Raw genomic sequence first — 72,089 nt, 5'->3', positions numbered from 1 at the left:
ACATGCTCATATTTCATGATAACATAAGTAACCAAAGATCCATTTAAAACTCGTAGGTGATAGGTAATCATCCGACTAAGCATGACTAAGCATAACTAGTCATTTACGAATAAAACAGGTAATCAAGGTAGATACGGAAAAAAAAACAAGGCTGGTAATGCACCAATTAGGTTTCCACTTGACTTCTAATCACTTAATGCAGTACAGGAAAGCAAAAGCGAAATTAATTTGTAAAACACAAGGTAGGGTTGTATGCATCCGGGGCTTGCCTTCGTTGACGGAAAAGTCCGGTTCCTGCGACGTTCCACAAGTATTCGATCCAACCTTAACAGACGGATTAACTTCCTCAACCACTTGATTAACTACCACGTGTTCACCTTTGTTTACTACACGTAGTAACAATGCCATGTTTAACATGATGCGAGATATCAAACATGATGCTCGATGATGGATGCAAAAGTTAATAACTTGAATACAACTTTCCTTCGTGGTATAGTTACAAATAATTATCACAAAGCATTTTTAGTCGTTCTTCTAATAAGTCAAAGGTTCACTTATTATACATGCTTACCAACTAAAGCCTCATCATGAAAAGACATGTATAAACAATATACAAGGAAATGTATAACTTTTACTTTTTACCCAAGAGGTTGCATCTAAGAAGCAATCAAGTTTATTAACATGCATTTACTAACGAAATTCTTAGCTAAGTCATTTAGAATTATTAACTAAAGGGCGAACCTAAACATATCAAGAAGGTAATCACTTGGCCATGACACAGCAGGGTTGGGGTGTTTCATGATCTATAATCAACTCCAAAAATCAATCAGGACATCTTATGATCTATGTTTATCATTTTGACAATTATTAACTAATAATTAAGGCATATAAATAAGAGTATAATTAAACATCATCAAATTAATTCCAAACTTTTTGTGGAGGTAGGCTTTAACAATAAACAAATACAATAAAAGTTTCATGGTCACTGGATATTTATTTTGTCATAGAAAAATTATGGAAACTCATTTATTAATTAATTTGAGCAATTTTTATCACATTCAAAAATTACTGAAAATCAACAGTTCATATTTTTCTTAAATAGTATACATCACAGAGAGGTTACACAAAAAATTTCATAATTTTTGGAGCTCTATTTAATTCTACACAAAAATAATAAATTATAGCACTATTTAAAATAATCACTGACTTTTCATTTAGCACTCGCTACAGTACATCATCTTCTTCCTCCGGCTGAGCCGCGCCAGGAAACACGGCGGCGATAGTGCTGGCCGATCAAGGTAGTAAAAATGGTGGTGAGGTGGCGCAAGATCATCGCAAGACTTGGCCGCACCGATAGGTGGACTTGGCGTGGCCTGGGATGACCCCAACCGGCCTGCCCACGGCAACCAGCGGCGCACACGGCTGACCACGACGGCGCAACGCTGGAATGGCGACTACGGCGCAAAACTGATCAAGATGGAGCTGGATTAGGCATGAAGAGACTCACCACGACTTGAGCGGCTAACTAGATAAAGCCGAGACGTGCTGGAGCTCCCTGCCGATGACGGCGGCGTTCATGGCAGTCCGCACCGACGTCGCGACGGCGTTCCGGCAAACAAGGCGATTCCGGCCGGTAGCAGTAGCTAGGCTGGGCGCAATCGAGGCGCAAGGGCAAGGCGAAGCTATGACAAACTTGGCTGCGACGATGAAGCACTATGGCGACGGCGCGGGCATGACGGAGATGATCGGCGACGTCGGAAAAAAAACAGAGAAAGGAGAAAGAGCGACGGCGATGGCGTCCCGGCCTTTATAACGCGGTCAAGGCACACGGAGATAACACCCAGTAGCTTCTCCATGCCAGTGCGATGCTGAAGGCAGCCACCGCGACGACTGGAAGACGATCGAAGATCAACGACGGTGAACTGGCTTCCGCGGGTACTGTTCATCGAATTTACAGAATTGCCATTCGCCAAAATCTTCAAATTACTCCCAAAATTGCATGGTAACTCAAAAATCTCCAAAAATAAAAGTTGTTCAAAATTCAAAGTTCTACAACTTTGCTTTTATAACCAACCCCTAATTCGGTCTACATTTTGAAATGCAAATTTGAATTAAAAATGGGACATTTAAAGAATTTCGCCTTTTCAAATTACTTCAATTTTTACTAAACAACTTTGAAAACTCCAAAAACCAACTTTGTACATCTCGACAAACTCTACACTTTTGCTTTTGGGCTCAACCCCAAAATATGCTTAGATTTTGAAATTAGTTTTCAGGGTAGAATTTAAATGCTAAAAATCCGGGTTGTCTCGAAAATTCCAAATAAAAACCAAATTTTTGAACTTGATTCAAACAATTCAATTAAACACTCATAACATAAATGTAAACTTGTTTTAGTGAATGCATATCAAAGTTTGCAATATGACCAATGCCTTGCAATGCATATGATGACATGTCCTGTTTTTAATATTTAAACACCCGAGGTGTTACATAGTTCCACTTGTACATGGAGATTTATTTGTATGCAGGAATTACAGCAAAAATTGTGCAAGATGGTGAAGAAAATGGACAAGGGAGGCAAGTGGACATGGCAGAGAGGCTAGGAGCCCACATGCCATACCGGCCAGCCCCACCATGGCACCGCCCGGTGCCCCACTTGCCCATTCCACATCACCGATCCATGGGAGAGGTCCTCCAAGCCTTCTCTAGCTTTGATCTTAAGTCGGTTTGCACCAATGGTCATGATGGAGTGGTCTTGGATCCTTGGGTCCACTGTCATGGACTTGGAGCCCTCCAACCGACCTTGGAACAACCTTACTGGCTAAATCTTCGCACCTGCTGCCTTCATAACTGCCTTTGGGAGCCAACCAAGGCCTTACGATCGAAAGGCAGTGCAATCCAATGTCGGTTGGTGCCCCTACCACGCTGCTCGGTGCCCAAGTTACCTCCACCGCCTTACTTGATGTCTATAAGTACCCCCCTGCAACAACTGACCTTGGTGAGCTATAAATAATGGTGTGAGGTGCCATTTGTAATCATCACCATCTCATTCCATCACTCCAAGTGAGAGTAGTAGCTAGGCAAAGCTCTATTGCTCTACTAGTTAGAAGTAGAAGATAGGGAGAGGGTGTGGAGAAGCTTAGAGAAGGGCCGGGGTTGTCGGCATCCTCTCCACTTGTGCTTCGCCAGATTAAGCAATTCTTCGAGTGAAGTCTGGCATCTTCTGTGTGGTAACTCTGCTCTTTTGCCTTACTTAAGTATTATTTATATTATTGTGTTTACTGGTTTCACCGCTTGGTTAGAGTGCTCTAGTCTCATTTCATCATGTATAGGATTAGAGTAGTGAGTCTATAGATTAAGCATGGTGCTTAGGTTATAGCTTGCTTGTGTTTACGGCTAGGCCTCCGGATAGATTATGGTAGGTGGCAGGTGGTGATAACCCTGTCCATCTTCTATATTCTACCACGATAGGTCTAGTTATTAATTCATAGGACTCGTGGTAGACCTTGTCTAGTTTTCCCTCCTAGTTCCTAGGCGAGCTGTGCCCCGAAGTAAACAACCATGATATAGTATTCCTTAGTCTTGCCTTAGTTTAGAGAAACCACATATATCCTCTCTACCTATTATTTTAACTTTGTTCTATCCTTGGATAAACTTAGTTCTTAGTCTAGATCACTTTGCGTTCCTCGTGGAAACATGATACCTTGGAATACTCCTGGGTGAAAGCTACATTGACATCCATGCGCTTGTAGATTTACCTGTTTTCCATATCTAGTGTCAACAGTGGCCTTCTTTATCGTCTTTGTTCTTCTAGAGCTGTCAGCCCGAGAGCAGGTGGCCACCCCTAGGTCATCGGCAGTCCTGCTAGTTGCAAAGCTGACGACCATGATTTCTAGCTCCAGGGTCATGCGCTTCGTTGGCTCGATCGGTCTTGAAAGTCAAGGCCATAGTCATGAGCCCCATCCCGCAGTGGGTGGGGCCATACGCCTATCCCATCGGGCTGTATTTGGATGGTGGTTCATCGTACTGTCATCATCGCTCGGTGGTCCTATCTTGTCTACGGCGTGGCATAGGTATGGCGCCTGCTCTGAGATGGCTGTCCCCTAGATCCTAGTGGACTGAGTAGGCATGCCTATCCGTGTCACAAAAGGCGTAATTGGTGGACCTTGACCCCTCCCTATTCCTCCTAGGGGTCGGGATGGAGGAGAGGTCGTGCGGCATCGAGCGACGTGTGGTGAAGAGAGAGAGGGAATGTCGTGGCTGACTCCCTATCTTGGTAGTTGGCATAGGCCTATGTAGCTTAGTTGGGCCATGGTCGCTTGGGCTTATACTAGCTTGTATGTCATGGGCCACCCGAGCGGCTAACTAATTGGTGTCTTGAGATACCCGGGGTATCATAACCCCGACAAATAGATTATGTATCTTATATTTTTTTTACCTCCTTTATTCTCTTAATTTACTCATGCATCCAATTTACTTCGATCGAGAAAAATGCTAGATGGGGAGCAGAATCAAAGTTCCTCTCGACTGTGAAAACTTATGAGAGAAAGGATATTTTTGGCAACCTTTTATTTTTAAGGAGCTTTTTTATCAAACTGTCAGAGAAGACTTTTCCTTTTTGCTAAAAATCTAAAATAGAAAGTTGTTTAACAATACTCATAGAGATGCTCTTATTTGATATCATAAATATTGTTGCTTATATATAATTATATATTTTAACTGGTACTATATTAGAATTATATTCTTTTCTAGATAGAGGAGTATATATTTATCATCGAAGAGAGAAAATTCTTAAATTCTTACCAACTCCACCCATTTTCACGTACATGGCTTGACATATCACCGTGCCACTGTGGAGAACTCACCAGAAAAGAAAAGACAAGACTGCTCTCCTTGCTGGCATGCTGATTAGGTGGGGAGGCTCCCTTCTTCCTTGTAGTGGGTGTATAAACTATAAAGTGGTGGAGCTACCTAGAGATCTTTTGGACGTGAGTCATGGGCCCTTCGATCTATGGGAAGATCCAATAGCTATGGGACACTTCAGATTCTGTTTCTTCACTCCACACCAAAATTGACCTCAATTGGCCAAAATTGACATGTTGGCTGACCAGGATTCTAGGGCCCATCAGGCCTATCTTTTGCACATAGCGTTCATAAATGTGGCAGAACCGTCTAAGTTATATGGCCCACATGTGCCTGTCATTATCCTTCAGACTTTTGACTCCTGCATATTAGAGCCAGATAACTCCAGTAGTCTGTCGGGTGTCCTCGGGGACCCCCAAATCATCTACCTTTACCTTTATGAGCAGGATACATCACAGGAAGCATTGCAGTATTACAACAGTTGTACAAATATACAAATATTACATTAGAGTAAATGGCAGAAGTCTTACAAACCATTTATTAGTTATTACAAACCATAAGTTTTATTCATCTAGGCAGTGGGGTAGCAAAATAGGTACCACTATACTACAATCAAAAGAAGTTCACCCTACCCAAGGGCGCACAACAATGGCTCTACTGTTGAGACTCCTCCACCATTACCATCATGTAGCAAGGGCAAAAGCCTATCTACTCATGCAGCTCACTACAACAAGGGTTTAACAAACCCTTAGTACAAAGGTACTCAACAAGACTTAACCAATGAAAAGGAAAGACTCCAAGGGTATGTAGGCTTACAATGGACCAAGGTAAGTCTATAGCAAGAATCAAGATTAACTTTTATAGAAAAGCTTACTAATAATTGATCCTTACTTTCAATGTTTTAGCTAAAGTTAAATCTTTATAAGTACCTAGTTTGCACCTGATCTAAGTCATTCACTTCTTTATCATTCCATCTCATAAACATAGCACTAATGTTTCAGTTATTAACTACGATGTAAGTTAGAGGATCAGGTCTCCTTCTCCGAGAAGCAACGACGATTCGAATCGATTTGGCCCAGCTAGGGTTTCCTTACTACGCGACATATGTAGGTCTAGGTCCTGTCCCGATCTTACATATATCAACCCTCACTCGAATCCTCCAAAACGTGAACCGGTCTGTGGTACCCGAGAGCATAGTACTCCACCTCCCTACGCCACTCCTGGTGGATTCACAGGATGTGTACACACTACTCTCACCATCTCCCACGCCTAGTGCGTAGTTGTCTTTTCACATAATGAAATAGCCGAGGTATTAGACTTACCAGAGTATGTGGTCAGTACTACAAAGTCCCGACCACACAGAGGCCTACAACGGTATGATCCTTAATCGATGTAGACGGGACAAGCACAACTAGGTAAACCTATTGGCCTAACCACTAGAGACACGACCCATGTCTCGTCTGGTCTCCAGTTAAAACATTATTCATTATTTAAGCTCTCAGGACATTTCCTGAGTATGGAACCACTATGAATGATGAAATCACCACTCGACTCTTATCACTATGCAAGGCTAAGCATAATCAACCTATGATACTAAAAGGGTAACAAGGAATGGTATAAGAATATCAAGGCATGTAATGCAACAATTGGTAAACAATCAACTCCTATTGTACTTAATGCACCAGGAATAAGACTTATGGAGATAATATTTGTAAAACACAAGGAAAGGTTGTATGCTCCGAGGCTTGCCTACAGTGTCAGGGTTGTTAGATATTCTAGAAATACCATAGCCCTTAGACTATGGGGGTATGACCCTCAGTACCTGCAAGGCTCCACGTGGGCCAAGCCACTAGGGGAGGCCCAACCCACAAGACTATGCATGGGTCACGCCACTAGTCGAGGCCTAGCTAGCAAGATAATGCCAGGCGAAGAATGCCTTAGGACAATGTGCTTCACAAGGCAATGTAAAGATCCTCGATGATCTACGAAATCTGCTCGAATATGATAGATATTGTATGATCTGTAACTTCCTATCTTATAAACTAATTAGAATGGAAATAACCGACCTATAACCCTACCCCCCAAGCTATATAAGGCGAGTAGGGACCCACCTCGTTTTCATCTGAACACACACAATACAATCCAGAAAGACACAGGACGTAGGGTATTACGTCAAGCCAATGGCCCGAACCTGTCTAATCGTTGTCTCTTGCGTTCTGTGTCACCATGCGGTTTCCTCAAGCGCACCTCCATTGATTCATCTACTACCGTGGGCATACCCCTTGGTAGACTACCAACTAGATTTCATTGATAGCGGTGCACCATATGGTAGGGGATGTGCATGCTCAATCCATGGCTAACCATATGGTCACCTCCCCATGCTCCATGGCCCCCCTTAAGCTAGGCCAGATCTTCACGGTCGGATCCATGACCTGGGTCATTGGCCTTGATGGCAACAGGGAGATTGTGGAGGCAGTGTAGGACCACCCTGTGTTGATCACGCTGACACTAGCAATGACATCTTCATTCCCGATGCCACATCACTGGATCAGGAGATCCATCAGCAACAATGACCTAATGGCATCTATTGATCGGGTCATAGATCGCCTAACAGAATGCTAGCTCCTCGTGAATTCGGTCCTAGATTGATCTAGAGCGAGCGATGATTTTCCTATGCTCCAAGATCACTAAGCCATAGTGACCGAGTGACCTACTTGGCCACACCATGTAAGGTGGATAGATTCTAATTTGGTGATCATGGCTACTCTAGAAGGGCGCATGGTGCGGCGCCGACCACTTCACGCCATCGGCCTTTGCTTGGATGACTATGAAGCCCCGATGGAGAACCCACCAAGGCGCTGCCCTTCGGGCTGGAGGGTGCAGGATCTGCGTATTAGAATGGCGTCCACCACCTCTTTGCTGACCATGTCGAACGCAATCGCATTGTCGACCTTTATGTGATCGACCCAACTGACTTCGGTCAGCCCACGCCTGTGGTCAACATGGTGGCTATTCGTTAGCTCTTAGAGGATTCCCTCTTATGACCGAATCTCTTCACCACATCTTGGACAAAAGCACCGACAATTCTTTCAAGGGCTTGACTAGGACCCTATTGAGCTACCCTACTTTCACTCCAGGGTTCAACTACATGATTTTCCATGTTAGCCATGATAGTTTTACCAAGGAGGGTGAAATCGTTGAAGAGCACGACGCTCGTCAAGCGAAGAACGCTGATCGCCAATATCAACAAGATGCAGAAGCGGCCCCTGAGGCTAGCAAAGATGGTCGAAGCACACCCCACCATCAACGCAATCTAGAAGAGGCATTTGACATGGTTGGCGACCATCTAGTCTATCAGACTCCAAGCGCCAATCTCGTTGTCGCTTTGAGCGAGCTCAACAAACTCCCTCACACTCCAGAGGTCGAGAAGGTTCATTTGCACATCATAGCTACACAAGTCTAGGACAACGAGTTCTAGAATGATGCGCCATCTTACTCCACTACATCGGCTCATAGCCACTGCTCCTACCATGACAGAGGAGGCCAACATCATGGCGCTGATGACCCCTGACCTTAGGTTGGAGGCCCCTACCTCTATAGAGGATCTAGGGGCAACTATGAAGCCTATTCATGCCAAGACGCCCGCCCACCACATCCCTAGGGAGGTCGGGGCAGCAACCGCAACCAGTAGGTCAATCAACCCGCTCCTCGCGACCTTCGCGATTACCTTAACGCCAGCACGGATGCTTATGGCCGCATCAAAAATAGCATGTTCACACGCTATGAACCAGAGATGGAGCGTCGCCGGTGATTCTACACTAAACACAAAGGATTCGATGCTCTCCAAGCACCACTTCCCACCAGCAGATCAGGACTTCTCCCCTTTATGTAGAGGCTCTGAGCTGTCTGGTGGCCGATGGGGATCAAGGTCATTGATGTCAATACCTATGATGGAAAGGCCAACCCCACTCAGTGGCTAACTCTATACGAGATCACCGTAAAAGCTGTAGGCGGAGATGAAGACATCATGGCAAACTTCCTTCCTATCATGCTTAACTAGTCTGCAAATAATTAGCTCCTTAGCTTGTAGGAGAACTCCATCCAATCTTGGAATGACCTCAAGAAAGTCTTCACCGACAACTACATGGCTACATGTGAGCAGCCCGACATCAAGTATGACTTGAAAAAGCTTCATGAGTCCTCTGGGGAATCTTTGCGCGACTTCATTAGGCACTTCTCAGAGACAAGAAACTCCATCCCCAACATCATCGATGCCGAGGCCATTACTGCCTTCACCAAAGGGCTCTGACATGAGCAGCTTCACGGCAAGCTATACCGCAAGAGGCCCACCACCAATGGCGAGCTCATACAAATGGTGAACGGATATACCAACATCGAATAAGCCAAATGGGCTGCCCGCTCTGCTCATCATGAAGACATACATTATGACGATCATGATCACCGCCGCAATGGTCATGACCATCGTGATGATCGTCTAGAGAGCTCGAGAGGTAGACAAAGCTACCATCGCCAGCTTGATACCTCTATCAGCACCATTGCCACCTGTGTCAAGTGCACCTACGACGTGGATTTTAGCAAGCTACTGGACGGCCCATGTCCTATCCACAAGGATGCCAAGCACACCATGTGGGATTGCAGGGGCCTAAAGACTTGCTCGAGGGAGAACCATCAAAGAAGCAGCGGCACAAAGATGATGAAGCTAAAGATGGTTAAGGTGAAGTGTGAGGCAAGAACAAGGGCCCTACATACCAACATCCCATGAAGACCGTTGCTACCATCTTTGGTGGGAGGGCTGTCCCCGAAGACAGGCGAGAGTAGAAGCTCGTAGCCTAATGTGTCATGTTAGTCGCTACATATGATGGACCTGTCTCTGATCCAAAGTATCTCGATTGGTTAGAGCACCCGATCACCTTCTCTAGGGCCGATCAGTTGTCAGACATCCCATACCCAGGGCATTTCCCAATTGTCCTAGATCCCATAATCAAGGACGTGCACTTCTAGAAGGTCCTCATCGATGGAGGGAGTGCCCTCAACATTCTTCTCGCTAGATCTCTAGAGGAGCTAGGCCTCAAGAAGGAAGTCCTCACCCCCATGGACTCTACGTTCTGGGGAATCATTCCTAGGAAGGCATCCCTCCCCTTGGGATAGATTATACTACCAGTCCAGTTCGGCACCGCAAAGCACTTTCATGTCAACTACATCAACTTCCTTGTCGCTAACTTTAACAAGGCGTACCATGCCATCCTTGGCCGATTATCTCTTGCCACGTTCATGGCTATGCTGCACTATACATACATAGTGCTGAAGATGCCGACAAAGTAGGGGTCCTCTTCCTATGTGCCAACCTCGATGTCGCCTACAACTGTGAGAAGGAATGCTTCGCACTCACCGAGGCAACTGACATCTCCTTCCATATATAGGACTGCATCATGACTTCATAGGTGATCCCTCTGAAGGACCTAGAGATCCCTACCCTGGAAGATGCTCGAGCTTCAACCAAGTCTAGGGAGTTCAAGGAAGTGGTCCTCATCCCCGACGACCAGTGTAAGACTGCTCGAATCGGGGCTGACCTTGATCCTAAATAGGAAGACATGCTCCTTAGCTTCCTATGGGAGCATGTCGATGTGTTCACATGGAAACCTATGGACATGACTAGCGTGCCAAGGGAGCTGATCGAGCACTCAAATGTCTTGGTGATCACCAAGCCCATCAAGCAGAAGCTTTGATGATTCACGCTAGACAAAAAGGAGGTTATTAGGGTAGAGATAACTCGGCACTTCACCGTTGGTTTCATAAAAGAGGTGTACCATCCAGACTGGCTTGCCAACCTAGTTCTTATAAGAAAAAGAATAAAGAATGGCGAATGTGCATTGATTACACCAATCTCAACAAACACTGCCCTAAAGACCCCTTCGGCTTACCTCGCATCGACGAGGTCATACATTCTATAGCTAGTTGTGAGTGTAACATCCCGCCTCTATGAGGCTAGGTCCGCTTACATCCGATAGCTTTTCTAGGACATAGACTGCCCTCACAGACCCACACAAGTCTTTTTCTGTGCACTTTGTCCTCACTCGTGCGCACCCGGGAAAGATTTCCTGATCGGTCACCCATCTTGAAATTGCTCTAGGCCAAGCATGCTTAACCTTAGAGTTCTTTAGAGATAGGCTTCCAGAAAAGAAGTTGCAACTTGTTGGTATGAGTATCCTATTAATCTTGTTAAGCCCTGGGCTAGGATGTTACATCCTCACCCCCTTAAGAGACCGACGTTTTGTCGGTCAATCCTAAGACAGGAACGTCCCCTCTTGGCCACATCCGTGTGTCCAGTGCCCACGCATGTGCCATGCTGTGTGACCACTCTAGGACCACTCCAGCCATGCGCACCATGCTTACGCAACTATGACACACACGCCTGTGAAACCACAAGAGTCGGCTCCGATACCATTCTGTAATGTCCCGCCTCTATGAGGCTAGGCCGCTTATATCTGGTAGCTTTTCTAGGACATAGACTGCCCTCACAGACCCACACAAGTCTTTTCTATGCACTTTGTCCTCACTCGTGCGCACCCAGGAAAGATTTCCTGATTGGTCACCCATATTGAAATTGCTCTAGGCCAAGCATGCTTAACCTTGAGTTCTTTAGAGATGGGCTTCCGGAAAAGAAGTTGCAACTTGTTGGTATGAGTATCCTATTAATCCTGTTAAGCCCTGGGCCGGGATGTTACAGTGAGCTTCTATGCTTTCTAGATTGCTACTCTGGTTATCACTAGCACCTACTGCTACATGACCATGTCCTTTGGACTAAAAAACGTAGGTGCAACTTATCAAAGAGCCATCCAGCGCTGTCTCAAGTACCAAATTAGGAAGAATGTCGAGTCCTACGTCGATGATGTGGTAGTTAAGTCCAGGACTGCCGACACCCTCATCGCTGACCTCACTGAAGTTATTAAAGCATTGAACGTGTACCGATGGAAGCTAAATCCCACCAACGTGTACCGCTTAAGAGCACGATGCTCGTTAAGCAAAGAACGCTGATCACCAATGTTGCCAAGACACAGAAGCGACCCCTAAGGCCGGCGAAGATGGTCATGGCCTGACCCACCATCAACACAATCTAGAAGAGGCATTTGACATGGTTGGCGACCAGCTAGTGTATCAAACTCCAAGCGCCAATCTTGCTATTGCTTTGAGCGAGCTCAACAAACTCCCTCTGACTCTAGAGGTCGAGAAGGTCCATGCGCACATCATAGCTGCACAAGTCTAGGTCAACGAGTTCTAGAATGATGCGCCATCTTACTCCACTATGTCGGCTCATAGCCGCCGCTCCTAGTGTGATGAAGGAGGCCAACATCATGGCGCTGATGCCCCTGGCCTTATGCTGGAGACCCCTTCCTCTATAGAGGATCTAGGGGCAACTATGAAGCCTATTCATGCTAAGATGCTTGCCCACCACATCCCTAGGGAGGCCGGGGCGGCAACCCCAACCAGTAGGTCAATCAACCCGCTCCTCGTGACCTTCGCGATCACCTTAATGCCAGTGCGGATGCATGTGGCTACATAAAAAATAGCATGTTCAGATGCTATGAAGCAGAGATGGAGCATCACCAATGATTCTACGCTGAACACAAATGATTCGATGCTCGCCAAGCACCACTCCCCAGCACATTAGGACTTCACCCCTTTACGCAGAGGCTCTGAGCCGTCCGATGGCCGGTGGGCTTCAAGGTCATTGGTGTCAATACCTACGATGGAAAGGCCAACCCCGCTCAGTGGCTAACTCTATATGAGATCACCATAAAAGTTGCAGGCAAAGATGAAGATATCATGGCAAACTTCCTTCCTATCATGCTTAACTAGTCTGCAAATAATTAGCTCCTTAGCTTGCAGGAGAACTCCATCCGATCTTGGAATGACCTCAAGAAAGTCTTCACCGACAACTACATGGCTACATGTGAGCAGCCCGACACCAAGTATGACTTCAAAAAGCTTCATCAGTCCTCTAGGGAATCTCTACGTGACTTCATTAGGCGCTTCTCGGAGACAAGAAACTATCCCCAACATCACCGATGCCGAGGCCATCACTGCCTTCACTAAACGACTCTGACATGAGCAACTTCGTGGCAAGCTATATCACAAGAGGCCCACCACGATCGGTGAGCTGATACAAATGGTGAACGGATATGCTTGAAAGCATCTAGGCCCCTAGTTGGATTTCGGTGATTAATGTCAATACAAGTTTACTATGACTAACGTGTGTTTTGCAGAGGCAATTAAGTTAGGTCATGGTAATGGAGATCGATTGGGCAATCGAGGTTATCATGCCCCTACGATGGAAATCATTTCGGTTTTCAAAGGACGGACGACAAGGTTAAGGATAACTAGTTCTAAGTGTCAATTGGAGTTAGAGAGACACTTAGAGTAGTTTAGGACTTTGTTTTTCCTTTGGCCGTACTATGAAGGGGGGTATGAACGGGTAGCTTGACCTAGTTAAGTCTAGTGAGTTAGGTGTGGTGCACACTTGTTAAAACTAGCTCTAGGTAGCTCCTATGAATGCCTAAGATCCTTTGGAGCAAACTTCATTCACATATGTTCGAAAGTTGGAAGTGAATGGAGGGTCAAACACTGACCGGACGCTAGCTCTGGTGCAACCGGACGCTGGCCGCAGGGTCCGGTCAGTTCAGTTGACTGAGGTGAACAAGTCTGGTGTGACCGGACACTGGAAGGTCATGTGACCGGACGCTGAGGGCCAGCATCCGGTCGACTCCAGTAAGGGTCCAGACTTGGGAAAGAGTGACCGGACGCGTCCGGTCAGTGCTGACCGGACCTTGAGGGTTCAGCGTCCGGTCGAGTCCTGTAAGGTTCCAGTAAGGGTTTTATGCGACCGGACGCGTCCGGTCAGTGCTGACCGGACCCTGCCAGCGTCCGGTCGACTCTTTAATACTGGTTCGCGGGTTGAACTGACCGGAGCGTCCGGTCATAACGATCGGAGCGTCCGGTCGTCCCGCAGAAGCTCATAACGGTTCGTTTTTCAGGCTGGCTTATAAATAGAAGGTCCACTTGTGAGTGGAGCATCTTTTGCTCATTCCAACAGCTGAGAAACACGTTTGTGAGTGCCAAGAAGAGCAAGGTCCTAGTGAGGTGTTTGTGATTTGAGAATCCAAGAGAGTAGCTTCACTAGCAAATCAAGAGTAGCAAAAGTGTGCATCCATCTTCTCATTAGGCTTCGCATGGTCAAGTGAGAGTTCGTGCTTGTTACTCTTGGTGATCGCCATCACCTAGACGGCTTGGTGGTGATTGGGAGTTTGGTGTTCACCTGGCGGAGCTTGTGGGTGACCCAACTCAAGTTGTGAGCGGCTTTGGGTGATTCGCCGTGACGGAGTGTCGAAGAATCAACCCGTAAAGAGCACTTGATCCTTGCGCGGATCAAGGGGGAGCTACACCCTTGCGCGGGTGCTCCAACGAGGACTAGTGGAGAGTGGCGACTCTCCGATACCTCGGCAAAACATCGCCGCGTTCCTTTCTCTCTCTATTTACTTTGAGCACTTACTTTGAGCATTTACTTTGAGCAATTCAATACTTGTTTTTACATCCATAGAATTGCTTGCTAGAGTAAGTTTGGAACTTAGGTTGCGAGGTTGTTGTGCATTAGTTTGATATAAACACTTTTCTAGGCACAAGGGGTTAATTGGGCTATCCGTAGGATTTGATTATTGCAAGAAAATTTAGAATTAGCCCAATTCACCCCCCTCTTGGGCATCTTGATCCTTTCAATTGGTATCAGAGCCTCGTGCTCACGTTTTTAAGCTTAATCGCTTAGAGCAAGATGTCTCACGGGGATGGACCTCCTCCTATCTTTGAGGGAGATGATTTTCCATATTGGAAAATCCGCATGGAGGCATACTTAGAAGCTCTAGATGTTGGAATTCTTAGAGCCGCCTCTCAAGGGTTCCCCGCACCTAGGAATGCCGCACAACTTCAAGGCGATGAAGTGAATTATGAGAAATGGAATGCAAAGGCTCGCAACACCATTTTTAGAGGCCTTTGCAAAGAGGTGTTCAATCGTGTAAGGAACCACAAAGACGCCCATGCTCTATGGTCGGACGTTTGTGCGCTCCATGAGGGAACCAAGAGTGAGCGTGAGGAACGCTATCATCTTGTGATTAAAAAGCTAAATTCTTTTGAGATGTTTCCCAAAGAAAGTGCTAATGAGATGTATTCTCGATTAAATGTTCTTGTAGAGGAAGTCAATGAGCTTGGACTTACTCAAATGTCACCATCCGATGTTGTGAGAAAAATCTTGAGTGTCCTCCCCATTGATAAATATGGGCACATTGTGACCGTGCTACATCAAGGTGATCTTTCTGCCGCTACACCGACACAAATCTTGGGAAAGATCAATGCTCATGAGATGTACATGCACATCACACCACAAGATGGCTCATCCTCTACAAAGAAGAAAGAGAAGGACCTAGCATTCAAAGCTAGCCAAGACAAGGGCAAAGCAAGACTTGAGTATGAGAGCTCAAGTGATGAAGATGATGAAGAAAGCCTTGCCCTCATGGTGAAGAAGACCACCAAGATGCTAAAAAGGCTAAACAAGAGTGGCATCAAGTTTGATGGCAAGAAAAAGAAGTTCTTCACTAGCTCAAGAAGAAAGTCAATCTCCGAGATGGATTGCTACAATTGTGGCGAACTTGGTCATCTAGCTCATCAATGCACAAAGCCCAAGAAAGACAAGTTCAAGAACAAGGGCAAGAAAGATGATTCAAGTGATGAAGATGAAAAGAAGAAGAACAAGCCATACAAGAAGAGAGATGGCAAAAAGAGGGAGTTCTACAAGAAGAAGAAGAGTGGCAAGGCCTATATTGTCGGTGATTGGCTCACGGACATTGATTCATCAAGTGGATCATCCGATGATGATAGTGACGATGAAAAGGTGGCCGCCATTGCTATTGATCTTGCATCTTCACCTCCACCATCGCCATCATCCTCTACACACCTATGCCTTATGGCCAAAGGTGAACGCAAGGTAACTAAGAGTGATGATAGTAGTGATGATGAACATGCTAGTGATGATGATAGTGATAGCGATGATGATGACTCACCTACATATGATGATCTTGTCAAAATACTAAGAAAATATACTAAGATCATTAGAAAGAGTAGAGCTACAAATGAAAAACTTGATGCTAAAAATGATTCACTCTTAGCTAAGTGTGATACATTAGAAAAGGCTAATGATGAGCTCAAAGAAACAAATGATTCTATATCATCCAAACTCAAGGAGCTCAAATCTTCTAAGAAAGAGCTTAAAGATAAAAATGATAAACTTGAGTGGGTGCACAATGAGCTTATCACTAGTCACAATAAGCTAAAAGATGAATATACAACTCTAAAGATCAATTATGATACCCTTATTATTGCACAAGAATTCTTACCAAATGAGCCACATGATGCTACTAACCATGTTGTTAAGATTGATATAGCTACCTCATGTGATGATTTAATTGATGAAAGCATCAAGCATGGATCTAGTAGCAAGGGCAAGCAAGTGGTTGAGTGCAATGACTATGATGAGTATGTCAAGCTCAAGAGTGACAATGAGAAGCTCATGAAAGATCTTGAAGAGATGAAAAGTCACAACACCATTGTGTTAGAAACTCTTGATCATGACAAAGAGGTGATCCTTGAGAATGAGAAGCTAAAAGAAGAAATCAAGAAACTCAAGGAGGAGAAGAACAATGATATTCTCAAGGAAGAGAACAAGAAGCTCAAGATGGAGAAAGAGCATCTCAAGGTGGGATTGAGCAAGTTTGCTAGAGGCAAGCATCTCCAAAGTGAGCTACTCATGAATACCGTCATGAAGATGGATAGAAGTGGCATTGGATATATGGCAAGTGTAGAGAAGAAGAAGGCTCAAGCTCAACACCAACAATCAAAGCCAAAGCCAAAGCCAAAGAGATGTTTTGAGTGTGGACAAGAAGGCCACTTTGCTCATGAGTGTCAAACTCCACCACCACAACCCTTGCCCAAGCATGCTAGACCCTTTGCTTTCAATGCTCACTACATGCTTAGAAAAGATTCGAGTGGAAAGATGAAAGTCATGTTCTTAGGTCCCCCCAACAAGAGTAGGCCTAAGAAAATTTGGGTGGCTAAGTCACTTGTTGAGAAGGTGAAGGGCCCTCAACAAGCTTGGATCCCTAAAGCTTGAATCTCTTGTGTGTAGGTGAACTACAAGACCGGTGGAAGTCATTGGGTTATTGATAGTGGTTGCACTCAACATATGACCGGTGATCCTCGTATGTTCACCTCACTAGATGAAGAGGTAGATGGACAAGAGAAAATAACATTTGGAGATAATTCAAAGGGCAAGGTTAAAGGATTGGGCAAAGTGGCAATATCAAATGATCATTCTATCTCCAATGTGCTCTATGTTGCTTCATTGAGCTTCAACTTGCTATCCGTTGGGCAATTGTGTGATCTTGGCTTTCAATGCTTATTCACCGAGAAGGAGGTTGTTGTATCCAAGGTAGATGACAATCAAGTGATATTCAATGGATTTAGATACAACAACCTATATCTAGTTGACTTCACCTTCGAAGATGCAAACTTGAAGACTTTCCTATTCACCAAAACAACACTTGGGTGGTTATGGCATAGAAGGCTTGCTCATGTTGGGATGAGCTCACTCAAGAAGCTTATGAAGAATGATTTGGTGAGAGGATTGAAGGATGTGAAGTTTGAGAAGGACAAGCTTTGTAGTGCATGTCAAGCCAGCAAGCAAGTTGCAAACACTCATCCAACCAAAGCTTTCATGTCAACCACAAGAGTGCTAGAACTCCTACACATGGATTTATTTGGACCAACAACATACAAGAGTTTGGGAGGAAATCTCTATTGTCTTGTGATTGTGGATGACTATTCAAGATATACATGGGTGTTCTTCCTTCATGACAAATCCGAAGTTGCATCTTGTTTCAAGAAGTTTGCCAAGAGAGCTCAAAATGAATTTGAAGTGAAGCTCAAGAAGATAAGAAGTGACAATGGCAAAGAGTTTGACAACACAAACATAGAAGCTTATTGTGATGAAGTTGGAATCAAACATGAAGTCTCCGCAACCTATACTCCTCAACAAAATGGTGTAGTTGAGAGGAAGAACCGGACTTTGATCACTCTTGCAAGGACAATGCTAGATGAGTACAACACCCCCGAAGCTCTATGGGCGGAAGCAATCAACACCGCATGTTATGCATCCAACCGCCTATTTCTTCAAAAGTTCCTTGTCAAGACACCATATGAGTTGCTCAATGGGAAGAAGCTGGACGTCTCCTTCTTTAGGGTGTTTGGTTGCAAGTGCTACATCTACAAGAAGCGGCAACACCTAGAGAAGTTTCAAAGACGTTGTGATATAGGTTTTCTTGTTGGTTACTCATTGAAGTCCAAAGCATATAGAGTATTTAATCATGCCACCGGCTTGGTTGAAGAAACATATGACGTGGAATTTGATGAATCTAATGGCTCCCAAGGAGCACATGAGAATCTTGATGATGTAGGTGATGAACCATTGAGGGAGGCTATGAAGAATATTCCGGTGGGAGACATCAAGCCAAAAGATGATGAAGATGATGTACAAGTCATTAACCAACCTTCTTCATCAAATGTACCACAAGATAGTGAAAAAGTTGGGAGAGTAGAAAATGAAGATACTCATATCTCCCATGAGCAAATGGTGGTACAAGCACAAGATGTTGATGGTCCACAACCTCCTCGTCAAGTGGTCAATAGAAGAAATACACCTCTCCTACAAGATCATCCACAAGATCTCATCATAGGGAGTCCAACAAAGGGGGTGATGACTCGATCTCAAAAACTTACCTCATTTATTGCTCATCACTCTTTTGTCTCTTGCTATGAGCCTACCAAGGTAGAAGAAGCTCTCAAAGATCTAGATTGGATCAATGCCATGCATGAAGAGTTGAACAACTTCACTCGCAATGAAGTTTGGAATCTTGAAGAGCGACCAAAAGGTGCAAGAGTCATTGGAACGAAGTGGGTGTTCCGCAACAAGCAAGATGATCAAGGTGTTGTTGTGAGGAACAAGGCAAGACTAGTAGCAAAGGGGTTCTCTCAAGTTGAAGGTTTAGATTTTGGAGAAACCTTTGCACCGGTTGCAAGATTAGAAGCCATCCGTATCCTTCTTGCATATGCATCACATCATGAAATGAAACTATATCAAATGGATGTGAAAAGTGCATTCTTAAATGGCTTTATTAATGAACTAGTCTATGTTGATCAACCTCCCGGGTTTGAAGACCCTAGATATCCTAATCATGTTTATAGGTTGTCCAAGGCACTATATGGGCTTAAGCAAGCCCCAAGAGCTTGGTATGAGCGCCTTTGGGATTTCCTTATTGAGAAGGGCTTCACCATTGGGAAGGTCGATACCACACTATTCACCAAGAAGCTTGATGGGCATATCTTCATTTGTCAAGTATATGTTGATGATATCATCTTTGGATCATCAAATGAAGACTCATGCAAAGAATTTGGTGAATTGATGTCTAAGGAGTTCGAGATGTCAATGATTGGTGAGCTTACATTCTTTCTCGGTTTTCAAGTCAAGCAAATGAAAGAAGGCATCTTCATCTCTCAAGAGAAATACACAAAAGATCTTCTCAAGAGATTCAAGATGGATGAATGTAAGCCAATCAAGACCCCAATGCCTACCAATGGACATCTTGACCTAGATGAGGGAGGTAACTCGGTTGATCAAACTCTTACCGTTCCATGATTGGTAGCTTGTTATATTTAACCGCATCTAGGCCCGACATCATGTTTAGTGTGTGCATGTGTGCTAGATTTCAAGCTAGTCCTAAGGAAACACATTTAATTGCCGTAAAAAGAATCCTTAGGTATCTTAAGCACACACCAAGCATTGGCCTTTGGTATCCCAAAGGAGCTTTATTGAATTAATTGGCTATTCCGATTCGGATTACGCCGGATGCAAAGTTGATAGAAAGAGCACATCCGGAGGGTGCCATTTGCTTGGTAGATCACTTGTGTCTTGGTCCTCCAAGAAACAAAATAGTGTGGCTTTGTCCACCGCCGAAGCGGAATACATTGCCGCGGGTGCTTGTTGTGCACAAATATTATACATGAAACAAACTTTACTAGACTATGGAGTAGTTCTAGAGAAAGTACCTCTTTTGTGCGACAATGAAAGTGCGGTAAAACTTGCCAATAATCCGGTTCAACACTCTCGCACCAAGCATATAGATATCCGCCATCATTTTCTAAGAGATCATGTAGCTAAAAATGATATATCACTAGAAGGTGTAAGATCCGAAGATCAATTAGCGGATATCTTCACTAAACCGCTAGATGAAGCTACATTTTGTAGATTGCGGAATGAGCTCAATGTACTTGATTTTAGTAACTTCACAAAAAATTGAGCTTGTGTTGTCTCTTGCATTCATTGTAATATACAACATGTTTAATTTGTGGCAATGCATATAGGGCTTGTCTAACATGGTTAAGATAACCGCCGAAAAGCGTGTGAAGAAGCTTAACCTTGGATCAAACTTGACAAGGAACTAGATTTACTTACAAGCATTACATATGCATGAATGTTGTTTTGTCGTTTTGTTCCATTTACCCTCTTGTTGCCTATTTTCTTAAAAAGAATTATAGCCTAAGGCAAAATATTTTGAAAAATATGAGGGTTTGAGAGAGGTCACTCACATCAGTCCCAATTGGTGTTTATTTGGATCTTATTCAAGTTGGGACTTGATTGGGAACAGGCAGCGCGAAGAAAGGTTGAAGGTTTGCTGGAAAAGGTGCACCGGACGATGCACCGGACGCTGCTGTCCAGCGTCCGGTCAGTTCACAGGAGGTGAACTGCTGTTGAAGGAGTGACCGGACGCTGCGTCTGTGCGTCCGGTCAGGAAGGGTTCAGCGTCCGGTCGATCGGAGGAAGATCAAGTTGTACTGACTGGACCCTGCCTGCGTCCAGTCTTGGACCACCGGACGCGTCTGGTCGCGATTCCAGAGGATTTGGACCTCTCTGGAATCGACCGGACGCTGGGTGGTAGCGTCCGGTCGCTACCACCGGAGCGTCCGGTTAGTGGATCTAGCGCGACTTCAAGTCTCTTTTCGGTTTCCTTTTCTGTCGCGTTTGGGGGAGTATTTATCCGAGCCGTGTTCCTCTTCTTTGACCTAACCAGCGCCGCCACCTCCTCGCGCCCAATCTTGCGCCCGCGCCGCCGTACCCTAGCCCGAGCAGCCGCCAAGCAGCGCCGCCGTGACCTAGCCCAAGCCACCGCCGTAGCCTCCCCAAGCCCGCAGCCGAGCCTCGCGCCCCGGCCTTGTGCGCCACCGAGCCCCGCGCCAGCTCATCTCGGAGCACCGCCATCCCGCGCGCCACCACACCTGCTCAGCACCTCGCCGGCCTCCTCGCGCCCAAGCTCGCCGCTCAATCGTTGCCAAGGCTGCCGGTCTTCGCCGAGTGCTCTTGCCCTATCCTCCCATTGTTTGGTATGGCAAGTTTTGTGTTTCAATCTTGATCTCCAATTGTGACCTAGATCAATTTCTAAATACACTGATTCCCCATTGCATTCAGGGCGTTTACCCTAACCCTAGTCCGGTTCCGAGGATCCCCCGCGTGACATCTTATCTATTCTCGGATCGCTGATCGTCAGGTAGAAAGCCACTCGATTCTAGTTCGCATCTACATTGCTTTCTCTATTAGGATTTCGCATCTATTAGATATATGGTATTTATTTGTATATCCATCTATTCTATCGTGCAGCGAGTCGGTTCCGTTGTGTTTCGTCTGGCAGTTGGCAGTCAACTCGGAGCCAAGCTCGCGAGTAAGGATCGAGGCCAAGCCTCGAAAGCGGCAGTTTGACAGTTGATCTTCATCAGCGACAGTTCACCATCTTGTCAGTTCAGATGGCTCGCACCAAGAATGTTGGTGGTGGCCCAGGTGATGATGATCGGAGGCCCCCGCCTCACCAGCCAGCCGGATCTAAGGGCAAGTCAACCAAGCAGCTGACATCCAAGAAGCGCAAGTACCTCGATGCAGAGACAGCGAGAGCAACAGCTGTTGCAGAGGCCGCAGAGTGTGTTGAGAGAGGTGGTACCCGCAGCAGAGTTGTCATTGCAGATCAGCCAGTTTCACCCGCAGTCAGAGCTGCGATTGAGGAGGTTGAGCGTCGTCACGGTAGTCCAGCTGGGACTGCCACATTTGCAGGACGATGGGTCGCCATTGAGGAGGGTCCGTCAGCACAGTAGCAGCCCCCACCAGCAGAGCCTCAGCCAGCCCAGGAGACTTAGGAGAGTCAGGAGACCGAGCCGGCACCTCAGCTACGCCGCTCGAGTCGTACCAGTGCTGTAGTTCCACCGAGGCCAGTTACACAGCGCAGGGGTTCACTCCCTCCGCCCAGACCTCAGGGTCCGCCTCCAGTGGTTCACCTCGACTTGAGGGCCGCTACAGCCAGGCAGGTTTAGCAGCTGCGGTTTGTTGAGTTTGAGGTTTGGTTTCCTCCGAGGAGGGATGAGAGAGCAGCTGAGGGGTTCTACACGCCACTACATGAGGATTTCTACAATGCATATCTTAACAGTGGGGCAGTGTTCAGATCACAGAGGGTCTGTCAGATAGAGTCCATTGTGGCAGCAGCTGGAGAGAGCATTCGGCAATACTTGTCATATTTGCCAGGACTGACAGATTTGATTGGACGGACGGGCATATATGTACCATCTTGGGTCCGTCAGTTTTATGCCTCGCTCTACATTGATCCTCATCACAGATTTATTCACTTTGCTTTCAAAGGCAAAGACTACAGAGTGACTAGTGGCAGAGCCAGGGAGATACTGAGACTACAGGAGCAGCCTATAAAGATGCATGAGGTGTGCTATGGACATCAGGGGCCTCCCAGGCGTCCTCATGGAGGGTAGGTGCCCCCTACAGATTTAGTGCGGCATTGCTTCAAGGAGCCGTTTGGTGAGGGGTCGAGCAGGAACCCCAGTGACTTGACTCCTACAGCGAGAGTACTAGAGGCCATTATCAGGAGGACACTGCTTCCTAGGTTGGGATACAGGGAGGGCCTGACTCGCTTACAGCTCTGGCTTCTCAATGCCATCATGCAGATGACAGTGTTTGACATCTGGGACCTCCTTCTTTCAGAGATGGAGGATACTATAGCTGAGGGATTCAAGGGTCGCAGGCAGCTTCCCTATGCTCACTGGATCACGTTCCTCATCCGCAGGGTTGTGCTTGATAAGCCCCCTAGCATGATGGATGAGTATACAGGTGCCACTATAGAGTTCCCGGCCTACAACCTGTCACAGAGGATCAGACACGCCACTCCTCAGGCACCCAGTCAGCCTAGCCGTCGCCCCGACGTGCCAGAGTCTGCAGCTAAGCAGGATGAGATCATCAGAGGGATTGCAGCCACTGAGGAGGAGGAGCTAGAGGCACAGTAGGAGGTGAGTGAGTACAGTGACAGCTCTGACAACGACTACCAGCCTATACCTTAGATGCCTCCATGCAAACACGATGCAGAGGCAGGTAGCTCCAGTTCTGCTCCACCTGCTCCACAGACAGACCCCGCTCTCATTGTTATTCTTGAGCGGATGCAGTAGGATCAGACACGACAGGCACAGGAGACAGCTGCCAACTTCACACAGTTTCAGGCTCGACAGGACGAGTTCCAGCGTCAGCAGCAGCTCCTTCAGCACTAGTAGTTACTTATGCAGCAGCAGCTCATGGGATTCATGCAGCATGTAGTGACAGCTATTGGGGTCCCACTGCCACAGCCTTCGGCCCAGCTTGCACAGCCTCCTACCACTTCGACGACTCCAGCAGTACAGCCCATCGGGCTTCAGAGTCAGGGACAGCCTCCAGCTCAGTTCACTTCACCTCCTGTACAGGTGTCCCAGTGGTTAGCTTCACCTGGTGTAGCCCCGCAGTTCACTCCTTATCACACGGGTTTCTCACCAGAGCAGTCTTCCTCGCTATTCGTGCCTGAGACATCAGTTTCCAGGAGTCTTGGAGCATCCTTCAGCGAGTTGACCGGCATGCCTACTCCGCCTCACATGCATACTGTCGGTCCGTCTACAGCAGCTCCAGCTATCATGACTACTCAGAGGCTCCCCTCGTCTGTCGCCTCGTCAGATCCTACGACAGACATACTTGCAGCTTCACAGGCAGCACCAGTCCTAGCTCAGACCTAGACCGCTTCAGCGACACTTCCTGCTTCAGAGGGTCAGTCAGTTCAGAGCTCAGGGTCAGATGATGATGGCGCCCAGTTCCATCTTGCTCCACGTACTTCAGCGCCCGACTCGTCCGCTGCAGCCCTGCCGACCGACCCTTAGGTTTTGGTGTTTGACGCCAAAGGGGGAGAGGGTTTTGAGTATGTAGACTCAGGGGGAGCGAGCTTTAGGGGGAGCTAGTTATCTAGTATTAGCTTATTATATACATTTGGAGTTTTATTTTTGTGATACACTATTACTTATGCATTCGTGTGTTTACTTTCATGCATACTATTATATATATGTGATAGTGCTATCTACGTGGTTGTGATATTTGACATGTGTGACTTCTACTTTGCTTTATCTATATGTCATATCACTTGGGTAATGCTCATTTGCTATTGCTTCCGCGTTTATATTTCAAAGCAAATGAGCTTTGTTATTTGTACTCATGCTTAATTCATATCCTTTGAGTACATTGTGTTGGCTTGGGTCATATAAGCTTGACTAACTCTTTTGTTCTTATTGACAAAAGCTTATATGAACCAAGCCCGTCAAAAACCTCACTCCATAACATACTCGAGGTGGTATTGTCATCAATCACCAAAAAGGGGGAGATTGAAAGCATCTAGGCCCCTAGTTGGATTTCGGTGATTAATGTCAATACAAGTTTACTATGACTAACGTGTGTTTTGCAGAGGCAATTAAGTTAGGTCATGGTAATAGAGATCGATTGGGCAATCGAGGTTATCATGCCCCTACGATGGAAATCGTTTCAGTTTTCAAAGGACGGACGACAAGGTTAAGGATAACTAGTTCTAAGTGTCAATTGGAGTTGGAGAGACACTTAGAGTAGTTTAGGACTTTGTTTTTCCTTTGGCCGTACTATGAAGGGGGGTATGAACGGGTAGCTTGACCTAGTTAAGTCTAGTGAGTTAGGTGTGGTGCACACTTGTTAAAACTAGCTCTAGGTAGCTCCTATGAATGCCTAAGATCCTTTGGAGCAAACTTCATTCACATATGTTCGAAAGTTGGAAGTGAATGGAGGGTCAAACACTGACCGGACGCTGGCTCCGGTGCAACCGGACGCTGGCCGCAGGGTCCGGTCAGTTCAGTTGACTGAGGTGAACAGGTCTGGTGTGACCGGACGCTGGAAGGTCATGTGATCGGACGCTGAGGGCCAGCGTCCGATCGACTCCAGTAAGGGTCCAGACTTGGGAAAGAGTGACCGGACGCGTCCGGTCAGTGCTGACCGGACCCTAAGGGTTCAGCGTCCGGTCGAGTCCAGTAAGGTTCTAGTAAGGGTTTTATGCGACCGGACGCGTCCGGTCAGTGCTGACCGGACCCTGCCAGCGTCCGGTCGACTCTTTAATACTGGTTCGCGGGTTGAACTGACCGGAGCGTCCGGTCATAACGATCGGAGCGTCCGGTCGTCCCGTAGAAGCTCATAACGGTTCATTTTTCAGGCTGGCTTATAAATAGAAGGTCCACTCATGAGTGGAGCATCTTTTGCTCATTCCAACAGCTGAGAAACACGTTTGTGAGTGCCAAGAAGAGCAAGGTCCTAGTGAGGTGTTTGTGATTTGAGAATCCAAGAGAGTAGCTTCACTAGCAAATCAAGAGTAGCAAAAGTGTGCATCCATCTTCTCATTAGGCTTCGCGTGGTCAAGTGAGAGTTCGTGCTTGTTACTCTTGGTGATCGCCATCACCTAGATGGCTTGGTGGTGATTGGGAGTTTGGTGTTCACCCGGCGGAGCTTGTGGGTGACCCAACTCAAGTTGTGAGCGGCTTTGGGTGATTCGCCACGACGGAGTGTCGAAGAATCAACCCATAAAGAGCACTTGATCCTTGCGCAGATCAAGGGGGAGCTACACCCTTGCACGGGTGCTCCAATGAGGACTAGTGGGGAGTGGCGACTCTCCGATACCTCGGCAAAACATCGCCGCGTTCCTTTCTCTCTCTATTTACTTTGTGCACTTACTTTGAGCATTTACTTTGAGCAATTCAATACTTGTTTTTACATCCATAGAATTGCTTGCTAGAGTAAGTTTGGAACTTAGGTTGCGAGGTTGTTGTGCATTAGTTTGATATAAACACTTTTCTAGGCACAAGGGGTTAATTGGGCTATCCGTAGGATTTGATTATTGCAAGAAAATTTAGAATTAGCCCAATTCACCCCCCCTCTTGGGCATCTTGATCCTTTCAATGCTGACGTCGAATAAGCTAAACAGGCTGCCCACTCCACTCATTACAAAGACAGACATTATGACGATCATGATCACCACTGCAATGGTCATGACCGTCGTGATGATCGTCTAGAGAGCTTGAGAGGTAGACAAAGCTACTGTCGCCGACCTGATGCCTCTATCAACACCGTCGACACCCGTGTCACACGCACCTACGACGTGGATTTTGGCAAGCTACTGGATGGCCCATGCCCTATCCACAAGGATGCCAAGCACACCATATGGGAGTGTAGGGGCCTAAAGACTGCGCTCAGGGGAGAACCATCAAAGAAACAGCGGTGCAACGATGATGAGGCCAAAGACGGTTAAGGTGGAGAGTGAGGCAAGAACAAGGTCCCTACATACCAGCATCCCATGAAGACCGTTGCTACCATCTTTGGTGGGAGGGCTATCTCCGAAGACAAGCGAGAATAGAAGCTCGTAGCTCAACGTGTCATGTTAGTCGCTACATATGACGGCCCTATCTCGGATCCAAAGTATCTCGATTGGTCAGAGCACCCGATCACCTTCTCTAGGGCTGATCAGTGGTCGGACATCCCATACCCAGGGTGTTTCCCAATTGTCCTAGATCCCATAATCAAGGACGTGTGCTTCTAGAAGGTCCTCATCGACGGAGGGAGTGCCCTCAACATTCTTCTCACCAGATCACTAGAGGAGCTAGGCCTCAAGAAGGAAGTCCTCACCCCCATGGACTCTATGTTCTAGGTTATCATTCCTAGGAAGGCATCCCTCCCCTTAGGATAGATTATACTACCGGTCTAGTTCGGCACCTTGAAGCACTTTCATGTCGACTATGTCAACTTCCTCGTTGCCGACTTTAACATGGCGTACCATGCCATCCTTGGCTGATCAACTCTTGCCAAGTTCATGGCTATGCCACACTATACATACCTAGTGCTTGAAGATGCCGACTAGAGCAGGGGTCCTCTCCCTATGCACCAACCTCGACATCACCTACAACTACGAGAAGGAAAGCTTCAGCGCTCACCGAGGCAACTGACATCTCCATCTGTATGTAGGACTGCATCATGACTTCATAGGTGATCCCTCCGAAGGACCTAGAGATCCCTACCTTGGAAGCTGCCTGAGCTTCAACCAAGTCCTAGGGAGTTCTAGGGAAGTGGTTCTCGTCCCCGGTGACCTGTCCAAGACTACTCGAATCGGGGTCGACCTTCGATCCTAAATAGGAAGACGTGCTCATTAGTGTGACAGAACCGCCCAATTTATACAAGATCAAGTATGGCTATCCCTAGTTTAGCACTGTTGACGCACACATACTTTCACTTATATAAACCCGATAGTCCACCGAGTGTCACGAAAGGACCTCGGTAAATCAACATCACAACCAAGATCGTATGATTAAGCAAATACACATCACATACACTAGAGTTGTAGTGGAAATCATATTACAAATGGGTTCACAAATAATAGTACAAGTTTGGGTTTCAAAATCGATTAGTGAAAACAACATAGCTTTCAAATGATTACATTAATATAAGTTCCAAATACATTGCTAGCATAAGTGACATCCTCTAATAAAAGCATATAGATGAGAAATAAATATAGAGTCACCGAGCCCACCGTAGTTAGCCACCATCTTTAGCAGGTCCGAGAACTTCACCTGCAACATGGTGGGATTAACCCTGAGTACTTGAATGTACTCAGCTAGACTTACCCGTCATAAACCAGAAATAAAGTGACTGCCAAAGAGTATGCAAGGCTTTATAAGTGGAGCTCACTTGACAAAATTTTGCATAAAAGCCACTAATTGAGCTATACATTTTACCATTCGGTAACCAAGTTAATTATAGCTATTCATCTCTAGACTAGCAACTAACCTATGCCAAACTTGTGGAGTATCATTTAGTAACAGGCAATAGTAACCATAGCTGGTGTAGTAATGTGAGTATCATCATCATAACCATCAAGTTTCCATTAAGTTACTCTACGTTGCCACTGCTCAGTCAAGTTCTCACTATCTAGGAAGAGATGGCGATTCGAATCGAATTCCTACCCAGCTGGTGAATTATTCCTAACACAAACCTAGACATACCTGCGCCTAAGGTAGTCTTAGGTCACCTTTGGTACAACATTAGGAACTAAATTTGTGGGCCCGAGTAGTGCCACACTCTCAGGGAGTCCACTATGCTAGGATGTCATTCTACCCTTGGACTTATGCCAATGGCTCCCCGTACATCCTTACTACCACTAGAGTGCGCACTTTCACTTCCTGGTTTTAGGACCTGAGTTGAGCTACTCGGCTTCGCGGTCAGAATGAGCTATCCGAACCAATTAAGTGATAGGCATGCATTCAACATGACATGAGGATGTATAGCGAATCGGTCCTTAACTGACATAGACGGGATAGATAGGCACCCAAGACCTCCATGCCTTGTTGCTTCTCTATCACAATCCCTATCTGGTCTCCTTTTTATTCATCAACACATGGTTATTTCCACGATAGCAAATATAGCCAACCGTGCTTTGGTATCCACCTATATCTCGCAGGTGATAGGAAATCACCCGACTTCTACCAGTCAAGCATTGCTAAGCATACATTCTATCCTGGACCTACATAGGGTTCAATGTATATTTCTAGAAAAGGTAGTTCTATGTATCAAGTGGTTCCAATCAACTCTTATAACCTAATGCATCAAACATAAAGAACTCAAGTGATATTTGTAAAAACATAGGAGGCTTAGAATGCTCCTGGGGCTTGCCTAGGATCCAACACTAGGTCAATGTTTGTTAGATGACACTCGCTTGGTGAGCATCTCCTGTTCAGGCATGTACTCCAGGGGTCCTTCCATCTTTGGGATAGGTCCACCATACACCATCTTCGGGTTCAGCTCCATATCATGTCCTTCACGTGGTTCATCTAGCGTACCTAGATGAGATGCAAGATGCAAGTGCATGAATATGAAGAATGGTAATATGAGATGCATCACATAATAGCATTCAAGGCAAACATAAGATCATGCAAGACATAGGCACCTAGAGTTATTTAACTAAACATCACACAACCTATTATAAAGGGATAGCAAGCATATTAGGCATGGCACACAAGTGAACTTAAGTTCAGATATTGCACCCATGCATTGATCAAGAACTAACCAATATGTTTAGCCAAAACAAGAGCAAGCTAAAGCAATCACCTAGCACATGTATAGAAATCTAGACAGCAGCACAGCAGTCACTTATTTTATCTATAACTGGAGATCTAGGACATCCAAAGAAGGTGATCCTAGACTTTCTAGAAAGCTAATGAAATTTCCTACAACATTGTTATTATCACCAAAAGCTTATTCCAAATTTAACTAGGTCAAACATGCCAATGTTTTCAGATCTAGCACAGAACTAGGACAGAAAAGTAGTAGAAATTTCAAAAATTCATAACTGGAGTTATAGACATCAAACAAGTATGAACCTTAACTTTATATAAATCTTTTAAATTATCTAAGACATGTTTATTATCATCACAAAGTGATTCCACAATTAACAAGGTCAATCAACCACAATTGAGCACCTCTGTCCAGACTTGGACAGATTCTGCCATGCAACTTCACAAGCTTATAACTGGAGATCTACAACACCAAAAGGGGTGATCTAGGATAATTTGGAAAGATTAAGGAGAGCAATATAACTCTTATATTATCACTAAGACATGATTTCATACTTAACTAGGTCAAACAATGAAATCCTTCAAATTTGCACAAAGCATGGACCAAACATGATAGATCATTTGTCAAATTCATAACTCCTGAACTATCAGGCCTATGGTCATGAAATTTGAACACAAGCAAGATTATGAAATTATATACAACTTTGGTATTCACTACAACCACAACAAACATCATTTACACCACGACAATAATTGTACAAGCAAAACTATACATGCTCCCCAAACAATAGTGGTACAATTATAGACAGAAAACTGATAGGAACTTCATAGAAGTATAACTAGAGTTCTAGACCTCCAACAAACATGAATCATAACTTTTTGAAAAGCTTATGAAGTTGCCTACAACTTTCTTATTCTCGGCTTAGGAAGGTCAATTAATCCAATAAATAGCATCTTTGTCCAAAACATGGACAAAATCTAATATGCAACTTTAAATAGCTATAACTAGAGTTACACATGTCCAATAATTGTGGTTCTAGACTTTTTAGAAAGCTTAGAAAATTTTAAACAACTTTAGTTATCAGCACCTAGAGCTAATTCTACTATTAACAAGGCCACACATTACTAACAATGCAACTCTATCAGGGTTTGGGTAGAAACAGCCATAGAAATTTAAGCAACTATAACTAAAAATCTACTTAACCAAAAATTATGCTATTTAGCTTTTTGAAAATCTTAAGAAAAGTACTACAACTCATTTATTGTCATCAAGGCATGATTCATAACTTAGATGAGCCTAATTAACACAAACATGCAGGCCTATTCAGAATAGGAGCAAAGCAATATAGGGCATTTGTAATTTTTATAGCTCTTAAACTATCAAGCCTAAAATCCTAAAATTTTAGCAGACATCAACCATCACCTGAGTAGAATTCCATACAAATTTCATATTTATTTGAGCACAAAAACTACAGTTATGAAAAAGACAAGACATACCTAGTATTAAAAACCTAACTGCATAAATTTATTTTTATAGCAAAAACTTTAAACTAAAGCATGCCATATTATAGATACATTGCATAGATAATGTCGGGTTCATAAACCCTAGGGTCCCTCGTGGACCGGTTTCCCAGCAAAGGCTCAGCCCAGCAGACGAATGCTACTGAACAACACATAGCTCTTGGGCCTGGACCAAGTACCTAAACAACAGGCCAGAAGGACGGTGCGAATCTCCAACCGGAAGGTCTGGCCGAGGAGGAACGATGCACATGTTTTTGACTCCGACCCACCTCTCTGACCAGGAGCGCTCACTTTGGTCTCCAGCCCACCTCCAGGATGACCTCTCTGACTAGAAGGCCTAGGCCAAAGCACTACTTCTGACTCCGACCCACGTCTCTGATCGGGGATGCGCCAAACCCCTGCTCACTGCTCTTCTCCTGATAGGTGCGATCAGAGCGAATAGGGGACCAACCGATCAGGGGATGCCCGCTCGGTAAGGACTAGGAAATAGACGGAGAAAGTAAGGTAGGACTGCACAAGTTCAAACCAAAATACCAAGGACCGTACCCTGTACACCTGTAGAAATAGTACTCTACAACTTCCCTAGCATGACTAGAACCCAAACAGTGTTATAGGCGCTGACATTTTCCCCTATAGTATTGTGGGCACCATTAACTCCCATACGGTAAGGCTCCCCCCATATGCCTCTAGGCATCGATAGTGTTGTGGGCAGCCGGCATTTACTATACCGGGCGAACATGGTAAAACCCCTTGCATGCCTCCAGGAATCAATAGTGAGGCAGGCGCTGACTGTCTGCCATACCCAAAGAAGACAAAAAACAACCTCCCACTGTGCATCTGACATTCAATAGTATTGTGGGACGCCTACCATCATCCTGTACCCATCGATGTGGGCAACAAGGCTTAGCAGCATACGTACTCTCTCCTTGTCACTTATAAGGCCATCCCCTTCATCTATAAAAGAGGATGTGCTCTCTCCAAAAAGACTCAGTTCATTTAGATTCATTAGATTGACCAAGTTCACTAGTACACAACAGCAAAACCACAAGGTTCAAACCACGAGCACACACTCGAACACTTAGATCATAGCGGAGCTCCCATCGCTCTTGGTCCTTCCGACCAGACCTCCTATACCCTTCATCTTCCTCCTTCTCATTTGTAACCCCACTGCAAACTTCAAGCACCTAGGCTCAGGAATAAAGTCACCGACTAGACTCAAACTGGACATAGGGCATATTGCCTGAACTAGTATAAACCCTGTGTACATAGAGTGCTAGGCCACCTCCGATCACAATGTACGGCCAAAACTACAAATATTTATGTGTTGGATCACTTTCTACACCGACAGATAATTTCACAAGTATTCCAAAAAGTCCTCATTTACTATTTTATGATTTTTCTACTAATTTGTTATGATTTTTCAAAGTTTAGCCGATTATATGCACATAATTAAAACTGAAAAGAAAAAATGCTTTTACACTAGGGGTCCCTATAGAAAACATGAATTAAACGCTAGCTGAACTAGTCCTTCTTGGCACTATTCCTCTGAGTCATAGACTTTGCAATTAGGCCCTTGGACTTGTTCTAATTGTTGTGCGAAGTCCCTCGCCTTCTTCCTAAAATAGAGCAGGCAGGGGAGATCATCGGGGTTGGACTTGGGGGCAGCTGGGATCCTGCCATGGCTAGCCTTGGGCCACACCTAGCCCTAGATCGGCCGGCTACAGCTAGCAGCAGCCTGGCCACGACAGCATGCAGCACCGGCGGCATGATGAAATGTGGTGGTGGTGCAACTACGACGGAGGAGGGGCTGCTGGTTAGAGCTCAGCCTAGGGCTTTGGGAGTAGAAAAAGGAAGGGATTTCTAGGCGAGGTTGGAGCAGCTGCTGGTCCTAGAAACTAGAGGACAGTGTGGTGGCTATGGTGGATTTTGTGGCAGCAGCAACGGCTCCCTGCTATCGCCATGCTTGGCTGAACGAGGAGAATAGCGAGGGAGAAAGAGAGAATGCAGAGGAAGGGAGATGCAACGGTGTCCGTATCGACTCCTATGCACATGTGCATGCCCGAGGTGAGTGGGGGCATGACTTGAGCATGATGGCCATGTGGCGGCAAGCCTCTGTATAGGTTGGCCACGTCCAAGTGCTCCAGGCTATTAAAAAATGCCTAAAAAACCGACTGAACCCCCATTTTCTCGCCTCTCTATCTCCTAAACCGAGCGATGAAAAACTAAACCAATTGCACAGTGTTGTAGAGCTATATGAGGACTACAACTTTGCTTAAAGGTTTTTTATCTAACTTGGATTATATTGGAAGATAGAGAGCTGTAAAGTAGGGCTCATGAAACAGAAAATTTTGTTTTCAGTTAACCCAGACTTCGCCAATTTTCGAGCTTCCAAAACAGCCATGGATTCCAACTTGAGGGCTCAATTAGACAAAGTTAGAGACTAAACTAGGTCTTGACCTTTAAACAAAGTTTGTTCTACATAAGATGGACTACGACTTTTATTTTGGTCCCACCTTCATGCAAGCAATCTAAATAGTTGGTCAACACCAGCCAAAACACTATCATGAAAAAGACATTTCTAGCTATTCCAACAAGCATTTTCTGTTTTTGAAATCATTTTTGAACATTGAAACGTGCTCCAAGAATGATGAGACTTGTTTTGTAGTTTCCATCACAAGGTGTACTCCAAATCATATTAAGGAATCCACTTGAGCTGCCATGTAAATTTGGAAGATAAAATGTCACAAACTTGCCATCATGCTGCTACTGATCGAGGACTTAGAATATTTCTAAGAGCTCAAAAGGAGCACTGCATTCAAAATTGAGGCCACTGTTTGAGCCACTTAGGAGTTGAATCAGGTCTTTGTCCAAAAATAAAGTTTGTTGTACTCCACTCAAACATCAACTTTTATTAAAGGTCAAACTTCATATCTAGTACATAAAGCAATTCTTCATCTTGGTCAAAGTAGCATCTTGTTAACCCTAGAATTAGGGTTTTCGACCAATTGAGGCCTTTTCTTGACATTTGCTCAACATGAACCCTTCATGACTTTTGTTGTAGAGTTCAATTAGAGTCATTTGGGCAAAGTAGCAAGGTTTGGTCAACATCTCATATTCCCATTTACTTCATAAAGTAATCCAAGAAAGATTATAACTTATCATTTCATGTGACTTCTTGATTCCAAACTTTATGAAACTTTTCCACTGGTCAAGTTGGATGCATGTTGATGTAATGTACATAAAATAAGCATGTTTAACATTACTCTTGCATAATCTTAACAACAGTACACATATAAGTAAGGGTGTGTTGTCTAAGTTCAAGTTGGAGCTCACTCTTGTAGATTCAATCTTTCACCTTCATCACCACTTAACATGTCATGTTTGAGCTCAAAACCATTGCTTAACTAGTGACAAACACCTGGGGTGCTGCAATTAGCTTCCTATGGGAGCATGTCGATGTGTTCACATGGAAACCTACAGACATTCTTGTCGTGCCAAGGGAGCTAATCGAGCACTCCTAAATGTCTCGGTGATCGCCAAGCCCATCAAGTAGAAGCTTCGATGATTCGCGCTGGACAAAAAGGAGGTTATTAGGGTAGAGATAACTTGGCTCTTAGCTGCTGGTTTCATAAAAGAGGTGTCCATCCGGACTGGCTTGCCAACCCAGGTTCTTATAAGAAAAAAGAAAAAAGAATGGCAAATGTGCGTTGGTTACACCGATCTCAACAAATACTACCCTAAAGACCCCTTTGGCTTACCTCATATCGATGAGGTCATAGATTCTGTAGCTGGTTGTGAGCTCCTATGCTTTCTAGATTGCTACTCTGGTTATCACCAGATCATGCTGAAGGAGAAAGACTAGATCAAGACATCGTTCATCACGCTCTTCGGCACCTACTGCTACATGACCTTGTCCTTCAGACTCAGAAACACAGGCGTGACTTATCAAAGAGTCATCCAGCGCTGTCTCATGGACCAAATCGGGAAGAATGTTGAGTCCTATGTTGATGATGTGGTAGTTAAGTCCTGGACTGCTGACACCCTCATCGCCGACCTCACCAAAGTTATTAAAGCATTGAACGTGTATCGATGGAAGCTAAATCCCACCAAGTGTATTTTGTGTTCTGTCTAGTATACTGCTAGGCAACATCGTCAATCGCCGTGGCATTGAAGCCAACCTAGAGAAGATAGTGGCAGTGACCAACAAGAAGCCACTGACCTGCATCAAAGACGTCTAGAAGCTAACAGGGTGAATGGAGGCTTTAAGTCATTTTCATATCCCGCCTGGGCAAAATGGGACTCCCCTTCTTCAAGCTACTTAAAGCTCAAGAGAAATGTGTCTGGTTGGAGGACACTGACAAGACATTCACCGAGCTCAAGTGGTTCCTCACCACACCTCCGATCATGACCGCCCCAAAAGGATGAGACCCTGCTAATCTACATCGCACCCCCATCATCGTTGAGCAAGAAGAGGACAACCATGCATACAAAGTCCAGCGCCTAGTCTACTTCATCAGTGAGGTCTTAAACGAGTCTAAGACTCGTTACCCGCAAGTCTAGAAGCTACTATACGCCATCCTTGTTGTGACAGAACCGCCCAATTTATACAAGATCAAGTACGGCTGTCCCCGCTTATACACGTTGACACGCGCATACTCTCACTTATATAAACCCGGTAGTCCACCGAGTGTCACGCAGGACCTCGGTAAATCAACATCACAACCAAGATCGCGTGATTTAGCAAATACACATCACATACGCAGAGTTTCAGCGGAATTAATATTACAAATAGATTCATAAATAATAATACAAGTTTGGATTTCAAAACCGATTAGTGAAAACAACATTGCTTTCGAAGGATTTCATTAATATGAGTTCCAAATACATTGCTAGCATAAGTGACATCCTCAGACAAAAGCATGTAGATGAGAAGTGAATATAGAGTCACCGAGCCCACCGGTGGTTAGCCACCATCCTCAGCAGGTCAAAACCTCACCTGCAACATGGTGGGATAAACCCTGAGTACTCGAATGTACTCAGCTAGACTTACCCGTCATAACCAGAAATAAAATTGACTCCAAGGAGTATGCAAGGCTTTATAAGTGGAGGTAGCTTGACAACATTTTGCATAAAAAGCGATTAACTCAATTATACAATTATAATTCTGTCATCAAGTTAATTAGAACTATCCATCTCTAGATTAGCAACTATCCTGTGCCAAACATGTGGTATATCTTTTTAGAGCATACAATAGTAACCATAGCAGGTATAGTAATTCCATGTTTATCTGAACCATCACATTCCATAATCCAATTACTACGATGTTGGGACTAGCCAAGTTTCTCACTATCCGGGAGAGATGGTGAGTCAAATCGATTTCAACCAGCTGGGAATTTATTCCTAACACAAACCCAGGCAGACCAGATCAACGGTCACCTTAGGTCACCTTTGGTACAACTCAGGTACACATTTCGCGGGTCCGTACTGCGCCGCACAATCTAGAACACCAGATGCCAGGATGCTCAGGCCAAGCCTGCCCTTGGGCTCAGTCTGATCGTTCCCCGGAAGGAGCGCACAACAGAACGGTTCCCGGCCTGAGTTGAATTACTCAGCTTCGTGGTCGGAACGAGTTATCCGGCCAGCTAAGTGAGAGGCATGCGTTCAATCTTGTCAGAAGCGTCAACAACGGTACGGTCCTTAATCGACACAGACGGGGATAAATCCACACCCAAGACCTCCATGTCTTGTTGCTTCTCTATCGACTTCCCGTCCGGTCTCGATTTACTTTTACAACATGGTTCTGTTCCACGATAGCAGATATAGCCAACCGTGCTCCGGTATCCACCTACATCTCGCAGGTGACAGGACATCACCCGACTTCTACCGGTCTAAGCATGGCTAAGCATATATTCGATCCTGGACCTATACCGGTTAAAGGGTTAATATCTGGACAAGGAATTTACATGCATCAAGTGGTTTCATTCAACTCTTATAACCTAATGCATCAATCATAAGTACGTAAGTAAACATTTGTAAATTACTGGGAGACTTATAATGCTCCGGGGCTTGCCTGGGATCCGACACAAGTCAGTTCAGTTAGCTTGCACCGACTTGGTGACATCTCCGGCCCTAGCACTTGCTTAGTCCTTCCATCTTCGGGTTTGACTCCACATCACATCCTTCACGTGGTTTATCTAGCGTACCTAAATGAGATGCAAGATGCAGGTGTATGAATACATGGAAGTGCAATAGGCAATGCATCGCATGAAGTAAGTAAGACAAGCACAAGGTTACATTAACATGCACAAGCACTTCACATTGCTTACTATAAATATCGCACAATTTATCATGCCACGATAGCAAAGAAGATGTCAACACCAAGCATGACACAAGTTTCCCAAGATCTCAGGTACTCTAACTCAACCATCATCAAAGGTATGAGCCACACTTAGCAATATACAAGCAAACAACAAAAATGGGAATCTGTCAATTTCTGGACATGCAAACAGCAGCTACAAGATTTAGCTATAACTGGAGTTACACAAATCCAAATGACTTGCAAGAAGACATTATGGAAAGCTTATGAAATTTTCGACAATTGATATTTAATCATCTTAGCATGATTCTCAAGTTAACTAAGCCAAATATACCCATTTACAGAAACTGGTCTAAACAAGGCAGAGAGTAATCAATTCTGTAACCCAACTTTAAACAGGCATAACTCACAAACCACAAGGCCAAATACCACCAAATTTTAACAGGAGCTAGATACATGAATTATCTACAACTTTGTTATTATCACCAAAAACTCATTCAAATCCTAACTAGATCAAACCCTAGCATCTTTCAGATCTGCTCCGACTAAAATCAAAACCTGACAGAAGACTTAAAAGTCATGTAACTCCTACACTATCTGGCCTATGACCTTACAATTTGAACACAAGCAAGATCATGAAATTTTCTACAACTTTTGTATTCACTACAACCATAGCAAACATCATTTACACCACGAAAATAATTGCACAAGCAAAACTGCAAATCCAGCCCAACAGCAGTGGTATAGAAAACTGATAGCATCTTCAGAGAAGCATAACTGGAGTTCTAGACCTCCAACAAACATGAACCATAACTTTTTGAAAAGCTTAGGAAGTTACCTACAACTTTCTTATTCTCATATTAAGATGATTCTACAGTTAGAAGGGTCAATTAATCCAATAATTGCATCTCTGTCCAAAACATAGACAGAAACTGACATGCCACTTTAAACAGCTATAAATGGAGTTATACATGTCCAATAAATGTGGTTCTAGACTCTTTAGAAAGCTTAGAAAATTCTAAACAACTTTGTTGTAAACACCTAAAGCTAATTCTACTACTAAGAAGGCCCCACAGTAAGAACAAGGAAACCCTGTCTGGGTTTGGGCAGAAACAGCCACAGAGATTTAAGCAAGTATAACTCAAGATCTACTTAGCCAAAAATCATGATATTTAACTTTTTGGAAAGAATAAGAAAAGTACTAAAACTCATGTATTGTCATCAAATCATGATTCATAACTTAACTGAGCCAATTAATTCAAACATACAGAACTGTTCAGAATAGGAGCAAATCAAAACAGGGCATTTGTTATTTTTATAACTCTTAAACTATAAATCCTAAACTCATGAAATTTTTACCAGACAACAACAATCACCTTAGTAGCACTCCACAAAAATTTCACATTTATTTGAGCAGATCAACTGAAGTTATAAAAAAAACAAGTAAGACTAGCATTCAAACCCTGACTGCACAAATCCATTTTTACAGCTAAAACTTTAAACTAAAACCTGACATATTATAGATCTAGTGCATAGAGAATTTCACAAGGATTCCAAAAAGTCCTTATTTACTATTTTACGAATTTTCTACGATTTACTATGAATTTCCAAAGTTTCACCCGATTTACAACAAATAGGTCCCTTGAGGCACTATTCACTTGAGTCAATGACATTGCATTTAGAACCTTCCCTTTTCTCGAATTTTAAGACAAGGTCCCTGACGCGAATCAAAGCAGGGAGGTCGTCGGGGAGCTCGCAATTTCGGCCGGAGGCTGCTCGTCGTCGGTGGTGGAGTGGCGATGGAGCACCGGGGAACCCGTGCTGGCGCTTGGCGACGTCGGGCCTCACTCGTGCCAGGTCTCGGCCCGGCCAGCAGCGGACCACAGCCTCCTGGCCATGTGCGCCAGCGGCGGCCGCGGTGACCTTGCTGGTGGCAGTGTTGCCGGCTGCACCGGCAGCCCTGGGAGACGGCGCTACGGCCGTGAGACAGAGGGGATGAGGCGGAGATGGTGGCTGCAGCTGGAGGAAGGAGGAGGAGAGGGAGAGAAACATCAGCAGCAGCGGCGTCTTGCCCACTTGGCCATGGCGCTGGCAGGGAGAGGCAGAGAAGAGAGGGAGAGGGAGTGAGTGGAGAGGAGGTGCCGGTCCTTTACATAAGCACGGCAAGGTGGCAGCGAAGGCAGCACAAACAAGCCACGCGGCGCGAGCAGGGGCGCATGGCGGCCACGCGAGCTGCAGTGCCAGTCGGCCACTGTTCATCATTTTCAAAATTCTAATACCACCGCGAAAATACAAGCTGAAATCCCATTTTCCTCCCATCATATCTCCTAAACCGATCGATTATTTGCTCCACCGATTACACCGTTGTGTAGGGCTACAAGAGTACTCTAACTTTCCTTAAAGGAGTTTTCCCAAATTCGAAATGGTTTGCAAACTAAAATTCGCCAAATATGGGTACATTGAAACTGAAAACGGGAAGTTCGTCATCTACACTTAGCCAAATTTCAGGGTTCCAAAAACAGCAGTTCATTGAATCTTGTGAGCTCTGTTTGACTAGGTTATGGACCAAACTAGTTCTTGAGCATCAAACAAATTTGGTTCTATTCGACTTAAACTTCAACTTTTATTTAAGGTGTAACTCCATTCAAGCACTATAAGCAATTGGTCAACATCGGTCAAAGTAGCATCGCGGTAAAGCTTAAATCACCCTTTTTGATCTATTGGAGCATTTTCTGGCCACCTGCTCAACATGAACCCTTCATAACTTTTGTTCATGAGTGCAAGTAGAGTTGTTTGAGCAAGGTACCAAGGTTTGGTTGACATCTCATGTTCTCATTCACTTAATAGTGCAATTCAAGCACTTAGTAAAATCATTCCAACAAGGATATAACTTATCATTTCATGTGACTTTTTGATTCCAAACTTCATAAAATTTTTCCAGTGATCCATATAGATGGGTATTGATGTGGGACACATGAAGATATTCTAATAACACCAGCCAAGCATATATCTTGAAAAGGGCCTATATGTAAAGCAAGGGTGCAATATCCGAGTTTAGGTTGGGGCTTATTTCCATAGGTTTGACCTGGACATCTCCAACACCACTTAACATGTCATGGTTGAGCTTAAACCCGTTGCTTAACTAGTGACAAACACCTGGGGTGTTACAGCCCTCCCCCCTTAAAGGAATCGCGTCCCGAGATTCGGTGCGAAAGACTTTTAAGGGAAGAGAAACTTGTCATCCAATTTCCAACATTAGTGATAGCATTAGGCTACTTAACTTTGGAGTATCAGAGAGGCTAATTTGGTCACGACACTTTCTGATACTTGCTCTTCGTCGTAAGCTGTTGTCTGAAGAATCTCCTTCGTTGGTGTCCATAAAGCATTGTTACATTGGAAGAGATCCAAGATAGCACTGTCCTGTATACTTCGTCCTTGATGTACGAAGAGTGATACAAGTGTGTACCAAATACTTGTAACATCTACTTCACAAGTGGATATAGTACAGACCATATGGACTTTGCACTAGACCGCAACCTGTTGACGGATATTCCTTTCAACGGTGATATATTTGTTCCCAAGGTTTGAAAAGCAGTTCTCTACAAAAGTGGCATGAGTACAACTTCTCGTAAAGGATGTGATCATAAATGGGTAAACGTCCTTTGAGGGTATGAGAAGCTAGTTAACCAATATCCAAACTGGTTGTAGCGGTGCAATCACTCAAATGTCAAATGATGGAAAGCTACATAATGTTCCATGTGCGCAGTGCTCTTTCTTTGATAACAATATTGCATGGTCTGAGTCTGCTGAGTGAGTGGTAAATGTAGTAGTTGACTCTGTTGGCTCAACGTCCTCGATGATCATTCCTTAGGGAGCCTTTGGATCTAAGTTGCAACAGTGATCTGGGTTGAATCTGATGCAACCTCTTGGGTAAAAACACCTGGAAGGTACCAAAGAACAAGTCTGTCTTGTAAATCCTTGCCAAAGAAGGATGACAGCGAGGTCTGGAAGGCAACAAAGGTTGTAGTTATTCACCATACAGAGAAATAGTACACTATTAAGGAGGTTGAGCACAATTTGACTTTATGGTGCAGTGATGCAGTAAGTTGATTTGACTAACATTATAGCAAAACTAGCTTTGTTGAACTACATTGGACATTGAAGCCTCCTTTGTAATCCAACAAGAATGACATAAGTTGCTCACTAGATGATCGACGTCATTACAGGGACCGTCAAGTAGAGTCACTTGTCTACTATCTCTTGCAGTCTATTTATGTTCCTGTTAGTGACCTGTTCTTCAAAGGTTAACCGTTGGATGACTTCAAAAGGGAGTCCAATTGCATTTGATTCAACGTACAGATCTTCTACCATGCTACGGAGAGATAATCAAGGAAGAGCTCACGTGAAAATAACACATTGGTGTAGTTCTGCAATGGATCATGACTAGAAACCTCAATACCAGCGCGTGCCGAGCAGCACAGCCTTGTGTGTGCACCCACAGGAGGCTCTCGGTTTCATCGCGGCACCATAGATCGCTAATCGTGGCACCATTACTAAACATACAACCCACAAGAAATCTCACATGGCACAAATTGGGTTACATAGGAGCAAGCACTATGCGAAGGAGGGATAGCAACAAAGGTAGTTACAAGGTTAGGAGTCAACAAGCAGGGGATCCGAAGATCAAAACACAACGCAAGAGAACATAGCTTAATTGCCAAAGACAACTGAGCAAGGGACTTCTTGCTGAATTTCCATATACGTCTTGTGTCCACCCAAGTGATTACCAGATAAGGATTAACATGAGATTTGGTCTTGTTGAGTAGCAACATGAGATCAAGACTGATAAATATTCAGAGACTTGAAAGGGTTGGAGACAAAACAAACGTGATTTAAGGGACAGAGCCATTGCACTGACTAGGGATTCAGTTGATAAAGCAATGACACGATCTGTGAGGAAAAGGTTCCAAAGCAAGGTAGATATCGATTAGCATTGCACCAGATCATCTGTAGGAGAAGGAGCAATGAAGTCCGATAAGGATTTCGGAGCAAGGTCCTTCACACAAGAGTGGGACAACCACGACACATGCAAGCATTCAAGGGAACTAAACTTGGGCCTAAGGTCAAGCAAAGGCATGGATAAGGGTCTTCGTAGCGCAACATTCACGGCTAGCAACCCCGTGTATAGGCTCAGGCTACTAAGAGAGAACTTAATTGAAAATGATAACCATGAGATTACCAAAACTTGGACGTTGTTCCAGGATAGCGCTCTTCAACACTCACATGCTTACCGAGGACAAAAGGAGTGACAGCTACGGCACTACCTAGATTACGAGCATCCGCACCTACATCCTGGTCTTAAGCAAGCATTTCGAAATACTCGATCTAATTAGCTTAAGCGACTATTACTAAGCATAAAGCTCACACCTAACAAGTAGTCACCTACAACAACACTGCTACACATATCACGCAAAACATGGTGGTAAAGTACTATTATCCTTTATTTCCTTTTTACAGAGTAGGTGGACATCTCTACAAAACAAGTTTTACCTACATTAAGCAATTTAGTTTTCAAAGAGGTGAACTTTTTGCTAACTATTAATTTGTCATCTATTTCCTTTGGAAGCAAACATACAAGGTAAAGCTAATCACACACTATCTTCAAGCACAACTATTCAAGCGGCATGGAACAAGGCACTTTGTCTAGCTTCACACAAGGAAAAAATAGTAGCATCACATTGATCACAAGTTACTTAGTATTAGAACAAGGTGAGGGAAGCATATTTATGCACAAGCACAATCATGATGCATGCTCGTCCTATTCGTCCTCACAAAATTGCCAGCCTAAGGCGGCAATCATGTTCTATGTCGGTGGCATAACACGTACTCTCTCGACATATAGCTAGTCGTCAGCTACATTCAAGCTACGCATTCGTGGTTAGCATACCTGCAGGCAAATTCATTGCAGCATAGTCCCACAAGAGATAAATAAGCACACAATAAAAGCAATAAACTAAGATACTTTCCATATATACATCCCCAGATATATATACTTTGGTATCCATAGCTACCCAGTAGATATACCCACAATTAAGTACCTTCATATATACATGTGTGTAACATGTAAATATTCCAGTAACCATATCTAACTCTCTCCTAGACCAATAGTTGGATGGTCATGCTCTCACAACTCACACTTACCTATGCGTAGAGGCAATTGATCCATACATTACCATTCAAGTGAACGGCATCCATACAATAGCACGCCGTATGGACGACGAAAGTAAAAATTGCAAGAAGTAAACCCCCAAAGTTAGTACTTAGATAGCCACCTAATAGTCCTTAACTAGGCATAAAGAGGATGTCGCTAGCATAGTTTTGCAAATAAGTTTTAACAAATTTGCCTGTGGCTAAAGTTTTAGTTAAAATAGACTTTTTAAAACCAAAACTTGGCTTTTAAAACTATGTACCTGACAGTATTATGCTTAATCTCGCTCTGATACCAGCTGTGACAGAACCGCCCAATTTATACAAGATCAAGTACGGCTGTCCCCGCTTATACACGTTGACACGCGCATACTCTCACTTATATAAACCCGGTAGTCCACCGAGTGTCACGCAGGACCTCGGTAAATCAACATCACAACCAAGATCGCGTGATTTAGCAAATACACATCACATACGCAGAGTTTCAGCGGAATTAATATTACAAATAGATTCATAAATAATAATACAAGTTTGGATTTCAAAACCGATTAGTGAAAACAACATTGCTTTCGAAGGATTTCATTAATATGAGTTCCAAATACATTGCTAGCATAAGTGACATCCTCAGACAAAAGCATGTAGATGAGAAGTGAATATAGAGTCACCGAGCCCACCGGTGGTTAGCCACCATCCTCAGCAGGTCAAAACCTCACCTGCAACATGGTGGGATAAACCCTGAGTACTCGAATGTACTCAGCTAGACTTACCCGTCATAACCAGAAATAAAATTGACTCCAAGGAGTATGCAAGGCTTTATAAGTGGAGGTAGCTTGACAACATTTTGCATAAAAAGCGATTAACTCAATTATACAATTATAATTCTGTCATCAAGTTAATTAGAACTATCCATCTCTAGATTAGCAACTATCCTATGCCAAACATGTGGTATATCTTTTTAGAGCATACAATAGTAACCATAGCAGGTATAGTAATTCCATGTTTATCTGAACCATCACATTCCATAATCCAATTACTACGATGTTGGGACTAGCCAAGTTTCTCACTATCCGGGAGAGACGGCGATTCGAATCGATTTCAACCAGCTGGGAATTTATTCCTAACACAAACCCAGGCAGACCAGATCAACGGTCACCTTAGGTCACCTTTGGTACAACTCAGGTACACATTTCGCGGGTCCGTACTGCGCCGCACAATCTAGAACACCAGATGCCAGGATGCTCAGGCCAAGCCTGCCCTTGGGCTCAGTCTGATCGTTCCCCGGAAGGAGCGCACAACAGAACGGTTCCCGGCCTGAGTTGAATTACTCGGCTTCGCGGTCGGAATGAGTTATCCGGCCAGCTAAGTGAGAGGCATGCGTTCAATCTTGTCAGAAGCGCCAACAACGGTACGGTCCTTAATCGACACAGATGGGGATAAATCCACACCCAAGACCTCCATGTCTTGTTGCTTCTCTATCGACTTCCCGTCCGGTCTCGATTTACTTTTACTTCATGGTTCTGTTCCACGATAGCAGATATAGCCAACCGTGCTCCGGTATCCACCTACATCTCGCAGGTGATAGGACATCACCCGACTTCTACCGGTCTAAGCATGGCTAAGCATATATTCGATCCTGGACCTATACCGGTTAAAGGGTTAATATCTGGACAAGGAATTTACATGCATCAAGTGGTTTCATTCAACTCTTATAACCTAATGCATCAATCATAAGTACGTAAGTAAACATTTGTAAATTACTGGGAGACTTATAATGCTCCGGGGCTTGCCTGGGATCCGACACAAGTTAGTTCAGTTAGCTTGCACCGACTTGGTGACATCTCCGGCCCTAGCACTTGCTTAGTCCTTCCATCTTCGGGTTTGACTCCACATCACATCCTTCACGTGGTTTATCTAGCGTACCTAAATGAGATGCAAGATGTAGGTGTATGAATACATGGAAGTGCAATAGGCAATGCATCGCATGCAGTAAGTAAGACAAGCACAAGGTTACATTAACATGCACAAGCACTTCACATTGCTTACTATAAATATCGCACAATTTATCATGCCATGATAGCAAAGAAGATGTCAACACCAAGCATGACACAAGTTTCCCAAGATCTCAGGTACTCTAACTCAACCATCATCAAAGGTATGAGCCACACTTAGCAATATACAAGCAAACAACAAAAATGGGAATCTGTCAATTTCTGGACATGCAAATAGCAGCTACAAGATTTAGCTATAACTGGAGTTACACAAATCCAAATGACTTGCAAGAAGACATTCTGGAAAGCTTATGAAATTTTAGACAATTGATATTTAATCATCTTAGCATGATTCTCAAGTTAACTAAGCCAAATATACCCATTTACAGAAACTGGTCTAAACAAGGCAGAGAGTAATCAATTCTGTAACCCAACTTTAAACAGGCATAACTCACAAACCACAAGGCCAAATACCACCAAATTTTAACAGGAGCTAGATACATGAATTATCTACAACTTTGTTATTATCACCAAAAACTCATTTAAATCCTAACTTGATCAAACCCTAGCATCTTTCAGATCTGCTCCGACTAAAATCAAAACCTGACAGAAGACTTAAAAGTCATGTAACTCCTACACTATCTGGCCTATGACCTTACAATTTGAACACAAGCAAGATCATGAAATTTTCTACAACTTTTGTATTCACTACAACCATAGCAAACATCATTTACACCACGAAAATAATTGCACAAGCAAAACTGCAAATCCAGCCCAACAGCAGTGGTATAGAAAACTGATAGCATCTTCAGAGAAGCATAACTGGAGTTCTAGACCTCCAACAAACATGAACCATAACTTTTTGAAAAGCTTAGGAAGTTACCTACAACTTTCTTATTCCCATATTAAGATGATTCTACAGTTAGAAGGGTCAATTAATCCAATAATTGCATCTCTGTCCAAAACATAGACAGAAACTGACATGCCACTTTAAACAGCTATAAATGGAGTTATACATGTCCAATAAATGTGGTTCTAGACTCTTTAGAAAGCTTAGCAAATTCTAAACAACTTTGTTGTAAACACCTAAAGCTAATTCTACTACTAAGAAGGCCCCACAGTAAGAACAAGGAAACCCTGTCTGGGTTTGGGCAGAAACAGCCACAGAGATTTAAGCAAGTATAACTCAAGATCTACTTAGCCAAAAATCATGATATTTAACTTTTTGGAAATCATAAGAAAAGTACTAAAACTCATGTATTGTCATCAAATCATGATTCATAACTTAACTGAGCCAATTAATTCAAACATGCAGAACTGTTCAGAATAGGAGCAAATCAAAACAGGGCATTTGTTATTTTTATAACTCTTAAACTATAAATCCTAAACTCATGAAATTTTACCAGACAACAACAATCACCTTAGTAGCACTCCACAAAAATTTCACATTTATTTGAGCACATCAACTGCAGTTATAAAAAAAACAAGTAAGACTAGCATTCAAACCCTGACTGCACAAATCCATTTTTACAGCTAAAACTTTAAACTAAAACCTGACATATTATAGATCTAGTGCATAGAGAATTTCACAAGGATTCCAAAAAGTCCTTATTTACTATTTTACGAATTTCTACGATTTACTATGAATTTCCAAAGTTTCACCCGATTTACAACAAATAGGTCCCTCGAGGTACTATTCACTTGAGTCAATGACATTGCATTTAGAACCTTCCCTTTTCTCGAATTTTAAGACGAGGTCCCTGACGCGTATCAAGCAGGGAGGTCGTCGGGGAGCTCGCGATTTCGGCCGGAGGCTGCTCGTCGTCGGCGGTGGAGTGGCGATGGAGCACCGGGGAACTCGTGCTGGCGCTTGGCGACGTCGGGCCTCACTCGTGCCAGGTCTCGGCCCGGCCAGCAGCGGACCACAGCCTCCTGGCCATGTGCGCCAGCGGCGGCCGCGGCGACCTTGCTGGTGGTAGTGTTGCCGGCTGCACCGGCAGCCCTAGGAGACGGCGCTACGACCGTGAGACAGAGGGGATGAGGCGGAGATGGTGGCTACAGCTGGAGGAAGGAGGAGGAGAGGGAGAGAAACATTAGCAGCAGCGGCGTCTTGCCCACTCGGCCATGGCGCTGGCAGGGAGAGGCAGAGAAGAGAGGGAGAGGGAGTGAGTGGAGAGGAGGTGCCGGTCCTTTACATAAGCACGGCAAGGTGGCAGCGAAGGCAGCACAAACGAGCCACGCGGCGCGAGCAGGGGCGCATGGCGGCCACGCGAGCTGCAGCGCCAGTCGGCCACTGTTCATCATTTTCAAAATTCTAATACCACCGCGAAAATACAAGCTGAAATCCCATTTTCCTCCCATCATATCTCCTAAACCGATCGATTATTTGCTCCACCGATTACACCGTTGTGTAGGGCTACAAGAGTACTCTAACTTTCCTTAAAGGAGTTTTCCCAAATTCGAAATGGTTTGCAAACTAAAATTCGCCAAATATGGGTACATTGAAACTGAAAACGGGAAGTTCGTCATCTACACTTAGCCAAATTTCAGGGTTCCAAAAACAGCAGTTCATTGAATCTTGTGAGCTCTGTTTGACTAGGTTATGGACCAAACTAGTTCTTGAGCATCAAACAAATTTGGTTCTATTCGACTTAAACTTCAACTTTTATTTAAGGTGTAACTCCATGCAAGCACTATAAGCAATTGGTCAACGTCGGTCAAAGTAGCATCGCGGTAAAGCTTAAATCACCCTTTTTGATCTTTGGAGCATTTTCTGGCCACCTGCTCAACATGAACCCTTCATAACTTTTGTTCATGAGTGCAAGTAGAGTTGTTTGAGCAAGGTACCATGGTTTGGTTGACATCTCATGTTCTCATTCACTTAATAGTGCAATTCAAGCACTTAGTAAAATCATTCCAACAAGGATATAACTTATCATTTCATGTGACTTTTTGATTCCAAACTTCATGAAATTTTTCCAGTGATCCATATAGATGGGTATTGATGTGGGACACATGAAGATATTCCAATAACACCAGCCAAGCATATATCTTGAAAAGGGCCTATATGTAAAGCAAGGGTGCAATATCCGAGTTTAGGTTGGGGTTTATTTCCATAGGTTTGACCTGGACATCTCCAACACCACTTAACATGTCATGGTTGAGCTTAAACCCATTGCTTAACTAGTGACAAACACCTGGGGTGTTACACTTGTCACATCACAGAAGCTCCGCCACTACTTCGATGCCTACCACATAGTGGTAGTCATGGAGTACCCACTCGGCAACATTCTCTGAAATAAGGAAGCCAGTGGCTGCATCATCAAATGGGTGGTCGAGCATGGCACCTATACCATCGATTTTAGGCCCTGCCACACGATCAAGTCGCAAACACTCACCAATTTCATCGCCGAGTGGACAGATATGCAGACTCCTGTCCCGGTCGACCACCCCAAGCACTAGGCCATGTACTTTGATGGGTCTCTCAATCTTGATAGTGTTGGGGAAGGCATATATTTCATCTCACCATCAGGGGATAAGCTTCACTATTTCCTCTGCCTACACTTCCCAGCATCCAACAATATCACTGAATACAAAGCGGCACTTCACGGTCTCCGTATAGCTATTGAGCTTGGTGTTAAACTCCTCCTGGTGTATGGTGACTCCACACTCATGATCAATTAGCTCAATAAAGACTAGAATTGCACCAATGAGAAGATGAACACTTACTGTGTCGCTATAAGAAAGTTAGAAGACAAGTTCTATGGCATCGAATACCACCATGTGGTCTAGGCCAATAATCAATCAGTTGATGAGCTGTTAAAGATAGGATCAACCCAGGCCGATGTTCTAGCCGAAGTGTTCATCTAGGACCTTGTGGCTCCTTCCATCAAGCAGGAACAAGAAACCATTGAAGAAAAACCACCTGCTGAGCAAATAGTCACAGTGGTCCTTGGTCCTAGCAGTGATTAGAGACAACCTTTCATTAGGTATCTAACCAGTGTAGACATCCCAGCTGACAATATAGAGAGATAGTGCCTTACCCAACATAGTAAGCACTATGTCCTCATTGATAGGAAGTTGTATCGTAGAAATGCCAAAGGCAAGCTACTACAGATGTGTGTCTCCATGGAAGAAGGCAAGAAGATACTTAACGAGATCCACATAGACACCTATGGGAACCACGCAACCTCTAGAACACTAGTCGAAAAGGATTTCTAAGCTAGATTCTATTGGCCTTCCCCCATGGCCGATGCTGAAGCCCTCATTCACCGATGTGAGAACTGTCAGTTCTTTGCCAAACAAATCCACATCCTGGCTCAAGTGTTGCAAACGATCCCCGCATCATGGCCCTTTACATGCTGGGGACTGGATATGATTGGACCATTCAAGCCTGCACCATGAGGCTTCTGCTAGGTCTATGTCTGAATCAAATACAAACCCCTGGTCCAAGCTACAACAAAGAAAGCAGCCGAGCTGCTTGACGACATCATCCCCAGGTTTGGTCTGCCAAATAGCATTATCACCAACCTTGGGTCCAATTTCACTGGCAGTGACTTCTATGATTTATGCAACAAAAGATGCATCTCAGTCAAGTATGTCTCTGTGGCACACCCAAGGGCTAACGGCCAAGTCGAGCACACCAATGGCATGATCCTAGATGCATTAAAGAAATGACTTTATGAGAAGGAACAGAAGCACCTGAGAATGGCTCAAGGAACTACCAGCTATGGTCTAGGGACTAAGGACCCAACCCAGTCGTAACACCGATGTCTCCCCGTACTTTATGGTTTTTGGCTCTGAGGCCATACTACCTGCTGATGTCACCTTTCGAGCTCCTAGGGTGGAGAACTACAATGAGGAGAACTACGACCAAGCTTGGCTTGTTGAACTAGACATCCTAGAAGAGGAACGTTTGGTCACCTATGTTTGGACAGCAAAATACCTCGATGGCCTACGTAGATACTACAACTGCAATGTAAATGATCAATTCTTCATGGTCGGAGATTTAGTACTCTACAAGAAACAGAAGACAGATGGGATGCACAAGCTCTCCTTACCTTGGGAAGGCCCCTTCATCGTCAAGGCGATCACCCGACTAGGTTCCTATAGACTATGCAACATGGACGAGAGAGATGTCCCAAATTCTTGGCATATCGACCTACTTAGACGTTTCTACCCTTGAAGAATTTACTCCAAAAGATATGTACCTTTAATATTTGAGTATTCAATAAAGTTTTTTTACACTGACGTCTCTCCATGCTGAGTGCTTCTAATTCTATGCTCAATGTCTTAAAGATGATATGCCACCTACGTTCCATGCAAATACCTGAACAAACATTTTGATGCTCGGACGCCTCCAGAGATGACCCTGTCTCCAACCTCTCCCTACACATGCATGAGCATCCGCCCTTTGCATCATGGGTCATTAGTAGTGGTTCCTTAGTGACGCCCTATTTCTCCCCACATGCACATGGTCCCTGTGATACACGTTATGGATAACAGGCTAGCTAAGGCTGGGGACTCAGCTATACACTTCTATTTGGACGATTTATATCAAATATAAACACAAACATATCATAACTACAAGTATTCAACAAACGTCACCAGAAATTCAACAGGAGTTTTTTCTAAAAACTCTACCGAGCACTGCTCTCCCAGTCATCAAACAGCTCAACATCTTTGGCTAACCTCTTTGCCAGCTCCTCTGTGTCGTCCTGCAGCTTGGTGATCTTATCTGCATTGCATTCATGCCCTGCACATATCTGATCGCCACCTGCTGGAGATCTACTAAAGTGTAATGAGACTTCAGCTGTGCGAGTGCATGGATGATGGCTCCATGGGTCACGCTGTGTGTGAACTCCTTGAAGTCTATCCACACTATCTGGCAATGATCCATGACCGATCGATGCGACCCATCGTCAGACAGTCGTCATCCCTCGGCTGCTCCAGACCGATGTAGTCTAGCATGGGCTAGATCCACGCGATCATCGTCTCGAGTCTTTACCTGCTCCATGAGTAGTTGGAATTGCGCTTGAGACTGATGTCGATACTCTGCAAATGACACAACTATATGTTCAACGCATGCCTAAGGTTGCACAAGTTAAAACTGCATGAAAAAACACTCACAACAAAGGTCTTCAATGGCCTTTTTAGCCCTCTCCTTCGCTTTCTCCTTCACCTCCAAAAGCTAGCTGATGGCTTCCTAGGATAGGCTGAGCTCCATCTCTAATGCTGTGCACAACAGAAAGACATGTCACAGCACTAAATAATAGAAAAGCAAAATTCCAAGCCAAACCTTTTTCCCGATTAGCGCTATGGCCAAGCTGCTCAGGCATCGACTAACCCTCAGCCTCCATTTGCTGACGCTACTTCTCCAATGCTAGAACCTTCACCTCTAGGTCCTCCCTGTTGTGGCACTCTTAGAGCAGGCGCCCCTAGAGGTCGTTCACCGACGTTTACAAACTCTTATTCTCCTCCAGTACTAGAGTCATCTCCTCTAGCTGCCACCAGCACTGCTCGAACACCTTCATCACATTCTATAGAGGACAAACGGATTAATAGACTGCGCTTTTCAAGGGACAAAAAAGATCTCTTCAAGCTTACCTTAATATGGCCAATCAGCTTCTTTGTTTTCATGCTCACCTCCCCCTCCTCTAGCATCTCAAACTCTTCGCCACGCTGAAGGACCGTGCATAGAAGTTGGGGAGGTGGGGTGGGCTCCCGCACCATCTCTTTGACCTCAACGGTGGACACCAACATAGGCGCCCTCCTCGGCTGCTACCGTGCTTAGACAGGGTGTCCAAGCGCCGCCTTCGCCACTTGTTCAGCAACCACAGGTGGGCCTCATGCCACACTGCTCATCGCATCACCTGCAGGCTTTGTACTTGCTACGATAAGGCCACTTGACATCGCCACCGTACCCCACATCTCCTCTGCATCAAGATCATCCTCGTCGTGCAACCCTCCACCAGGCGATGCTGGCCCAACTATCAAGGGCTCTCCTGTAGGAGGGCCGGTCGGCCTATAGCTATTGATTGTTCCAAGGCAGGGGCAACTAGACTGCTCTTGTATGCACTAGGTCAGCGGGGGGAGCCACCGGCTTCCCCGCATGCCTTTTGTTGCTAGCAGCCGATGGCTGTAGTTCCTCCATTGACTCCGCGCTTCAACAAGCAACAATACATTAAAGAAGCAAACTATTGTACCAAAGCAACATAGCAAGTAAACAAGGTACTTACAACTGTGACTCCCATTGCATGACTCAGAATTGGTGCCCCCTCCTGCTACCTATTGGCCCACCACCCAAACCACTCGGTGTCTCCACCACTGCCATCGGAGTCATCCACGTAGTCTCGGGGACTATGATGGCCGCCTATGCTGTTACCATAGAGGGTGTAACTATGATCTCAGGGACTTCAGCATCTGCCCGAGCTATCGACGCTGGTGCCACATGAGTCATCGCCACTAACGATGCCTGAACACCACCAAGCGCTGTGGCCGTGGCTTGCCATGTCTATCACATCTCATGGGTCTCCGCTCTAGCTGGCATGGCCGGTGGTGGCATCGCGTCCCTCAGAGATGGTGGTGCTACCAACCCATCATCATCCAACGAGCATGAAACCACCATGTGCCATCTTTGAGGGTGAGAGGGAGTGCTGATGTTCATTGGCTGCTCTTCTCGATGGGACGATCCTGCCATCTTCGTTCTCTTCAGGGACGGCTTCTTGCTAGCGAGCTACTTCCCCTAAAGTTTCTCATGAACATCTGATGTCTGCTCACATCTGTCTTTGTCGTTGTTGTCATCTGAGTTGTCCACACTAGCCTCTGAGCTAGCTCAATGCTAGGACTGCTTGGCCAGGCATCGACACCCCTTAGCCAGTCTATCGATGGCATGGCTAAGAACTATGCTGCTCGGTCGTGCCCATGGATCTTCAAGAGCACGAATGAGTACATCACAACAAAAAGGAATTAGGCCAAACTAATACAAAGACTCTAACCTCTAGTGAGAGGTTCCCAACACTAAAGGCCCTTTTGCCGGTCGTCAACCTTGCGGTGCCCCGTGAGGTTGAACAACACCCCAATCCACCACTTGACTTCCTCTTGGCCAATTGGCTCGGGCACCTCTCGGGTTCCGTCAGTATCCCACCCCCCAAAATACATATGCAGGGTGTGCCCTCTCCTTGTCGGGCTAGCATCACCAAAAAGTAAAGTTTGTTGCCACTATAACCCCGTCTACTCTCCTTTGGTCAATCAACACCAAGAGCTCCCTCACCTGCTCCATTCCACTAGCACTAGGTCTCTCTGACCACCTAGCATTACTCACAGGAATCTGATCAATGTCGCACGCCACATAATGTTCCCCTTTGGCATGTAGAACCCAATACTTCATGTTTGTGTTCAACAGGGTAGTGATGTATAGCCCAACCATCCCATCCCATAGCTGCAAGTATGCACTACCCACAACCCTATATATAGATCCCCCATGAGATTTCAAATAGAAAAAGTGGTGGAAGAGATCAAAATGTGGGAGAATGCCAAGATAAACTTCATAGAAATGGATGAAGACAGAAATGTGAAGGATGGAGTTTGGGCTCAGATTGCAAAGACTAATGGTGTAAGACTCAATCAATCTACAAAGGAACAGATGGATCTAAGCACTAAATCTGTGATAGAAATAATCTTCAAACACGACCAATTCATCGCCATGGGTGGTAGGAAAGCTCTCACCATGAGTAGGACGCCATCCCACCATCACCCTATCCAGTAGCACGTCGTCCACCACCAACTGGTTGAGCACTGCCTCGTTGCTCATGGAGCTCACCCATTCCTCGGTGCAATTGAGCTCACGCGATGCCCTGCTCGAGCTACTGCGGCTTCTCTTGGGCACCATCTTGCTGATCTATGGAATGGTGGGAGATTACGAGCTTGCGGTTGCTAAGATGGTGGAGCAGTTGTGGGTGATGTGGTGCGGGTGCAAGGAAGAAGATGAAGAGGCGAGAGCAAGGGGCTGTGGCACTTTATAACGGTTCGACCCCTGACCCTTTGCCTTCTAGGGATTTTGGGAAACTATGCCTAACCCACCACATTCCCTCCCGAAACCGCCGCACGTTGATGGGCCACCAAATGAGCAAGGTGGGCCATGGTGTTAAATCGCATTGAATGCGGAATGACAAAACAAATCTCCAAATTCAGTGTTGGGTCAACAGAATTCATTATGCATCTATGCCAAGATATTTTTCCTTCACCCTGCTACAAGATTTATTCATCATCTTCCAGCAGGCTCAGGGACTAAGTGTGTACCCTTCACCTTGCGGTGAATGTACTAGTTCCCTGATGACTCGATCTTTCGGCAATGATGGGGACTACATAATTTTTCTTTGACCCTGCACAAGATTCCTTCATCATCTTCCAGCAGGCTTAGGGATTACATTGTGTACAATGCACCTTGTGGTGCATGTACTTTTTCTTCGTCATGGTGTTTTGACTTTGTCAAGTGTCCGCCTATGCTCTGCCCTGATGACCACATCGTCAGGACCATCGCAATTGGCACTTAAGTGTGTACACTTCACCAACCAAGACTTCAAAATTTTTTAGTTGAGCTCCTTACATCCTTATGGCAAACCATGACTTCGAGTGAGTCTGAGCTTAATGCCTAGTTAAATTGGTCGAACGCCTGTCTTAGCTGCTCGGGCACCCACTACGACAGCTCAGATGCTCATTCGAACTACTCGGATGCTTGCTTCAATAGCTTGGCCCCTATTTGAACTGGTCAGAAGACTGATCCTAATGAGTTGTTGCAAGTTGGAAAGCTCGAATGGATGCAAGATGGTGTTTGTGGGGGGTACGACCCCGGATACCCACAGCAGACTACATAGGCTATGCCACCATGGGTGGTCCAGCCCACAAGACGAAGAATTACGGTGCACGGTACTACTCGGCATGTACCGCAAGACATCAAGGGTGATATCCTAAAGATGCTACGAGATCTATTAGGATATGTTTGATCCCATGATTCCTATAATTTGTTATTACTTACCGGTTATCTCCTAGATCTAATTGACTTGTAGCCCTACCCCCTAGCTATATAAGGCGGGTAGGGGACCCATCAAAACACATGCAATATCATACGATAGCCAATACAAACCAACAGACCACAGGAGTAGGGTATTACATCATGCTGATGGCCCAAACCTGTCTAACTCTTGTGTCTCTATTGCCTTCTTGTTCTTGATTATGTGCACCTCTGCTGATCAATCTACCTTCATGGGATACCCCTTGGAGTACTGCTGACAATATTCTTTCAACAGTTGGCGCGCCAGGTAGGGGTGTGCGTGTTGTTTCTATGATGAACAAGATGGTACGTTTTGTAGGCTCTCCATCCTCTCTAAAGCCCGGCCAGATCTTTTTGGTCAGATCGATCTCTTGGGTCATCAATGCTAACAGAGACAGAGAGGTCATTGAGCCGGTGCAGATCAATTCTGTGCCAACCACACCAGCACCTACAACAACAGATCTGATCTTGGAACCGCCTCCGAGGTCATCTTCACCAACAACTCACCGCCTGCTCCCCTGTTACCCGAGGAAGCAGATCCACAATGACGATCTAATTGCATCCATCAATCAGGTTGGCTAGAAGCTCACCGACTGCCTCTCCATCATGGAATTGGCTTTGACCACTCTGGTTCAGCGCTGACCACCCTCTGATTTCGATCTATCAGAGGCTAATCAGGAAACTATAGGGGTTATGGCCGACATCCATCAGGATGCCCTAAGGGGCAAATTCGCCGACCAGGTGGGAGACATCTATCCTTTCACCGACCCGATCGCCGACCAGCTCTCACCGACTATCAATATGCAGCAAATCGGTCGATGCCCCAAAGCATCCCTCCACACCATCCTAGAGGAAAGTCTAGACTCTGAGTCCTAGGGCTCTACAGAGACTATCACTAAAACCGCCGCAGTCCAACCTCCTTTCCCACCCTTTTGAGGAGGTGGGATTTTTAATGTTAGCATCGATAGCCGTCCACAGGATGGGGAAACCAACGAGCACCGTGCAGCTTGGGTCAACAGAAACACCAACTGTGAGCAGCACCAAGCAAATGAGGCCACCATTGTGTTAGCCGAGGCTGCTCACAACAGAGAACAACATGACTCGCAAGGGAGGCCATGCCCACTCTGCCACTGAAAGCTCTAGTTTGGTTTTGGATAATTGATGAAACCCTAAGTGCTAACCTAGTTTATCAAAGTGATCATGAGATAGGTAGCACTACTCCAAGTGATGAAGCAATGATGATGGCATGGTTATGATCAAAGGCTTGAACTTGGAAAAGAAGAAAGAGAAAACAAAAGGCTCAAGGCAAAGGTATAAAATGTAGGAGCCATTTTGTTTTAGTGATCAAGACACTTAATGAGTGTGATCACATTTAGGATAGATAGCCGTACTATTAAGAGGAGTGAAACTCGTATCGAAATACGGTTATCAAAGTGCCACTAGATGCTCTAATTCATTGCATATGCATTTAGGATCTAGTGGAGTGCTAACACCCTTGAAAATATTTGTGAAAATATGCTAACACATGTGCACAAGGTGATACACTTGGTGGTTGGCACATTTAAGCAAGGGTGAAGGAGATAGAGATGATAGAGGGTCAATCTTGCTATTTTACAACTGACCGGACACTGGTCTCAGGGGGACTGGCGCGTCCGGGTAGGCGTGGTAGTGATACCTTGGTATTGGAGTCGTGGTCACTGTTTGATTGAAGGCTTAACAACCTTGGTGTCAAATTATGGCTCGAGATGTGTTCAACCATGTGGGGGGGGGGGGGCAAACCATCGTTCTTTGATGGCACATGCTATGATTATTGGAAGAGAAAGATGAGGATGTATCTTGGTTCAATCAATGATTAAGTATGGGAAGTGACCGAAAATGACCATGCTATCATTGATCCCGATGATCCCACCAACCAAGATAAGATCAACAAGCAATGCAATACAATGGCTCTCAACACCATCTACAATGCCATTGATTCCAAGGTGTTTGAGCAAATCAAGGATTGTGAAAGAGCAAATGAGGTGTGGAAGAGATTGGAAGAAACATATGAGGGCACACCAGCGGCGAAGAGTGTAACAACCCAAAAATCCACACACCAAAAATCACAACTATAAAATTTTTGTGTTAGCCCTATGTGATGTTGAGTGACACATGTAGAAGCCCAACCCTAGTTTTGGATTGGATGTGACCCAACTAGGTTAAAATCATAAGCATAGTTCGGTTTTATGCCACATGTGTAATTAAATTCCTAAATAAATAAATCATGCATGCATCCTTAGACCCACTTGTGATTTGGATTCTTTTGCCTTATGTGATGTTTAACAAACTTACTAAGTATTTATGATAAACCCTAACCAAATTGGCAACAAATAAAAGGGAAAGGAAAGAAGAGGGAGCAGCAGCAGCCTAGGCCTGCTCGGCCTTGCGAACCAGCCCGCCTGCCCTTTCATGCATGTAGCCAATGAAACCAGACCTACCTGTCAGCCGTCACGCACTGCACGCTGCCGCATCAGGACAAGCTGACAAATGGGCCCCCTCTAACAGCCGCACAGCAATAGGGTCTTCTTCCTCCCCACGCCAACCTCTCCCTCGATCGGGGGCCGACCAGCTGAAAGCTCTAGTTTGGTTTTGGTTAATTGATGAAACCCTAAGTGCTAACCTAGTTTATCAAGATGATTATGAGATAGGTAGCCCTACTCCAAGTGATGAAGCAATGGCAAAGATCATGACAATGGTGATGGCATGGTGATGGTCAAATGCTTAAACTTGGAAAAGAAGAAAGAGAAAAACAAAAGGCTGAAGGCAAAGGTATAAAATGTAGGAGCCATTTTGTTTTAGTGATCAAGACACTTGGTGAGTGTGATCACATTTAGGATAGATAGCCATACTATTAAGAGGAGTGAAACTCATATCGAAATGCGGTTATCAAAGTGCCACTAGATGCTCTAACTCATTGCATATGCATTTAGGATCTAGTGGAGTGCTAACATCCTTGAAAATGTTTGTGAAAATACACTAACACATGTGCACAAGGTACACTTGGTGGTTGGCACATTTGATCAAGGGTGGTGAAGTTTAGGTGCAAGGGTAAGAAACTCCACCGGTAGAGTGTCCGCCCGTAGAATGTGGACAGTCCAACGATGCCACCGGTGCCCTAGATAGAAAAGTTGGAGGTCACTGCAAGTGACCGGACGCTGGCCTCGGCTGGACCGGTGTGTCCGGTCAGTGGTAGCAGAGGGTGCGCGCGTCGGTCTATTGACCGGACACTAGGTCACTCAGCGACCGAACGCTGATAGGCTATGTCCGCTCAAACTAACGGGTCTGCACAGTACCTAGGGTATTGCAGCGGGCGCTGGTCTATGTCCGGTCAAGGTGGACCAGACACGTTCGGTCGAAAAAATACGCCTCGGGGAGCTTACTGGAAACGACCGGACGCTAGGGCTTCAGCGTCCGGTCAGTTTTACCAGAGCGTCCGGTCAGCTTCATAGCCATTGAAATCTGACAAGCAGCGTTTGAAGCTAGTGACATGTGGCGTCCATCGGGCGACCAGACGCTGAGGGCCAGTGTCCGGTCAAGTCTAACCGAAGCGTCCGGTCAGCCCGCAGTGTGCCCAGTGAAGGGGTACAACGGCTCTATTTCGTGGGGGCTTCTATTTAAGCCCCATAGCCAGCTCAAGCTCACTCTCTTGCACATTTTCATTGACATAGCAACCTTGTGAGCTTAGCCAAAGTCCTCCCACTCATCTCCATCATTGATTCATCATCTTTGTGAGATTGGGAGAGAATCCAAGTGCATTGCTTGAGTGATTGCATCTAGAGGCACTTGGTATTCATGTTGCGCTACGGATTTCACTTGTCACTCTTGGTGGTTGCCACCACCTAGACGGCTCGGTGCAGCGGTGGAGGATTGACACGAGTTGGTGATTGTTTGTTGCCACCTTCTGTGGTTGTGAGGGGAGTTGTACCTTCCCCGATGGAGTGCCGAAAGGTAACTCTAGTAAATTGCTCATGTCATTGAGTTACCTCACTTGTGCATTGGTTCTTGCGATGTCCTATCATGTGGATGAGGTTTGTGAAACACCTCTTAGCCGCTGAACCACCAAGTGTTGGTCGACACAATGGGGACGTAGCATGTTGGCAAGCACGTGAACCTCGGGAGAAAATCGATTGTCTCTTGTCTTTGGCATTCTCCCGGTGATTGGCTATATATTCATCTTGTGATTGGTTCATCCCCTACACGTTGGTATAATCACCCTACTCACTTATTTACATTCTTGCAAACTAGTTGATACAACCTCTTTAGTGTAATTAGAATTGAGAGGTTGCTTTATTATTTACATTCATCTAGTTGAGCTCTTTAGAGTAGCAAGGTTGAGAGCTCTTAGTGAGTAATTACATAGCAAGTTTGTGTGCCTAAGTAATCATTGCAACTAGAATTGTTGGATAGGTGGCTTGCAACCCTTATAGAGCTAGAGCAAGTTTGCATTACGCTATTTGTCATACTAATCAAATTGCTCTAGTTGATTTGTAGATTTTTAAATAGGCTATTCACCCCCCCTCTAGCCATATTAGGACCTTTCAAGTGGTATCAGAGCCATGGTCACCATTTGATTGAAGGCTTAACAACCTCGGTGTCAAATTATGGCTCAAGTTGTGTTCAATCATGTGGGGGGCAAACCACCGTTCTTTGATGGCACATGCTATGATTATTGGAAGAGAAAGATGAGGATGTATCTTGGTTCAATCAATGATCAAGTATGGGAAGTGACTGAGAATGACTATGCCATCATTGATCCCGATGATCCCACCAACCAAGATAAGATCAACAAGCAATGCAATACAATGGCTCTCAACACTATATACAATGCCATTGATTCCAAGGTGTTTGAGCAAATCAAGGATTGTGAAAGAGCAAATGAGGTGTGGAAAAGATTGGAAGAAACATATGAGGGCACACCAGCGGTGAAGAGTGCCAAGTTGTATATCCTCAAGGACAAATTGACAAGCTTCAAGATGAAGGAAGATGAGAGCATTATGGAAATGTTCCATCGATTGCAAGTAATTGTCAATGACTTGAAGGCTTTGGGAGAGAGGATCAAGGATGATGATGTCTCTCATCAGTTCTTGATGTGCCTACCTCCAAGATTTGAGATGTTAAGATTGCTAATCATAAGAGGAGGATTGAAGGATATTACCCCAACCAAGTACTAGGTGATGTCATGACACAAGAGACATACCATGTGGAAAGGGAGGGGAATGACAAGGATGACAAGAAGGAAGAAGAAGACAAGAAGAAGAAAAGCATAGCATTCAAGGCTAGCTCATCATCATCAAAGAACAAGGGCAAGTCCAAGAAAGAATCAAGTGATGATGATCTTAGTGATATTGATGATGAAGCTATGGCTCTCTTTGTGCGCAAGATGGGCAAGTTCATGAAGAAGAAGGGCTATGGTGCAAGAAAGAGAAGAGATCACACCAAGAAGAAAGAGTATGTGAGAAGATGCTACAATTGCAAAAGCCCCGATCATGTAGTAGCAAATTGTCCATACAATAGTGACAATGATGAAGATGAGAAGAAGAAGCACAAGGAGGATAAGAAAGAAAAGAAGGAGAAGAAGGAGAAGAGAATGACCTTCCAAAAGAAGAAGGGTGGAGGCTATGTGGTCACATGGGATAGTGATGGCTCTTCGGATAGTGATAGCTCCAGTGATGATGACAAGAAATCTATCAAGAGAGCACTAGCAAGCATTGCCATCAACAACAAGCCCTCCATCTTCGACACTCCATCGACGTGCCTCATGGCAAAACCTACCAAGGTAAAATATGATGTGAGTGATGATGATGAATGTGAAAGTGATGCTTGTAGGAGTGATGATGATGATGAGTACTCCAAGGAGGAGCTCATGGACATGTGTGAGCAAGTGCATACTTGCTTTGAGATGAAGAGAAAGGAGTGCAAGGAATTAAACAAGAAAGTCAAATTTCTTGAGCAATCCCTTGATGAGCTCAATGCAACTCATGAGAGGCTAATGGAAGCCCATGAGAAGCTTGGCAAAGCTGACTCTAAGCTTGAAAAGGCTCACTCCTCTCTCATTGAGCAAGTCAAAGTGGAGGAAGCCAAGAAGGAGCAAGTGATCATAACATGTGATGTGGGACTAACATGTGATCTTATTGATGAATCTTTTCATGAACCCATTATTGTTGCTCCTACTAACACTTCTTGTAGCACTACTACTTCCACTTCACCCTTGAGTGATGGTCTCACTTGTGATGCCTCACTTATGGTGGAAAATGAAACCCTCAAGAAGAAGGTGAATGAGCTCATTCGTGCCTTAGGCAATGCCTATGGTGGAGAAGCCCACTTGCTAAAGTGCTTGGGTAGCCAAAGATTTTCTCTCAACAAAGAGGGATTAGGCTATACCACCAAGAAAGGCAAGGCGGCCTTTGTCACTCCCAAGCTAGCTTTGTGAAGGGCAATGGTCGGTTTTGCAATAGATGCAAGCAAGTTGGGCATATAGAGCAAAATTGCAAGACTAACAAGAACAAGCTACCTAATGTATCCTCAATCAAATTTGATTCTTGTTACATGCTTTATAAGGGTGCCAATGGTGTGAAGGCTAAGTTCATTGGTACACCAATTGTGGGCCCAAAGAAGAAGGACATTTGGGTACCAAAGACCTTGGTGACTAACCTACAAGGACCCAAGCAAGTTTGGGTACCTAAAAGGAATTGATCTTCTTTTGTAGGTAAATTATAAAGCCAGGGGAAGGCATTGGGTGCTTGATAGTGGGTGCACACAACACATGACCGGTGATCCAAGAATGTTCAATTCAATCAATGAAAGCAAGAGCAATGGGATTGATAGTATAACATTTGGTGACAATGGCAAAGGCAAGGTCAAAGGGCTTGGTAAGATTGCAATATCCAATGATTTGAGCATTTCCAATGTGCTACTAGTAGAGAGCTTGAACTTCAACCTATTGTCGGTAGCTCAATTGTGTGATCTTGGTTTCAAGTGCATATTTGGTGTGGATGATGTAGAGATCATAAGTGTAGATGGCTCTAACTTGATATTCAAAGGATTTAGATATGATAATCTATACTTAGTTGATTTCAATACTAGAGAAGCTCAATTGTCAACATGTTTGATCACTAAGTCTAGCATGGGTTGGTTATGGCATAGAAGGCTTGGTCATGTTGGAATGAAACAATTAAACAAGTTAATCAAGCATGACTTAGTTAGAGGCTTGAAAGATGTCACTTTTGAGAAAGATAAGCTATGTAGTGCATGTCAAGCCGGAAAGCAAGTTGGTAACACACATCCTAAGAAGAGTATGATGAGCACATCTAAGGCATTTGAGTTAATGCACATGGACTTGTTTGGACCAACCACATACACTAGCATTGGTGGAAACAAATATGGATTTGTGATTGTGGATGATTTCATTAGATACACATGGGTATTCTTTCTTGTTGACAAGAGTGATGTGTTTGCAACATTCAAATCTTTTGTCAAGGGTATTCACAATGAGTTTGAAACAACAATCAAGAAAGTTAGAAGTGACAATGGAAGTGAGTTCAAGAACACTAGAATTGATGAGTTATGTGATGAATTTGGAATTAGACATCAATTCTCGGCCAAGTACACTCCTCAATCAAATGGGCTAGTTGAAAGAAAGAATAGAACCTTGATTGATATGGCAAGATCAATGTTGAGTGAGTACAATGTGAATCATTCTTTTTGGGCCGAATGAATCAACACGGCTTGCTACTATAGCAACCAACTCTATTGTCACCCTATGATGGAAAAGACACCTTATGAGCTATTGAATGGAAGAAAGCCCAACATAGCATACTTCTGGGTTTTTGGTTGTAAATGCTATATATTGAAGAAAGGCACTAGATTAAGCAAGTTTGAAAAGAAATGTGAAGAAGGTTTCTTGCTTGGTTACTCCACTACTAGCAAGGCTAGTTTGGAATTGGGCTAGTGGTACTCTTGAGGAGGTTCATGATGTGGAATTTGATGAAACAAATGGTTCCCAAGAGGAAGATGAGAACCTAGATGATGTAAAAGGCACTCAATTGGTCAATGCAATGAAGAACATGGACATTGGTGAGTTGAGGTCTAGAGAGGTGATTGATGTTGAAGATGACAAGAATCAAGTGCTCTCTAACTCAAATATGCAATCTAGTGGTTCTCATGATCAAATCCAAGCAAGCACTAGTAATGGCAATGTGCAAGATCAACAAATGGCTAGTTCATCATCTCAACCAAGTTATCAATCTAATGCAAGCAATCAAGTGCAAGTGCTTCAACCAACCAATGTTGCAAGAGATCATCCATTGGACACAATCATTGGTGATATTTCAAGAAGTGTGCAAACAAGATCAAGATTGGCTTCATTTTATGAGCATTTCTCATTTGTGTCATCCATTGAACCTAAGAAGATAGATGAAGCTTTGAGGGATGTTGATTGGATCAATGCTATGCATGAAGAGCTAAACAACTTCACAAGAAACCAAGTATGGGATTTAGCTGAGAGGCCTAAGGATCATAATGTGATTGGAACTAAGTGGGTCTTTCAGAACAAGCAAGATCAAGATGGGATAGTAATAAGGAACAAAGCAAGATTAGTGGCTCAAGGTTACACTCAAGTTGAAGGTCTTGACTTTGGAGAAACATATGCCCCGGTTGCAAGATTGGAAGCAATTAGGATCTTGCTAGCTTATGCTTGTGCCCACAACATCAAGTTGTACCAAATGGATGTGAAAAGTGCATTTCTAAATGGGTACATCAATGAGCTTGTGTATGTTGAGCAACCTCCTAGTTTTGAAGATGAGAAGAAACCCAACCATGTCTACAAGTTGAGAAAAGCTTTGTATGGATTGAAACAAGCACCTAGAGCATGGTATGAGAGATTGAGGGATTTCCTACTCTCTAAGGGATTCAAGATGGGAAAGGTTGACACCACTCTCTTCACCAAGAAGCCGGGGAATGACTTATTTATAATGCAAATCTATGTTGATGATATCATCTTTGGGTCAACAAATCAAGAATTTTGTGAGGAGTTTGGCAAGATGATGGCAAGTGAGTTTGATATGTCCATGATTGGAGAGCTTAGTTACTTCCTTGGTCTTCAAATCAAGCAAATGAAGAATGGCACATTTGTAAGTCAAGGCAAGTATATCAAGGACATGCTCAAGAAGTTTGGAATGGATGATAGTAAAGCTATTAGTACACCAATGGGGACAAGTGGAAGCTTGGATAGTGATACTAGTGGCAACATGGTGGATCAAAAGATGTATCGGTCTATGATTGGAAGCCTACTCTATGTGACCGCATCAAGGCCGGATGTGATGTTTAGTGTATGCATGTGTGTTAGATTTCAAGCCTCACCAAGAGAAAGTCATTTGAAGGCAACTAAGAGAATATTGAGGTACTTAAAGCATACACAACATGTTGGATTATGGTATCCCAAAGGAGCAAGATTTGAGTTGATTGGATATTCGGATTCCGATTATGCGGGATGCAAAGTTGAGAGAAAGAGCACATCGGGCACATGTCAACTATTGGGAAGATCACTTGTGTCTTGGTCATCAAAGAAGCAAAATAGTGTAGCACTTTCAACCGCCGAAGCAGAGTACATTTCGGCCGGTAGTTGTTGTGCTCAATTACTTTGGATGAAGGCTACCTTGAGTGATTTTGGAATCAAGTTCAAGCAAGTGCCATTACTATGTGACAATGAAAGTGCCGTAAAGCTCACCAACAACCCGGTTCAACACTCAAGAACAAAGCATATAGATGTTCGTCATCATTTCATAAGAGATCATCAACAAAAAGGGGACATTTGCATAGAGAGTGTGGGCACCGAAGATCAACTTGCCGACATATTCACCAAGCCACTTGATGAGAAGAGGTTTTGCAAGCTAAGGAATGAATTGAACATACTTGACTTCTCCAATATGTGTTGATGCACCCCCATTATATGACATGCCTCTCCTTTGAGCCAAGCAAGGTAAAGTTGATTGACATGTCATCCATCCATTGCTAAGGACATGATTAGTGCATCTAGACATATTTCACATTTGAATAGACTCATTCATGAAAATCAAATAAATTTGATGCTTGTATGGTACCACTATTGCTTGAATGATTGAAATGATCTAGTGGTAGCATATGACATGTTTGTGGGCTTGTAAACCTAGTGTTTGATTTAGAAAATGAGCTATAAGTGTTTAACTCAACATGGTACAAGATAACCCATATTTGGAGGTGTGAAGAAGCTTGTCCTTGGATCAAACCGAGTTAAATATCTTTTGCAAGTAATCTAGATTGAACCAAATTAGGAAAATGATCCTCATTTCACATGGTTTCACCCCAACATATCTATAATTTGAGGCTACCTTTTGTGCAAATTGTTGACATTATTACTCCTACCCTATCTATACTTTAAGCCTTTGTGGTCATTGATGACAAAGGAGGAGAAATAGTGTACAAAGATAGTGAAACAGAGGGGGAGAGATAATATATGACAAAAGATGGGGATTAATTAAGATTTTGAGCATACAAATAGGGGGAGCAAGCTCATAAACTTGTATGGTGCATTTGAATGTGCATTACATATGTTTGCTTGAATGGCATAAATTTTTAAATTTCAATATCCATGCTTGTGTGGTGTATGCTAGTTGTAGATTTGAATGTTGAAATGAAAAACTAGCATGCATGGGCTAAAGTAACTAGGCTTATGTTCATTCTATGGAAACTAGACCCTTGCATGTAATGTTGATCTCACGGGGTATTCTAGTTCTTGTATATGTCTAGTTACTAATGGTGCTAAGGATGGTATATTGGTGCACTCCGATTGGTATCATGCTTCAAAGGTCCATCTCTTATACCTTAGCATCATTTGGTAGAAATTGACTCCTATATTTATTATTTAATCATATGTGCAAAGCTTCAATCCAAACTCTTAGCACATATATAGGGGGAGCAATTGCTATCATAAGGAGTTCATGAAACTTGCCCATATCCTTTACACATGGTAAATATGCTTGGGCAAGCAACATGGATTCAAATGAACTTTAATTCATATCTTTGTATAAGGGTTGTCATCAATTACCAAAAAGGGGGAGATTGAAAGCTCTAGTTTGGTTTTGGTTAATTGATGAAACTCTAAGTGCTAACCTAGTTTATCAAGATGATTATGAGATAGGTAGCACTACTCCAAGTGATGAAGCAATGGTGAAGATCATGACAATGGTGATGGCATGGTGATGGTCAAATGCTTAATCTTGGAAAAGAAGAAAGAGAAAAACAAAAGGCTCAAGGCAAAGGTATAAAATGTAGGAGCCATTTTGTTTTAGTGATCAAGACACTTGGTGAGTGTGATCACATTTAGGATAGATAGCCATAGTATTAAGAGGAGTGAAACTCGCATCGAAATGCGGTTATCAAAGTGCCACTAGATTCTCTAACTCATTGCATATGCATTTAGGATCTAGTGGAGTGCTAACATCCTTGAAAATGTTTGTGAAAATACGCTAACACATGTGCACAAGGTGATACACTTGGTGGTTGGCACATTTGATCAAGGGTGGTGAAGTTTAGGTGAAAGGGTAAGAAACTCCACCAGTGGAGTGTCCGCCCGTAGAGTGCGGACAGTCCGACGATGCCACCGGCGCCCTAGACAGAAAAGTTGGAGGTCATTGCAAGTGACCGGACACTGGCCTCGGTTGGACCGGTGCGTCCGATCAGTGGCAGCAGAGGGTGCGTGCGTCGGTCTATTGACCGGACGCTGGGTCACTCAGCGACCGGACACTGATAGGCTGCGTCCGGTCAAACTAACGGGTCTGCATAATACCTAGGGTATTGCACCGGATGCTGGTCTATGTCCGGTCAAGGTGGACCGGACGCGTTCGGTCGAAAAAATACACCTCAGGGAGCTTACTGGAAACGGCCAGATGCTGGGGCTTCAGTGTCCGGTCAGTTTTACCGGAGCGTCCGGTCAGCTTTGTAGCCATTGAAATCTGACGAACAGCGTTTGAAGCTAGTTACGCGTGGCGTCCATCGGGCGACCGAACGCTGAGGGCCAGCGTCCGGTCAAGTCTGACCGGAGCGTCCGGTCAGCCCACAGTGTGCCTAGTGAAGGGGTATAATGGCTCTATTTCATGGGGGCTTCTATTTAAGCCCCATAGCCAGCTCTGTGGTAGAACCTCCTAAGAAATTAGGCCCATGTGCACCTATCGTTGTCTTAACAGACCTCGGATAGCGTTCACGAGTTCCCAACAACTCAATAGGTCTATCGGGTGTCCTTGGGAAACCCGAATCATCCACGATTCTCTTTTCAAACAGGATCCCAATCACAGACATTGTAGATTACAACAGTTTATTCAAATATATACATCAGAGTAAAGATAGCGGAAGTCTTAAGATAACATAGTTTACAAACCAGTTGTTTTCAAACTTAGAATACCATAAGTGTCATACAACCATAGTAGCGGGATAATATTACATTAACTTTATTTATCATACAAACTAGTGCCTTGTCCAAAGGCCATTCATCACTCCTCATCATCATTGACTTCAAACACAGACATGCAGCAGGGACCAAAACAAGCCTGCGCATACGACTCACCTGCAACAAGGGTTAACAAACCCTGAGTACAAAAGTACTCAACAAGACTAACCCGACGTAAAGGGGTGTAAGACTTTTAGAGATGCAGGGGTTGGGGCAAGGTAAGGATGTAGCAAGATTCAAAAGTTCTTCGCTAAAAGCTTACTATTCTTATCCTATTTTCAAGTTTTACCCCTAAGTCCTTTTAGTTCATTATCTCAAACTAAATGTACATTTCCCATATTCCAATCCTTCTCATACCATTCTTTTCTCATATTTTAGTAATTCACCAGTCCTGCATTGCTTCTATAATGAATCAAGTCTCCATATCCGCAGAGCACCGGCAATTCGAATTGATTCAAGTCCTAGCTGGGGATTCCATATCACACGACATATGTAGAACTTAATCTTGCATATATCAACCTCGCTACCGGATCCTCCTATACTAAGCCGTCTCCACGCCACCCGAGAGCACAACACACCTCAAATCTGGCCACATTCCAGCCACGAGGGTACATGCTACTCTCGCCATCTCTCCACTCCCAGTGCGTGGGCATTCGTCTTAGTATCGGATCAGCCAAAGTAGGCTTACCGGAGTATGTGACCAGTACTACAAAGTGTCTCGTTCAGAAGATCCACAATGAGTGGCCTTTAAGCGACATAGTCGGCAACATTACCCAAAATTCAAGATAAGTCACCCGACTAGTCTCTAGTTCATTTCTAGCTTCTTTCTTTCTTTGGCCAGCATGCCATCTTTGGTTGTATCAAAACTTTTACTTTGAAAACCTACCATAAGCATACTAAGCATACTACGCCTTTGTAAATGAAAACATCTTCAAGGATGGTAAACAATTAACAAGGTAGGCAATGCATCAAGTAGGTAACATTTGAATTAATCAACTTAATGCAATAAGTAACACAGGTGATAAACTTTTCAAAGTAACAAGGTAAGGGTTTAATGCATAAACCGGGGCTTGCCTTCGTTGACGATCTCAGGTTCCGGATCAGTACCACAATTATTGAATCCCGTGACAACCGGGGATTCTTCCAGAACTTGCTAAACTAGAATCGTTTCACCCTTGGGTTCTACACGAAATGATAACATATGCTTTAACATGATGATAATATAAACATGATGCTTTCACGGTACATGAAATGTAAAAACACCCTGAATACGATTTTCCTTCACGGTACAGTTGCAAGCCAACAAAACCAACTTGCAATCCTACCGTCAAGACCCACACATGTGACTTGACCAAACAGATATTGAAACCCTACTAGTCACAAAACATGACCAAAACAAGATCAAACACTAATCAAACACTTAGGGTTTGCTTTTATTTATTTTTGAATTAATTTGGAAATAAGCCCAAAAATGAACTTGTTCCAAATGACCTCAAAATTTTATATAAGCTTCCTCATGTAAAATTAATGTACCTAAACAAATTTCATAATTTTTGGAATTATACAGTGGCCTACAAAAATAAGGGAAATTGCATTTATCAATTAATGGACTGAATATTTGAACATTACAAATTTATTCAAATTTCAAGTTTCAAATTTTTGAACCATAATAGAACATGTACAGAGGCTACACACAAAATTTCAGAATTTTTGGAGCTATGATTATTTTCCTACAAATTTCCAAAGATTCAGCACTATTCAAAATCAGAAAATAATAAAACCTCACTGTTCTTCTCCTTCTTTCTCACTGACAGCCCGACCCCACTCGTCAGTGACACATACAGGTTACGGCGGCGCTGCCATTACTGGCCGGCCCAAAATGCGCCGATGGTGACGCTCCGGCGAGGCAGACCGCACCCAAATGATCTACACAATCCTACGAACCCATCCCAGCCCTTAGAATGGCAGAAGGCACACCGGAGAGAGCTCCACGCCAGCCATGGCGGCTTGGGCACGATGGCTCATGGCGTAACCCTAGCAATGGTGCAGTAGAGTCTAAAACAAAGCGAGTATCACGTTCAGTAGCTCACCACGATCATGCCGGTGCGTTTGGTGAAGACGGAGACGGTCTGGAACAGCCTGGCCACGTCGAGTCGATGGTGGCGGAGCTCCGGCCGGTCTTGGGGAAGAAGACGTTGCGCCGGGCGATTCCGGCCAACCCAAGCGACGTGAGCAAGCCGCAGAGAAGCGCAAGGCCGAGGCAATCGTGTTGGCATAGCTAGGCATGATGGACGCGACTCGACGGTGGCTACGGCGAGCGGCGGAGCTAGCTGACGGCGGAGCAGAGCAGAGGGGAAAAACGGGGACGACGGCGGCGGCTGCTGCTATTTGTAGACGGGAGGAACGCGCCCGGCGTCGACAGCTCACGCCCGAGCTTGCCACGGTGCCGGCTGCGTGTCAACGCGTGAGGAAGCGGTGCAAAATGATTGGCGGCGACAACAGCGTGGTGCCGGCGGCAAGCAGAGAGGTGGCGCTCAGCTGATTTTTAATTTTTGAAATATTTACAGAATTGCCACTGCGTTAATTTTGCAAATTACTCACAAATTTTCTAAAGAAGTTGAAAATCTCCAAAAAAGAAAGTTGCTCAACTTTTCAAACTCTACAACTTTGCTTCAAGGAACATTTTCAAATTCTACCTCCATTTTGAAATTTGAATTTGGGGTGCATTTGAGCATTTGAATTATTTCAAAATTACTCCAAATTTTATATGTAAACTTGAAAAACTTTGAATACCAAAGTTGATCCTTATAAAATAATCTTCAACATTGCTTTTTGCCTCAAACCCAAATTCCACATGGATTTTGAATTAGACAAAAGGGGCAAAAAAGACTTTTATAAATTGAATTTGAATTCAAATTTGATTTGTTTACCTTTTGCTTTAACTTTGATTTTTGACCAGTAACATGGCCCATTAGGGTTATTTGAGTCAAATGACACATGGTCTCACATGATCACATGAAATTTGACCTTTGTGGTCATGATCTTTATTTAGGGTTTTGAATCACATCACATAAAATAACAATATTATGAAATAAAGCTTATTTAGTGAATGCATTCAAAATTTTCTACTTTATAAATGCTTTGCAATGCATATGATGACATGTCAAATTTTAGTGCTAGGTCAAAACACCAGAGGTGTTACAACCCTCCCCCCTTAAAGAAATCTCGTCCCAAGATTTAAAACCTAAGGCTAAGTAATGGAAAAGGAAATGTGTCAAGCTAACACATTGTAACTTTATTCAAAAGGCTAGTGAGGGAGTTTTCCATTCTGTTGACAAACAAGACAAGTCACAATATAGACAAGGTATTGCAACTAGATAGAAGCAAAGAAGTTAGGAAAGTTCTCTTCTAAGTAATCCTCAGACTCCCAAGTAGCTTCATCTTTAGTGTGTTGATTCCATTGTACTTTGTAGAACTTGATTGTACGTCTTCTAGTGACTCGATCTTTCTGATCTAAGACTCTAATGGGGTACTCAGCATAAGTCAAATCAGGTTCTAGTTCTACATCACCAAAGTCAATCACTTGGTCAGGTACTTGAAGACACTTCTTTAACTGAGATACATGGAAGATATCATGCACAGCTGACATGTGATCTGGTAGCTTGACGCGATAGGCGACTGGTCCACATCATTGTTGGATTTGAAAAGGACCGACATAATGGGGTGCCAACTTTCCCCGAACCCCAAAACGATGGACTCCTTTCATCGGTGATACCTTGAGGTATACATAATCTCCCACTTTGAATTCTAGCGGTCGTCTCCTCTTATCAGCATAGCTTTTCTGTCGGGATTGAGCTATCTTCATATTGGCTTGTATGAGTTTAACTTTCTCTTCAGCTTCCTTGACCACATCTGGTCCAAAGAAGCAACGTTCTCCAGCTTCTGACCAATTTAAAGGTGTCTGGCATCTACGGCCATACAATGCTT

Source organism: Miscanthus floridulus, chromosome 5, assembly GCF_019320115.1.
Source record: "Miscanthus floridulus cultivar M001 chromosome 5, ASM1932011v1, whole genome shotgun sequence".
Lineage (NCBI taxonomy): Eukaryota > Viridiplantae > Streptophyta > Magnoliopsida > Poales > Poaceae > Miscanthus > Miscanthus floridulus.
This window is presented reverse-complemented; position numbering follows the sequence as displayed.